Here is a 72,089-nt window from a genome sequence, read left to right as displayed (position 1 = left end):
GTAAGCGCTCAATAAATACGATTGATTGATTGATTGACTTACTTCCACTTTTGGTTTAGAGTCAGGGCCTGCTTGGCTAAAAAGATGAGATGTGAAGAGCTGTGATCCATTTCTCATGGGCATTTTGCCTTTGGAAGAGGAGAGAAAAAGCTTCCTGAAGCATTTGTACAGTTACTCAGTGTGACAATTAGCCCTAGAAAAGTCCATGATTTTTTACTGCCTATATAAGTTTGGGAGATGAAGGTGTTTATCCCATGAATAACTGATTCACATTGACATATTAGAGAATCTCAAGGAGGCATTCTGAAAACATTGCTTGAGTAAACAAATTGAGATAGCCTAGAATGGGACTTGCCAGCTTATGTAATGATGGCATTTGTTAAGCACTTATGACGTGCAGAGCACTGTGTGAGAAGCAGTCAGTGTTAAGTAGACTATTAGATCAACAATTTATTTCTTTGAGGACAAATATCTACTTATTTCATTGTAATCTCCCAAATGTATAGTTCAGTGTTCTGCATACACTAAGAACTCAGTGATACCAATTATTGCCTGATTCCACAATTTCTAATGGGGGGGGGGGGGGGATTATGAGGTTTATATTTTTAAATAAAATATTCCACAGAACTTCAAAGACAGAGCATCGTGAAAAATCTGTTAGAAATCGTAATGCGTTTCATAAAAAAAACGCTCTTTTCAAATCAGACCTTCTCTTTTGCATTTATAGGTGTTAATGGCTCTGTCATGTGTCCCGCTTCTGTTGCCGTATCAGGAGAACATGATTCTTTTGGTTATGGGCCACGTCTTCGTTACCTCCGTCTGGATGGAAATGAAATCAAGCCCCCCATCCCAATGGACTTGATGATATGTTTCAGACTCCTTCAGGCTGTTGTTATTTAAAAATGTCACCGGGCACTTGCAGAGTGGGATGATTTTAAAAGTTAGTTTTGGTGGGGTAAAGCTTTTTACTCTTCAGAGTTCAGTCAATATTCACTTTTCTCTCTGTTTTTCCTCATGTACAATTTATTTTTAATTTAAAAATTTAGTTTCGCTTTCCAAAAAAATCCATCACAGATTTTTCTTCATGAAATGCAGCTTTTGAAATTTTATAATAGACTGTTTTATTTACAAGTTATCTACACAATAAAGTGGTTATTTCTCCAGTCTTACCAAGACTAATAAATACTAACACCTCTTCCTTTGATTCAAGAGGTACTTATGGATTAATCAACATATAAATTATTAGAATAAATCAGGCCTCCAAATTAATTTGGCTTGAACTATCTTGATAGTTCTATCAAGTTCTATTAAGCTGCCGTTCAGGGCCAAAGTATTTTTAAATCTGAAATATCTGAGGTCAGTGTGATAGAAACAGAAATAAAAGGAAAAAAAAAAGATTTTTCTATTCAATCATTTCTGCTATATGTAATTTCATTATTCAGTTTGTGACTTTACCAAGAATGCTGTTCCAAGCAAATCCAGTTTAATGTGGGAACTGTGTTCATATGGGTACTACTGTGACTTCTGAAACCTAGTGTTTATGTAATAGAAAACTATTTAGTCACTAATGAACTGAAATAAATGGAAGTTGTTTCAAAGTTAGGATTTGAATTAGTTCTAAGATAGATTTTGAATTAAAAAAAGTATGAATGGTCTGTTTCTTATTGCATTACAGATTCCTCAGTGCTTACAATTCACTTTAATGATGGCATTTGTTAAGCGCTATGTGCAAAGCACTGTTCTAAGTGCTTCAGGTTGTCCCACATGGGGCTCATAATCTAAATCCCCATTTGACAGATGAGGGAATTGAGGTCCAGAGAAGTTAAGTGACTTGCCCAAGGTCACACAGCGGACATGTAGCAGAGCTGGGATTCGAACCCATGACCTCTGACTCCCAAGGCCGGGCTCTTTCCACTAAGCCACACTGCTTCATTGTACAAGCTGCCATCAACAATATTTTACCTGCTTCTCAAAGTGCGGCTCTCAGTGGCATAGTTTTGACTTCCATACAGAGTCAGACAGGAATAATCAGCTTTCTCCCGATCCAATCCTTGCTATCAAAACAGGCACATCCCTGGTGTACGTTCATTCAGTCATTCAATCATATTTATTGAGCACTTACCGTGTGCAAAGTACACTGGAGATACAGACTGGGAGAGTACACTAGAACAGATACATTCTCTTCCCACGATGAGTAAAACCCTTCTTTAGGGGTAGCAGAATAGCTGGGTGAGCAGAACCCCACTTTATACAGATATTTTCCCTGGAGAAACGTCTGTTTTTATTCATTCATTCGAATTTACTGAGCACATACTGTGTGCAGAGCACTGTACTAAGCGCTTGGGAAGTACAAATTGTCAACACATAGAGATGGTCCCTACCCAACAAGGGGCTCACAGTTGTCAACTGTGTGACTTTGGGCAAATCACTTAACTTCTCTGTGCCTCAGTTACCTCATCTGTCAAATGGGGTTTAAGACTGTGAGCCCCCCGTGGGACAACCTGATCACCTTGTAACCTCCCCAGCGCTTAGAACAGTGCTTTGCACATAGTAAGCACTTTATAAAAATGCCATTATTATTATTATTATAGAAGAAGAGGTTTTCCCTAGATGCGGTATTCTAGCAGGAGCTAGCAAATTCTATGCTGCCTTGGAATACGTCCTTTATGACTAGATGCCACAGTCAATCATGACATAATAATAATAATAATAATAATAATAATAATAATAATAATAGCATTCATTAAGCACTTACTATGTGCAAAGCACTGTTCTATGCGCCGGTGAGGTTACAAGGTGATCAGGTTGTCCCACGAGGGGCTCGGTCTTCATCCCCATTTTACAGATGAGGGAACTGAGGCCCAGAGAAGTTAAGTGACTTGCCCAAAGTCACACAGCTGACAACTGATGGAGCTGGGATTTGAACCCACGACCTCTGACTCCAAAGCCCGGGCTCTTTCCACTGAGCCACCCATAATCAAAATAATCAGCATGGCCTAGAGGAAAGAGCATAACTCTGGGAGCCAGAGGACCTGGGTTCTAATCCAGGCTCCACCACTCACCTGCTGTGTGAGCTTGGCCAAGTCACTACTTCTCTGTGCCTCAGTTCCCTCATCGGCAAAATAAGGATTCAAAACCTGTCCTCCCTTCTACTTAGACTGTGAGCCCCATGTGGGACCTGAATATCTTGCATTTACACAGCGCTTGGCACATAGTAAGCACTTGCAAAATATCACAATTGTCACTAGTATTATCATCATTATTATTTGTAAGCACTTACTATGTGCCAAGCGCTGGGGTAGATATAAAAACAACCTGGTGAGACACAGCCCCAGTCCCATATGGGGCTCAGAGTCTAAGTAAGGACCAGGTCCTTTATTGTGATCTGTCTCACCCCATCCTCTGTTCACTCCCCCCCCTGTTCGTTCTCCTCTCTGAGGCCACAAAGTACCCATCCCCAGAAACACACCCCCTGATAAATCTCTACTATCCAACCAATCCCTATCATTCATCTCCCCAGAGTCCTGTCATCATCATCATCATCAATCGCATTTATTGAGCGCTTACTGTGTGCAGAGCACTGTACTAAGCGCTTGGGAAGTACAAATCCTATCTAAATGCAGCCTGAAGGATTTCTGCCTTCATCGTCAACCTGTTTCTGATCCACTCACTGCTCTTCATCAATGCCACTGAGACCTGACTCAATCCGGAAGATAGCATGCCCATTGCTTCTCTCCATCAATCACAAACACCAAGATTATTATTATTATTATTAATCACTCAATGGTATTCCTGAGAGCTTGTTATGTGCAGAGCATTGTACTAAGCCCTTGGGAGAGTACAGTAAGCGCTCAATAAACACAAATCAAAAATGACAATCCTTCTTGGCTCTTGAATTGACTCTATCCCAATCTTCCTTGACCTCAAGGCTACCTTTGACATTGTACACTAGTAATAATCACAATAATAATTGACAATACCAACACCCTCGCTATCTCTGAAGTCTGCAACCTGGGCATCTTTGACTTCGCCCTCTCTTTCAGCTCTCATAACTAGTGAACTGCTAAATCCTGTAGATGTTTCCTCCACAATATTTCCTATGTCTACCTCATTTCCATCTAAATGGTTTCTAAACCGGTTCAGGAACTTGTCTTCTGACTTGACTTCTACATTAGATGCCTCACAAGTCTCTGCTTCAAGATTCTTCCCTCTGCAATTTCTTCTTGACTCTTTTGCCTGAATAATTTTCCTAAAATGTCATTCAGCACACATTTCCCCTCTCCTCAAAAACCTCCAATGAATACCCAACTGCAATGAAACCGAAAGCCCTGACCATTGGTTTAAAGACCCTCTTTCAGCTGTCTCGTGTATAACTGTCCACTCTCTAACTACAACATAGCTCAAAATCTTTGTTCTTCTCAAGCCAACCTACTCACTGTGCCTCTTTCTCATTTCTCCTACCTCTTTCCACTTACTAAAGCCATTTTGTGCAGAGCACTGTACTAGCCCTTGAGAGAGTAAAACAGATTTATCAGATGTTCCCTGCCCACAAACTTACAGTCTAGAGAGGAAGGATAATGATGTTGATCAGGTGATGCTGAAATGATATTTTAACCCTCAAAAATGTTTAGATAACTAAAATGAGTCTTAAATTGACTAACCTTCTAAAATTTTCACTCTGAGAAAGCCATGAAAAGTATAATCCGGAAAGTAATACTTTGACACACTTGCACCCTCTGAAGCTAGGGGTTCACTGCCAACTGTAATAGATGCTGGGAAGTTGCCCAGCAAAAAGAAATCTGAAAAACAGAAGTTGGAGAAAGCAATATAATAGGAAATAAATACGATAATAAAATGAAGAGTTTCTGCTCAGAGGAACTGTTTGTATTTATTATACAATATAATAATAATAATGATGGCATTTATTAAGGGCTTACTATGTGCAAAGCACTGTTCTAAGCACTGGGGAGGTTACAAGGTGATCAGGTTGTCCCACGTGGGGCTCAAAGTCTTCATCCCCATTTTACAGATGAGGTAACTGAGGCTCAGAGAAGTGAAGTGACTTGCCCAAAGTCACACAGTTGACAATTGGCAGAGCTGTGATTTGAACCCATGACCTCTGACTCCAAAGCCCGGGCTCTTTTCCACTGAGCCACGCTGCTTTAAGTTGCTTAGGAAAGAATTCTAAGGAAGTAAGTGAAAATTGCTACATCAAAGCCAAGCAACCACTTGTCTACTGTGTGACCTTAGGCAAGTTACTGTACTTCTCTGGGTCTCAATTACCTCATCTGTAAAATGGGGATTGAGCGCCCAGAGGAAGAAGGACTGTGTCCCACCTGATTTGCTTGTATCCACCCCAGTGCTGAGTACAGTGCTCAGCACCTAGTAACCGCTTAACAAATACTATCATTATTATTAATCAACACCTGTGGTTAAGTAACCTAAGGGCAGTAGATATGCATTCAGAGATATCGGTTTGAAAAAATTTTCAATTTAACCCTATAATAATGTTCTCCAAAACCAAGTCTTGATCCATATATAGGTTTAATGCACAAATATTTTAATTTGACCATTCCATGTCTTTTTAAAATACCACATAATTAGTGCAAAAATGTTCTCCAAAATCAAGTCTTGATCCATGTATAGGTTTAATGCACAAATGTCATTTTAATTTGACCATTCCATGTCTTATTAAAATACCACATAATTAGTGCAATAATTAATTTTCCAAAGCATGCATTTCAATTCTGGACTGTGAGCCCATTGTTAGGTAGGGAATGTCTCTATCTGTTGCCATATTATACCTTCCAAAGCGCTTAGTACATTGCTCTGCATATAGTAAACACTCAATAAATACGATTGAATGAATGAATTCTATAGAATTTATCCATTTAGTAGCTCTAAAGGAAACAAATAGCCTAAAACTAAAGTCTATTTATCCTTTTCTAGTCCAGGTGAGAAATCAGAATAAAGCCAATTGTAAATCTGGAAAAGTTTATATCACCCTCTTACCAGAAGGGCCAGAGGAAGAAGAGTTCACATGTCCAAATGTATTCCTTTGATACTGTTTATGGACTCAATTTCAGCCACAAAGGAGTTCATACTGCACATTGATTCAGCAATGTCTGTCATTTAAAATTCTAATATCAAAAGCTTCATTATCTAAATATGTTGGCTAGTTTTGTTTCTGCTAACTTCTTGTGTAGTGACATCTAACGATAGCTCTCAGAAGCAATGGAAGTTAAAAGCAGTAGACTGGCAGCATTTACCTTATCTAATTCAAAAACCATTTGTAGTGTTTGTGAGTCTCTGGTTGGAGAAGGAAGCAGTGTGCCCCAGTGAGCAGAGCACTGAACTAAGTGTCAGTGGAACCAAGTTCTTGTCTACAGTATGAATTCATTCAATCATATTTATTGAGCGCTTACTGTGTGCAGAGCACTGTACTAAGCGCTTAATGATGCAACTCAACATCTCTAGCTTTCAGCAGTTCCATATGCAAAGAGGAAGCATTTTCCTTATTTTCTCCAAGGAATTAAAGAGATGAAAGAATCAATAACAGAAAGGCATTTAGAGCAGCTTGGTAAACCAAATTTGGTTGTCTTTCAAAAGTGCATTTTTTAAATTTTTTGATATGTACAACAATGAAGGAAACATAACAGGGCAAAGAGAAAAAGGGCCCTGCCTATCTCGTTCTAAAATATGGACCACTTTTCTACCCAGACCCGAAAATTATCTTGGCCTCCAAATGCAAAATCTGTCTCAGAGAATGGATAGCTTTCTATTAAAACAGATGAAGAGAAATGAGAAAGGTCATGTTATAGAGCATGTAAAATCTAATGTAGAAAACACCTAATATGTAGAAGTTTATTGAATTTGGTTCTGAATACTGAAAGTTGATGACCCCAGAATTTGGTTCTGAATACTGAAAGTTGATGACCCCATATGCAAGCAATCAAACCTCAAATATTTAAAAGGCCAGCTTTTTTTTTTTTAAGACAGCTGATCAAATTGTTTCCCAAACTGCCACGTTACCAAGTCCAGATGTGGAAAATGGAAACAGGGAAAAAAAATGTGTGCAAAAAAGCACAACTGATTTCAAACAGTAGGAATCTCACTGTTCTGCTCAACCACAGGAGAGATTTGTCCATAAATTTGTAAACACTCATTCTACATTATTTTATTTCAAAATCAACAATATATTCGATAGGCACATCAAGTGAATTAGTTTTCCAGAAACCTCTCTGGCTGCTAGAGATTTTGCAGTCATGTAATCCAAAAAAAAAAAAAAATAAAGATTAAAAATCTATGTCCTTTTCCAGGGTTCTGACTGAGCTGTGACTTAAGATGGAGCTGTGAAATTTCACTTCAGTGTCTTACTTTTTTTGATATAGGTTTATCATATAAAGACAACCCAGATATGAGGAATCCTGGTTTCAGGCCTCATCTAAACTAGACTTTTTGCTAAAGTTCAATGAGAGCTCACCTTAATTTCACACCTTGCATATTAAATTTGAAGTTGCTCTCACTTCTGAACTCAAATATTCCATTCAGAATGAACATCCAGAGGGCCCCAATGACAGACCTTTTCACCACCAGGTTTTTCATTTAACTCAGTGTGATTCAAGTCTCTCAACAAAACACCACAAGGGCCAAGTTTGCCACTTGATTTCTTAGGTCTAATAATTGCAAAGTGCTCAGCTAAGCCTGCCAGCTCATTTCTCGTTAGAATTTAGAACAATTCAGTTCCAATCCAACAATCATCCCAAAAGTGACAGCCAGTCAATGGATCAGATGGGATAAGGACTAGCACCCAGTGAGCTTCAGAGAATTGATTTTTTTCCCCCACTGAGCCACCATACTTTCCTTCACATGTTGAAGGAGTGAGTAGAGGAAAATAAAAAAGTACGCCTATTTCTCATGTTTTTATTTTTGTAAAGAAAGTTGAAGGAAACGAAGTTTGATTGCAGGTTCAGTAGTTTTTAGCATATTTAAACTTGATTGTGAGTTTTGTTGCCATGCAAATCAGGGACAAAATTCTTCTGAAAAATTATAATTTCCTCCAAACACCCTTGCTCCCTGCAGATGCAGCTAAAGGGAACCCTCAGATAAAGACCTTAGTAGCTAGTCAGGATAATTTGCTGTTCTTAGGGAGAGTTCGTGAAATTGTACTTCCAGGTTAAATGTCTCTGTGGGCACAAGTCCACATCCTATCCTCTTTCCTCACTACAGCATTCTTTCTTAGACTGTGAGCCGATATAGGGCCTGATTATATTGTTATCTACCCCAGCTCTTAGTACAATGCTTGGCAAAATAAATGCTTAACAAATAAAATTATTAGTAGTGATAGTATTATCATTCAAAATGAAATGTCTGGGTCTAAGCTGGTCTGACTCCAAACCATCAGGGATATGGCTTCAGACACATTCATGTCCAATAATAATAATAATAGCATTTATTAAGCACTTACTTACTGTGCAAATTACCGTTCAAAGCATTGGGGAGGTTACAAGGTGATCAGTCTTAATCCCTATTTTACAGATGAGGTAACAGGCACAGAGAAGATAAGTGACTTACCCAAAGTCACACAGCTAATTGGCAGAGGTGGGATTTGAACCCACAACCTCTGACTCCAAAGCCTGGGCTCTTTCCACTGAGCCACGCTGCTTCTCTAATACTTTTCTTTTCAGTCTTCTCCTCCTGCCACAACACCTGTTTCTAAGTTCTGTGGCTCAGAAGCCGTGCCTTGTTTAGAGAGCTCTGGAAAGGAAATGAAACAACTTTGGTGTGAATGTGAGGGCTTAATGGGACACAGTTTGGCAATTTGGAGATCACTTTCCTAGCTGAAATAACCGTCTGAACCACTCAGAAAGAGACTGAATGCCTAGAAGTGTCCCACGGTCTTTGTTTGATTTTCTGTCTGAGATGAAGAATGCATTTGCAGAATATACTAATGTGCATGTCTATTTTTTACCCTTTAATTTACTTCTACTAACCCTTGACTTTCTAGCTGGCAATCCAGAGGGGCAAGAGAATCACTAGCGGTCAGGCTAGCCAGGAATACTTCCAGGGGCCTAATGACTGGGAAACAGAGAGGGCTCTGTTTCTCTTTTGCTTAAATATGAGATATAGGGGGCCCACAGATACAAGTCTCACATACACTTCTCACCCAAACTCTACTGATGAATGGCTTTACTTGTGTTTCCTTTAAAAATTGACTAGAGTTTAACAAAAGATTGCCAAGTGAAATACTTTAGTCTCATCAAAATATCTAAATAGGTCCTAACTGGCCTTTGGTAGGAACAGAGAAGGGACCCAGAACAACATTATTTGATAAACGACACTTATAAAAGAGCAACCTCTTCCTCCCCCTCATACCTTCTTTCCTGCTACAATCCAGGAAGTTTTTCTTTTCTCCATGAGTCGCAGTTTTCAGGTTCATGGCCTCCAGATCCATCCCCCCAAGAATTCGGGTGGATAAGTAACCCTCCTGATTTCATTACCTCTCCAAGATCGCTGCGCTTTTTCTCTAATTAGCTAAGCCCCGCCTCCTCTTAATTCCACCTGTAATTGCCTTTGTTTCAGGTGGTGCCATCATTTAAGTGGTAACACCTTACCATACTGAGTTTGTCCTTAGGGAGGAACAGCAAGGAGTAAATGGGTGATTTCCTGTCTCCTGCTGTGAGTTAGCTTTAGCTTGACTACAATAGGAATACACACCCTGGAGAATCAATCAGTTGTATTTAATGAGTGCTTACTCTGTGCAGGGAACTGTTCTTGCAGGAATACAATAGCACAGAGGTGGTGGACTAGCTCTCTGCCCACAAGGAGAAACACTCTAATTTGCATAAGCTTGGCATATTTTCACAAAGTGATCACATTTATTGAGAATTTACTGAGTGCAGAGTGCTGTACGAAGCACTTGGGAGAGTACGATATAACAGACACGTTATCATATTATGCTACATGCTCAGGATAACAGAGTAGGTGGTTCTCAATTTAGGTATTTTTGAATACTCTCATCTGTATTTAATGAGTGCTTACTGTGTGCCGGGAACTGTTCTTGCGGGAATACAATATCCCAGAGATGGTGGATAAGCTCTCTGCCCACAAGGAGAAACACTCTACCTTGCATAAACTTGGCATATTTTCACAAAGTGATTACATTTATTGAGAATTTACTGAGTGCAGAGCGCTGTACTAAGCACTTGGGAGAGTACAACCTAACAGACGCGTTATCATATTATGTACTCTACATGCTCAGGATGACATAAAGTAGGTGGTTCTCAATTTAGGTATTTTTGAATACCCTCAATAGCCACTCTGTCAGTGAGAGCTATCATTCATATGATAATAACAAATGTGTTATTTGTTAAGCACTTACTACGTGCCAGGCACTGTACTAAGTGCTGGGGTGGATACAAGCAAATCAGGTTAGACACTAGTCAATGTCCCACATGGGGCTCCAAGTCTCAATCCCCATTTTACAGATGAGGTAACTGAGGCACAGAGAAGTGAAGTGACTTGCCCAAGGTCACACAGCAGACAAGTAAAGGAGGCAGGATTAGACCCCATGACAAGAAGGTCATGTGCTCTGATGATAATGAGGACGGCATTTGTTACGATGTGCCAAGCACTGTTCTAAGTGCTGGAGGGGATAGAAGGTAATCAGGTTGTCCCCATTTTACAGATGAGGTAACTGAGGCACAAAGAAGTTAAGCGATTTTCCCAAAGTCACACAGCTGACAAGCGGCAGAGCCAGGATTAGAACCCATGACCTCTGACTCCCAAGCCTGGGCTCTTTCCATCGAGCCACGCTATTCCATGCTGCTTCTCATATTGTGTTATCGTCATTAATGTTTCTTTCAGGTTTTCCAAGGTTTTCTAAAAAGCTTTTTTCCAACATTCCCCTATCTGATTTTTGTGAGCTGGTCTCTTTCCTGTCATATTTTTGGCTGCCAGTATGAAACAGGAAGAGCAAACAGAAGAAACCCGAACTCTAACCCTCCCAGAAAACAGCAGATTGACTATATTATAGGCATCGTTTTGAAAGAATGAAATTGGTGGGGGTTTTAGCTTGAATTCAAGCTCAGCGTGAGAAGCCTATTTACCTATAATGTCAGGGAAATTCAAAGTGAAAATTAAGACTTCTTACAAACAAGCAAATGAATCAACTTATTCAAGTTGGAACAACCGACTTAACCATGTTAGACAATTTGAATCCAATCTAGCCAGAAATATATTATGCCTTAATCGAAACAGGACAGAAGTCACAGAGATGGATAAAACCAGGGGAGCAAAATTCGGTTGGTTTTGACATCGATGTTTATACATTAGATGCTAAGAAGCAGGCAGCAGGAAGGACTCCAGGGTTCCAATACTGGACATTTTCTGCTGTAAAGTCAAAGCTCTCATTTACTGATTTCAAGCTTTTTTTCCCCCCTTTCCTCGAAGAAGCCGGTAAAGGAAGCGTAAATCAAACCTTCGCAGGATGAAGGGGCCCAGTCAAGGAAGGTTTATCAAGGGCTCTGTGTCGACGAGGAGAGGGTGGGCCACAGTTTTCAGTGCTGGCACTATAAATTTACATCTTAATTTTTTTTTAATCAAGCCTAGTCCCAGAGTATACCACTGTGCTAATGACGACACACTGAGCGGCACTGCTGATACAGCACTTAGAACAGCGCTTGGCACATAGTAAGCGCTTAACAAATACCATCATTATTATATCTGAAGATAGCCAACAAGAGAACAAGAGGAAATGTATATCAAAACTGACACAATATGACCAAAGACCTAAAACCTGAAAGGTGGACGTGACAGAGAGCTTAGCATGGCTCACGTGGAAATCTGAGGAGACACCGTAGGACGTCAGAGATGTGACTGCCGTTTTCAGAATGTGACAACTCTTGAGGCATCTCACTCCTCTATGTCTCTTGCCCAAATCTAATCAGAGGCCTTCTTGGTTGGCTACTGAAATATCACTGGCCACACACTCGCAGAATCACAGTGGGATTGCAGGCTATCACAAAGCACAAGCAGATAATGATCTTTTTTCCTATGGTGTTTGTTAAATTCATTCAATTGTATTTATTGAGCGCTTACAGTGTGCTGAGCACTGTACTAAGCGCTTGGGAAGTACAAGTTGGTAGCATATAGAGACAGTCCCTACCCAACAGCGGGCTTACAGTCTAGAAGGGGGAGAATGCCCCTTCTTAAATGCGTGCTACGCATCAGGCATTGTTCTAAGTGTTTTGAGTATTTAGAAGATAGACTGTGAGCCCACTGTTGGGTAGGGACCATCTGTATATATTGCCAACTTGTACTTCCCAAGCACTTAGTACAGTGCTCTGTACACAGTTAACGCTCAACAAATACGATTGACTGATTGATTAACCAGGTCAGAAACGGTCCCTGTCCCACATGGGACTCAGTATATGTTGAAGGGAGAATGGGGTATTCAATCCTCTATATGTTGGCGACTTGTACTTCCCAAGCACTTAGTACAGTGCTCTGCACACAGTAAGTGCTCAATAAATACGACTGAATGAATGAATTTTGCAGTTGAGGAAAGTGAGGCACAGACAGGTTAAGTGACTTGCCCGAGGTCACACAACAAGGAACTGGCAGACTCAGGATTAGAACTCAGGTCTTCTGACTCCCCAGCCTGTGCTCTTTCCACTAGACCACACTGTTTCTCTTTGTAACCTGTCAGAGAAGTACTGGAACAAAAGCCAGACACTTTAAATCAACTTAATCATCATCAGTATTTATTGAGTACCTGTTGTGTTCAGAACACTGTTACTAGGTGGTTGGGAACATGCACTCATAGTTGAAAGCGAAGTCCTGCCCTCAGATAGCTTACAATACATAGTTTTCATAGCATTTTCAAAAGCATTTTACCCTGTGATGAGATTCAGATATTGGAAATTGCTTATTACATTTGGCTCCCTCTCCCCGTGTGCAGTGAACATGCCTGCTAGTTCTGCTGTACTATACTTTACCAGGTGCTTAATAATGGCATTTATTAAGCGCTTACTATGTACAAAGCACTGTTCCAAGCACTGGGGAGTTTACAGGGTGATTAGGTTGTCCCACAAGGGGCTCACAGTCTTAATCCCCATTTTACAGATGAGGTCACTGAGGCACAGAGAAGTTAAGTGACTTGCCCAAAGTCACACAGCACACAAGTGGCGGAGCCAGGATTTGAACCCATGACCTCTGACTCCAAAGCCCGTGCTCTTTCCACTGAGCCATGCTGCTTCTCCAAATTTAAAGCACTTACTATGTGCAGAGCACTGTTCTAAGCGCTGGGGGGGGGATACAAGGTGATCAAGTTGTCCCACGTGGGGCTCACAGTCTTCATCCCCATTTTACAGATGAGGTCACTGAGGCTCAGAGAAGTTAAGTGACTTGCCCAAGGTCACACAGCAGACGTGGCGGAGTCGGGATTCAAACCCATGACCTCGGACTCCAAAGCCCGTGCTTTTTCCACTGAGCCACGCTGCTTCTCTAGGTGCTTAGTACAGGGCTCTGCACATAGTAAGGACTTAATAAAGTAGTGTGGCCTAGTGTATAGAGCATGGGCTTGGGACTCAGAAGGACCCGGGTTCTAATCCCCATTCCACCATTTGTTTGATGTGTGACCTTGGGCAAGTTATTTCATTTCTTTGCACTTCAGTTATTTCATCTGTAAAATGGGGATAAGACTGTGAACCCCATGTGTGACAGGGACTGTCTCCAATCTGATTAACTTGTATCTACCCCAGGGCTTAGATAGTGCCTGGCACTTTGTAAGCACCTAACAAATACTATAAGGAGTGGAAACTTTGAGAGTACTGGGTCACAAAGAGGTAGTAGTGAAAACAGCACCCCATAACACAAACCAGAAACAATACAGCTGTAATTAGGTCGGTGTTCATGGGTACACAGAGAAGGTTGTGGGTTCTAATCCCAACTCCACCATTTGTCTGCTGTGTGACCTGGGGCAAGTCACTTCACTTCTCTGCGCCTCAGTTTCCTCAATTGTGAAACAGGGATTAAGACTGTGAGCCCCACGTGGGACAGGGACTGCGTCCAAGCTGCTTGCTTGTATCCACCCCAGAATTTAGTACAGTGCCTGGAACACAGTAAGTGCTTAATACCAGATATAACACTATTATCAGAATAGGTGACCATGTATTGATCTTTTTGGACTCACTGTGACCTTGGGTTAATTTCATTATTGGTAGTGTCTTCTTCGAGTATGCAGGCCTACCATATACCATAATTTCCATCTAATTCAAGTTTTGGGGGGTTATACGAAATACAAAGTAAGGCATTAGGCGGTAAACTCTTTGAGGAACCACCATGTCTTGCGATGTCTCCTGTAACCTCCTTTAGCACATAAAGCAGTGGTCTGAACAAGTAGATTATGCATTTGTTGAGGCTATTATGCTCTTCTGTACTCTCCCAAGCACTTGGTACAGTGCTCTGCACACAATAAATAAATACCCAGTGAAAACCACTGGCTGATTGACTGACTTAATAGATGCTCTGAAATCTGCAGAAGTCCAATTTCATATAATTGCATAGCATCACTCTTTTAGATGCATGCAAAACTTAAAAAGCACACATTAGGTAATAGAAAATTCTGGGGAACATGATGTTTCTTTTTCAAATTTATTAGGCATTATCTCTTTTATTTTTATGGGAAGTGATACTTGGGCTTCAGTAATATGTAAAAAATCAGAATAAATTTCTCTCCCACATCCTTTGCATGAAAAACAGGAAGGTGAAATTTAAGACCACTTCTAAATACACAATCAGTACCTAATAGATTCACATTCAACAAACGTTGCCAGCTATCGGGAGCCAAAAAGGAAATCTTACACTCTGAATAAAGGAATTTTTGTTTAATTCTGTTTTGCTCTGTTCCAGAGTGAAAAATTCTCCCTTACAAAAATGTCTCCAAATGTTAAATCCATTTTTGAATTACTAAATGTATTTAGAATATTACATACACATTAATGATTTACAACATTAAAAAGTGAGCTTTATTGTATATTAGAGAACTTTCATCACTTTTGTCACAGCCCTAAACCATTCTTTAGGAATTATGCTGAATTTTAGTAACAGATAGGGAGTAGGCTAATTTTACATAAATAATGCCAATGTATAGATCCATTCAACGTATTTCACCCTCTTCTTCTTTGCAAGCTTTGTTTTATAGATGAGATCTCAGGTAAAAGCCTTTTCCATCATCTCTGAAATGCTTCTAAGCTATGTTTGGCTATCCATGTGGATTTGTTAAAAGAAAATGATTTCAATGATATTGAGAACCCAGCAGCTCTTCTCCAAGTTAGCTTTTCCAAACGGCAATTGAGATGGAGAGTTATTACAATCACCTCCCACAGAACCAGAATCCACCTCCATTGGTCAGAGGCTAAAACCACTAGGTGCGTGTCCTGAGGAACTTCATGCCATTTCAGAGAGTAAGAGCCAAAGGTAAGTTTTTGTACTTGCTTTATTCTTTGTTTAGTGACTTAGATTTTTTTTTTTGAAGGTGACAACATTTTTACTATACTTATTTTAAACTGTCCTGGAGAACAATGATTCAAAGAATTGACTTGGATGTACTGACTTTATATTTTTCTTGGATATTTCTAAAGCGTGGACTTGTTCAAACCTAAGGCAAAATATTTGACCTTACATAATAGCAGATGCCAATGTAATTACAGTAGGTTCCAATATAGTGACAATGAAACAAGTACACAGACACATGCTGCATTCTTTGCACATTTAAATAGTATATGCTTATTCAAACGATTGAAAAATTACTCAGAGGATATATATGTGCATATATATATATAACTCTATGTATGTATAATTATATAAATAGTTTATATTTCAATAAAGTTGTATACAGAAATTTGGAATCGCTTTTAAAAATGCTATAATTTTGGTAGGCTGAGAGAAATATTGAAAAATTATTTCTAAATAATGTAAGCATGAAAAGGGCATAAAATCGTGATAGAAGCCCAGTGAATGACTGCTTGGCAATGCTAGTTACTTTATCTATGGTTTGTCAGAGAAATAAAATGTTCCTTTTTTAAAAATCCAGTTGCACTGAAACCAGACAGGGCCTTCTCAGCATGTCTTTAGTCTTGTACATGAGAGCTTATTGTTAGACCCTTTAGGCAGCGTGTCAGAATTCCACCTGGAAATGTAGCTATTTACATCCTTGACAGGAATTCAGAATAGAAAATATTAAGGGAGAAAGAATTAAAGTTCACATTTTCATTGACTATTGAACTGTTGCCAAGAAGTTACAAACAAATGTATTTTTAGTTGAGGTTAGAGGAAATAAATGAGCCAACATGGGGGACTTTACTGATAGATTTCACTCTCTTGAAACATGGCATAGTATTTTTTTTCTCAAAATATGAATGTTGAACTATCTTAACTGGGGCTCCATCATAACTTAAGTAACTTGTATTTCAATACTGAACTATGCGAGGCACTGACACCTTCTACACAGTCAAGTGAAACAGGCCCTTGGTTTATCCAGCAAAAGCTAAGAAGTTTGTTTGAGGAAAGCATAGAAGGGAAAAAAATGAGTTCCTTGTACTGCTCACCATCCCCAGTGGAATTTCATATCCTTCTGCCTTGCTCTGTTTAATAAAGGCCTCTTTCAAGAAACTGAAATTCATACTATCTGTCAGGGCATTCAGGCCTTAAATGAGCATTACTCATGAATTTCACTGTATATGTAAACATATGCTAATATAATACAGGATTATACTGCTTTTTACCAATATAAGTAAATAAAAATTGATAAACTCTGAAAAAGAAAAATTATCCAGGGAGTTACTGCTAAATAAATCAAAGCACATAGAAACTGATGCAATTGAATCACTGTTGGAGTGATACTGTTACCAAGAAAGTAACTGTGTCATAGTTCAGTTCAATAAATGCTTAACTGTCAGGAAAGACGATGGATAATGAATCATGGAATCTAGTCTCTAAGTGGTATACTTACAAGATATCAAATGTCTGAAATAATATTTTTTTTGGGGGGGACAAAAAATAGCAGTTTGAGAATCTTGGAGTCTTCACCAGTGCAGTCTTTTACAAGATAATTATAATCCAATATTTCTGTTGATCCCCTTCTGAGAGCATTGCAAAATGTTTTGAAATATGCATTGACATTTATTTTGCTGACAAGGGTCTGAACATTATTTCACAAAATGAATCACTTAAATCAGATAGTCCAGTAACCATAATGACTTAAATAGAACTAATATAGCCAGTGTGAGAGATTTTTTCCAGTGCATATATTTTTCCTAGGACTAAGACTGTAATTTGTGGGAGTTGCATTAACTTTTTCAAGCCATCAGAGGTGAATGGGGCACATCATTCTGAAAGAGAACCACAGTTTCCAAATCTGGCTCTAACCCTTCCTTCTTCCACGCACTTTGGTTACGCCAATTACTAGTGCTGTAATAGGGATTTGGTGAAGATAATTGAGGTTATGTTTTTCGAATCATCCTAACTTCCTGGAGGAAAGGCTAGATGAAGCTAATAAGCATAACTGTATTATTCTTGTTGATTTAAGTCATACAAAAATCAAACACCTTTCAGAACTCAATGTCACTTTTTTATTGGACAGTTTCTTTTGGAGACATGTAGATTCTTTATATGTGGTATTTATGGGCATTCCCTATGTTTATGATTTATTTTATTCAAGGTTGAAGAATGAAGACCATAGCAAATATTGTCCTGGGATTTTTAATCCTTGAGACAGTGGCGGCTGCTCCCACAGTGCAACCCGTTAACTATGACTCTGATACCTATGATGTCACTTTGGAAGACTTGGATAATTTATACAACTATGAAAATGGCCCCAGTGATCAAAAAGAGGTAACTTTGATTTTTCTGGAGGATTTTTCATTTTCTCCAGCATTGTCTGGAGAACTATTTGGTTAACATCATCCATATCACTTTCTAATATAACTCCCTGTTCCAATTTCCAATGGCAACTGAGAATGGTTGTCATCCAATTGCTAGTCCAGATAAGTATGGAACCACTGGGCCTCATGCTTCCAAACACAGGCATAGGAAACAGTATAGCCCAATGGAAAGAGCGTGGGCCTGAGAGCCAGGGGATCTGAGTTCTAATCCTGGTTGTGCCACTTGTCTTCTGTGTGACCTGGGGCATGTCACTTCACTTCTCTGTGCCTCAGTCACCTCACCTGTAAAATAATAATACTAATGATGATGGCATTTGTTAACTATGTGCAAGCACTCTTCTAAGCACTGGGGAGGATACAAGCTGATCAGGTTGTCCCACGTGGGGCTCACAGTCTTAATCCCCATTTTACAGATGATTGAGGATTACAGATGATTGGGATTGAGGTCCAGAGAAGTGAAGGGACTTGCCCAAAGTCACACAGCTGACAAGTGGTGGAGCCGGAATTTGAACCCAGGACCTCTGACTCCCAAGCCTGTGCTCTTTCCACTGAGCCACGCTGCTTCTCTAGTCTATTGTTATGCTTTTCTCCCATTGAGAGTTATGGCAGATAATCTTGTCCACCAGTAGGTTCTTATTTCGGAAGGTGATCACAGCACTTCGCCAGGTTAAACAAACCTTCCTTTCCCCTTTTCCCCTCACCATGTCCCCCTGACAATCTCCTGGGATTGTTCTTCTCTATATGATGAGTTTAATGAAAATGCTAAGAAGAAAGAAACCTAGGAAGGCTAAGGCCCTAATCTTCAAATGCTAAATGGATTAATTTTGGTGCACATGCTCCATAATGACTGCAGGCAGATAGTGATTCCTCTTTCCCCTTATTCTCAAGAAAAATGCAAGAGAAAGGCAGGGGAGAAGAAGGTGGTGAATTTAACATTTTGCACAAACCAACTGATGTAAGATGCTTGTAAAGGAGAATAGTAGTAATAACCCCAAACCCATTTTTTTGTCATAAGGCTACTTTGCACAATGATATTGAAGGTCGTTGGGAATTCAAAACAAAAGATTCAACGCTTAGTCTGCCCCTCTTTGGCTCCCTTGATAACCTTTTGATAGTCCATAACTGTGGAAGGTCACGTTCAATTTTGATGATATTTTTGCAGATTCTATTATTCCTGGAGTCCAAATTTTAATGGTTTTTTTTTTTTCCTGAGAAACAACAGGAAATTACTTTGCTTTCTTGTAGCTCCTAATAACGTCTCTATAAGGATTCTGGGGGCTCTAATGGAGTCCCTTACGGTAATACTGAGATGGCTACCAACTCTAAGAAGGTATTTGAAAAAAATAGATTATGGGAAGTGTGGGTGGAGTGGGACCAGAACATTTATGTCATCTGAGTGGATGTGAGACAATAAGAGTAAAACAAATGAGATTACAGTTAAGAAAAGAAAATTGGAAGAATAAAATGTTAGAAACAAAAATGAGGCATATTCTTCTTAGAACCTATGTCATTTCCTGTCAGTAGGTTGATTGCTTGACTGCTTAAGAAAGTCAATCACATCTTTTAGACCACTAAGGAATCATTTAATTCCAAAACAAATTAACCTGAAACCTTAAAGTCTGTTACTCTCCAAAGTGTTTTTCCCAAGCTTAATGATTTGAGTGGTTTACTTAAAACTATGACCATTTTTGACAACTACTGCTTAAAAAAATAGGCATAACCCAAGTTCAGAAAAAGGAAGAATGAATTTTCTCAACAAGTGGGTCTGGTTTGCTTGCATTTTTCTGCTTTTTGCTCAATATCCTCTTTCTCTGATCCCAGTATAATTTGTTAAAAAAAGGCAGTTTTTCCAAAGATCTTGGAAGTTTGGTAGCTCTGCATTTTTCCTTCTCCATGGTACTGTAGTTCATATTTTTGTATTTTTAGGATTCCTAATCTTCCTCATGCTCTCCTGTCTACATATTTTACCATGTTTTTTCTACAGCTATTTGATTCATCTTCTTTCCTAGATTTATCACAATTTATCATCTCTGCTGTCCTCTCAGCCAGTCAATCAAATTTATTGTGGGCAGGGAATGGGTCTGTTTATCATTATATTGTACTCTCCCAAGTGCTTAGTACAGTGCTTTGCCCACTGTAAGCTCTCAATAAATATGATTGATCAAATGAATGAATATGGAGAGCTTACTGTGTGCAAAGCACTTTTATCTCCTCCAGTGGTTCATTCAATCATATTTATTGAGCACTGTACTAAGCGCTTGGGAAGTACAAGTTAATAGCATTTGGCTCATAGCGCTTAGCAAATACCATCATTAGTATTATTATTATTACTAAGCACTTGGGATAATACAACACAACAACATAATAGACATATTCCCTGCCCACAGTGAGCTTACAGTGAGTTAAGCAGTATGGCCAAGTGAATAGTGCACAGGCCTGAGAGTAAGAAGGACCTGGGTTCTAATCCTGGCTCCTCCACTCGTGTGCTGTGTGACCTTGGGCAAGTCACAACTTCTCTGTGCCTCAGTTATCTCATCTGTCAATTAGGAATTAAGACTGTGATCCCCATGTGGGACAGGGAATGTGTCCAACCTAATTAGCTTATATCTACCCCAGTACTTAATACAGTGCCCAGCACGTGGCTCATTGGAAAGAGCCCGGGCTTTGGAGTCAGAGGTCATGGGTTCAAACCCTGGCTCTGCCACATGTCTGCTGTGTGACCTTGGGCAAGTCACTTAGCTTCTCTGAACCTCAGTTACCTCATCTGTAAAATGGGGATTAAGACTGTGAACCCCACGTGGGACAACCTGATCACTTTGTATCCCCCCCAGTGCTTAGAACAGTGCTTTGCACATAGTAAGCACTTAACAAATGCCAATATTATTATTACTTAATTTCTCTGTGCCTCAGTTACCTCATCTGGAAAACGGTGATTAAGACCGTGAGTCCCACGTGAGACAACCTCATCACCTTGGAACCTCCCCAGTGCTTAGAACAGTGCTTTGCACATAGTAAACACTTAATAAATGCCATTATTATTATTATTATTATCAAATGCCATTAAAAAGTTCCATTTTGCTAAATTCCCACTTTAAATAACATTGTGGCAATAAAGAAATGTTTTGCTCTGAAGAGAGAGGAGATGAGCTTTTGTATTTTAGGAAAACCCTTCATTCCAGTGAAAAGGAAAATGAATGGGATGGGATGGAAATTTGCTCATGGGAAGAGGAAAGGGAGATGGCTTTTGTTTCCAAGGGAACACTACCATTCAATTGTTGTTACTTTTCTTCTCCATTTTGAACAGAGATAGAAAAGCACCCTTAAACTATATATTTAGATAAAATTGCTCAGGGTAGGACGTTCCCACCCCCACTTAGCTAACCAAATAGGACTTTAATTAAGTAAAGGCCTACAGTGGTAGTTTTGAGGAAATAGTATTATTTCCTCAATTAATATTAATTATTAAGAGTAAATAAAGCATTCTGTTTTTTTCCTCGAGATGTCTAGCTTACCAGGGTGGAAATGTGTCCCTTAACTTTAGAGCAGATTTATATTTTAGAAGAAAATGTGGGCCAACCCCAAATTGTTCATGTAGAGAAGCAGTGTGGCTTAGTGGCTAGAGCACGGGCCTGGGAATCAGAAGGACCTGGGTTCTAATACTGGCTGCTGTGTGAACTTGGGCAAGTCACTTAACTTCTCTGGGCCTCAGTCCCCTCATCTCTAAAAATGGGGATTAAGATTGTGAGCTCCTTGGGGGACAGGGACTGTGTCTTCCCTGATTGACTTGTATCTGCTCCAGCGCTTAGAATAGTGCTGGGCACATAATGCACACTTAGCAAGTACCATAATCATTATTATTATTATTATTAATCTATTAGTTGCTAGAGCTGTCAATGTCTCTGTGGTGATGTTGCCAAACTGTACTTCCCAAGCGCTTAGTACAGTGCTCTGCACACAGTAAGTGCTCAATAAATGCGATTGATTGACTGATTGATTTTTCACCTGATATTTGAGATTTGAAGTTGCTTCTGTACTTGTTCATACTTTATTTAGTGGTATTTATTAAATAAATAAGAAAACTCCTTGAGGGCAGGGATCATATCGACCAACTCTACTATATTGCAGTATGTAGTCATAGTATTTATTAAGTGCTTACTGTGTGCAGAACAATGTGTGGGAGGGGATATAGCCAGGTGGGAATTAACATAGTTTCTGTCCCTCAGAGAGCTCAAAATCTACTTTCCCAAGTACTTATTGCATTGCTCTACACACACAGTAAGCACTCATTGAATATCACTGATTTATTGATGTTCTGAGAGTAGAAGGCCTCAAGCAATTATGTCCTGCATTCCTGATTTATTCTGTCATGAGGTTATAGAGGTAATGACTCTTTCCATTCCTAAAAGCATGGGCATTATAACCCAGTCCAAAAGAGAATGTATTACGATTATCTTAATATTTCCATGTTATTAAACTTCCTCTGAGTGTTTTAGATTGATTTCAACTTTCATAAAATATCCCAGGCCCTCCAAAATACATTACTCTTGATTATCATGTTAATTCAAGATTTCAAGATGAAGGGCATTTTTCAGACTAGATTTATTTATTTTTTATTTAATATGTGCTTATTAAGTGCTTACCATATGTCAAGCGCTGCTGTGAGGACTGAGGTAGATAAAACTGAATCAGGTTGAACTCAGTTCCTTGTCCCACATGGAGTTCACAGTTAAGTGAGGGGGAGAACAGACTAAGTTAAAGGGAGACTATATTCTGACAAACTGAATATTTCTAAAGACTTTGATTCTTATAAATGCTTCTTCACTGTCCTGTGTTTTGGCCTCCCATACATAGGCCGACCATAATTCTCAAAGCATTTTATTTTCATAATCTGAGCCAGGTAATTTGGAAAAATGTCAGCTGTCCAGTATATTAAAGGCAAAAAGGATTCGATATGGAAACTGGGCAAAAATATTAAACAGAATACAAATAGTTGTTGCAGCATGGCAGAAACTTTCCTACTAAATGCTGTTTCTAATTCCTTGGTCAGAGGTCTTTAACATTGTAATTGGGCCTATAAAAGAGGACCAGGTTATGAATTTAACATGAATTTAGATGTCTGAGCCCAGATAAGCCTCTAAAACCCAAGGGAATGCAGATGAATATCCCTAAGTTGGGAGAGGGTTGTCAGGAGAGAAGAAAACTTTTTCCGGCAACTCCCAGTGGAATATCGCCATCCACAGACAACAGGAAAAAAGAATAGAAAAAAAAGATCAGAACAAGCAAGAAATCCTGAGGTCCCGAAGGAGACAGAGACTTGTGAGGAGTATTTTTCAATGCTTGTACATTCTAATGCATTTGAATCCGTTAGATCATAGCACATTTTACATCAAATTTTGAGGTTTAGTACCGTACTCGGCACATAGTAACTGCTCAATCAATCAATGATATTTATTGAGCACTTACTACAAGCAGAGCACTGTACTAAGCATTTGGAAGAGGACAATATAGCAGAATTAGCAGATGTGTTCGTGGCTCAGTGGAATGAGCCCGGGCTTGGGAGTCTGAGGTCATGGGTTCTAATCCCGGCTCCGCCGCATGTCTGCTTTGTGACCTTGGGCAAGTCACTTAACTTCTCTGAGCCTCAGTTACTTTATCTGTAAAATGGGGATTAAGACTGTGAGCCCTACATGGGACAATCTGATCACCTTGTATCCTCCCCCAGTGCTTAGAACAGTGCTTCACACATAGTAGGCACTTAACAAATGCCATTATTATTATTATTATTATTATTATGCATTCCCTGCCCATAACAAGCCATCGATTGATTGATTTAGGAAATGACTGGACTTCAGCAGCTTCTTTCATTTGGCTAGTAGAGAAAGAACCACCCCTCTGGGCAGGGAATGTGTCAATTTATAATAATAATAATAATAATGATGGCATTTATTAAGTGCTTATAATGTGCAAAGCACTGTTCTAAGCACTGGGGAGGTTACAAGGTGATCAGGTCGCCCCATGGGGGGCTCACAGTCTTCATCCTCATTTTACAGATGGGGTAACTGAGGCCCAGAGAATTTAAGTGACTTGCCCAAAGTCACACAGCTGACAATCAATCAATCATATTTATTGAGTGCTTACTGTGTGCAGAGCACTGTACTAAGCGCTTAGCACTGTACTAAGTGGCAGAGCCAGGATTTGAACCCATGACCTCTGACTCCAGAGCCCGGGCTCTTTCCACTGAGCAACACTGCTTCTCATTGTTATACTGAATTCTCGTAAGTGCTTAAAAAGCGCTCTGCCTGCAACAAACGCTCAATAAATATGAGCGAATAAGTGTTGCCAACTTGTACTTCCCAAGCGCTTAGTACAGTGCTCTGCACACAGTAAGCGCTCAATAAATACGATTGATTGATTGATTGATTGAATGAATGAATCAGGAAAACTGGATTCTGGTTCCAGTTCCGCCTGTTAAGATTATGCAGTCAGTAGTGGAGGTTTTTGGCCAAAGAAGTAATCAGTGTGTGTTCCTTGAGGCGACCTTGAGGCATTTTGAAAACCTCTGAACAATAGCCGGCTAACATGATCTGTAAAGATTGATGGGGCTATCAAGTCAACTGTCTTCTCTGCCTCACTGCCAAAGCACGGCCTAGTGGATAGAGCACGGGCCTGGGCATCAGAAGGTCATCGGTTCCAATCCCGACTCCGCCACTTATCTGCTGTGTGACCTTGGGTAAGTCGTTTCACTTCTCTGCGCCTCAGTTACCTCCTCTGTAAAATGAGGATTGAGACTGTGAGCCCCATGCGGGACAGGACTTGTGTCCAACGTGACTTGTTTGTATTCCATCCCAGCGCTTAGTGACTGGAACATAGTAAGTGCTTAACAAATACCACAATCACTATTATAATTATTATCATCATTTTATTATTATAATAATGATGGCATTTATTAAGCGCTTGCTATGTGCAAAACACTGTTCTAAGCACTAGGGAGGTTACAAGGTGATCAGGTTGTCCCACGGGGGGCTCACAGCCTTAATCCCCATTTCAATCAATCAATCAATCGCATTTATTGAGCACTTACTGTGTGCAGAGCACTGTACTAAGCACTTGGGAAGTACAAGTCGGCAACACATAGAGACAGTCCCTACCCAACAGTGGGCTCACAGTCTAGAAGGGGGAAACAGAGAACAAAACCAAACATACTAACAAAATAAAATAAATAGAATAGATATGTACAAGATAAATAGAGTAATAAATATGTACAAACATATATACATATATACAGGTGCTGTGGGGAAGGGAAGGAGGTAAGATGGGGGGATGGAGAGGGGGACGAGGGGGAGAGGAAGGAAGGGGCTCAGTCTGGGAAGGCCTCCTGGAGGAGGTGAGCTCTCAGTAGGGCCTTGAAGGGAGGAGGAGAGCTAGCTTGGCAGATGGGCAGAGCACCGTTCTCAGCGCTGGGGTAGATACAAGCTAGTAGGTCATCCCACGTGGTGCTCACAGTCTTCATCCCCATTTTACAGATGAGGTAACTGAGGCCCAGAGAAGTTAAGTGACTTGCCCAAAGTTACACAGCTGACAATGGGCAGAGCCAGGATTGGAACCCACGACCTCTGACTCCAAAGCCCGGGCCCTTTCCATTGAGCCGCGCTGCTTCTCTATTATTATCACTATGCTACAGTCCCTTTGGCAGTAAGCAGAACCCATATGTCTTATAAACAACTTTATAATATGCTGCATTCTTGTCCCAGCGGAAACAAGACTGCAGGGGTGATGGACAGAGTGATACTGCACTAACCATTCTAACCAATGTGAGAATATTGTGAATATTGTTAATATTCTAACCAATGTTAGAATAACCAATGTTAGAATAACACTAACCAATGTTATCATTGAGAAGCAGCGTGGCTCAGTGGAAAGAGCCCGGGCTTTGGAGTCAGAGGTCATGGGTTCAAATCCCGGCTCCACCACATGTCTGCTGTGTGACCTTGGGCAAGTCACTTAAATTCTCTGAGCCGCAGTTCTCTCATCTGGCTAATGGGGATTAAAACTGTGAGCCCCACTTGGGACAACCTGATCACGTTGTACTCTCCCCCCCAGCACTTAGAACAGTGCTTTGCACATAGTAAGCGCTTAACAAATGCCATCATTATTCTTTAGACACCCCACCCTAGAGTGTCAGACCGCAAGCTCATTCATCGCTCTAGATGGGAGACTCCCTTAACCAGACTTTAATGCTGCCTGGTAAACAACATAAACAACAAGGAGACAACTTGTACTTCCCAAGTGCTTAGTACAGTGCTCTGCACACGGTAAGCGCTCAATAATTACAATTGAATGAATGAATGAATAAGGAATCTGTACATTTGACCGATGTAGGGAATATGTAAGCTCACTGTGAGCAAGGGACTGTGTTTCCTAACTCCGTTATGTTGTCTTCTCTCGAGCACTTAGCACAATGTTCTGCACACAGTAACTGTTCAAATATGACTGACTTATGCTCTATGGCACGAGTAATCTTCCCAGAGCAAAATCATATTTCAGAAGAGTCAACAAAAGCTAATCTAGTAGTTATAAACCTGGAACCAAACCCACTTAGAACGTGTTTAAAATCATGCTCTTGTTATGTTATGAAACTGATAAAGGAAAAAAGAACACTACATGCCCAATCATTTATTTATATTAATGTCTGTCTCCCCTTGGAGGAGCAGTGTGGTTTAGTGGAAAGAGCCCGGGCTTGGGAGTTAGAGGTTGTGGGTTCTAATCCTGCCTCCACCACTTGTCAGCTATGTGACTTTGGGCAAGTCATTTCACTTCTCTGGGCCTCAGTTGCCTCATCTGTAAAATGGGGATGAAGACTGTGAGCCACATGTGGGATGACCTGACTAGCTTGTATCTACCCCAGCGCTGAGAACGGTGCTTGGCACTTAACAGATACCATCATTACCTGGACAGTGAGTTCATTGTGGGCAGGAAATTTGATATTATATTGTACCTCTCCCAAGTGCTTAGTACAGTGCTTTGCAAACAGTAAGGGCTCAATAAATATGATTATTATTACTACTACTACTACTAATAATTCCTACAGTTGGCATAATGGCAGCTACACTTACGACCAAAAAGAGCAAGAAAGAATGGAAAATCAATCAAATACTTTTAATACATTTTCAGATCTGTATTATGTCTTTCTGAGAATCTCCTTACTCTAACAAAACTGATATCACCATCGTGTTTCATTGAGATCAGTATGTGCAAGGGCTTAATTTGACTAAACTTCAATCCTGAAAAGCCTCCAAATAGACAGAATTCATAAGTCAACCTTTTTTCCTTTCTTCATCTTGTCCTTATTTAGGATCATTCAATGCATTCGGGAGTGATGACATCTCAAAAGCACTGAAAACTGTCTCACAAAATATATTGCACATCTGGCCACATATTAATGCTGACGACGGCACTGGGACGGAACACTAGAAAAACTGCCGATTGGGTGGTTGGTTGGTTGGAAATGGAAGAAAGCATTTCAGAATTAGATCACTGGTTCAAGCACGGCTCTTGCCAGCTACAGATGGGAGACGTTGGTCTCACTGTCCGTAACTCGAAAAATAATCACCAGCTCTGATATATGTGCTTGCTAGCAAGCACTGCCTTCAGGCTGTGATTGGATGGAGTTAATTACTCACCCCAATAAACTGCCCTCGATGAGAATTAAGACCATTATAAAGCCATTTAAGGAAGAAATCTTGCTCTCTCTTTTCCTGAAATTTTGTCTCAAAAGTGTAGAAAATAAGGTAAAAAAGTTAGGAAGGGGCCTAGCCCTTGTCCCTCTTTCCCCCTCGTCCCCCTCTCTATCCCCCCCATTTTACCTCCTTCCCTTCCCCACAGCACCTGTATATATGTATATATGTTTGTACGTATTTATTACTCTATTTATTTATTTATTTTACTTGTATATATCTATTCTATTTATTTTATTTTGTTAGTATGTTTGGTTTTGTTCTCTGTCTCCCCCTTTTAGACTGTGAGCCCACTGCTGGGTAGGGACTGTCTCTATATGTTGCCAAATTGTACTTCCCAAGAGCTTAGTATAGTGCTTTGCACACAGTAAGCGCTCAATAAATACGATTGATTGATTGATGGTAGACAAGCACAGACCTGGGAATCAGACCCAAGTTCTAATCCTGGCTCCGCCCTTTGCCAACTGTATGACCTTGGACAAGTCACTTCCCTTCTCTGTGCCTCAGTTTCCTCAGTTGTAAAATGAGGAGTCAATACTAGTTTTCCCTCCTACTTAGACTATGAGCCCCATGTGGGACAGTCCCTAACCTGAGTAACTTGTACAAGTGCTTAGCACAGTGCTTGACACATACCATAACTATTATTAGTTTACAGTGCTTCACACATAGTAAGCGCTTAACAAATGTCATCATTATTATCATTAGTTCTATTTTCAAAGAGCAGAAATAAACAATTCTTCTTTGGTTTTACTGGGAAATGAAACCCACAGAGTGAAAATTTCAAGCTTATTGTACATTTATGAGAGTAGTCTGAGGACTTGGTAACCTGATATTGTGTAAGCCTGAATTCATGGAAATCCATTGAAATTTTTTAAAAATCTTAGAATCTTTTATTTACCTAAAGTGAGATAACACCGCTGCAGTCAAGCTTTATGGTATAGAGAAACTCTGCCTGTATTAAAGCCAATTCACTACAGTTGTAACCACAGGATGTAAATCTATATGCTATCCTGGTCTAGATCAAAGGAAATTTCAGCACTGATTTCTTTTTATCCCTTCCAAAGTGATGCAAAATGGGAAACACAGTTCCTTGACATTACTGTCAAATTTTAGTCTTAGTCTGAAAAACTGTTAGCAGGATACTCCGGTAGCTTTTTGGCTTTACTCTTTCAAATGCCAGAAGCATGTGGAAGCAGCAGTATTGAATTTCTTGATACTTGGAATTTGTCCTTTTGTTGGCACTTTTCAGTATGGACTGTAATATAATAGCAAAATCTTCAGTGCCAAGGACTACCAAGCCCATCCAGTTAAAATGCATCACTGGAAAATGTCCAAGTGAAACCAGAACAAAACTAGCAGCGATTTCCTATTGATATTGGCCAAATGGAGCAGCTACAACCGAACTTGGTCTGCTGCTATCAACCAATCTATCGATGGTATTTATTGAGCATTTACTGTGTGCAGAGCACTGTACTAAGAGTTTAGGGTAGTGCAATATTGTAGAGTTGGTTGCCCTTAAAGATTTTATAATCTAGAGGGAGCATACAATCTAGTCCCCAAGCAAGATAGGATGTCAGTGCCACAAATATCCTGTCAATGTAATGGGATAATGGAAGTAATTGATAAGAGAAGATTTCATTTTACTTTCAGTGAATTTTTTCCACCCATAGGTTGCCAGAAACGAGAGTGTTTTTTCTAATCTCTTCTAATAATCCTATTGTTAGAAGAATGCAGTGGATGCAGTGGATTCTTCTTGCCTAATTCCATGTGTTTCTCTCCAAGCCTGTTATTATGTCACAAAGAGGAGATTCAATATTATTTTATGTTGTTTTACTCTGAATTTGGCGTATTTATTTTGGCAATACTCATTTCCATCCATTGCTAAAGCCACCGAACAGGAAATCCCATCGTATTTCTTTTGCAAAGAGAGAAAACAAAGAATAAAGCTCAACTTAGTCACAAGAAAAATAATCTCTGCCTTAGTGAGACTAAAGAAAAGTCAAAACTGAAAACTAGCATTTTAAATCATGTCCAAAGAGTCCTAAATTCCCAAGTCTCCAAGGTCCAGTCATAACTGGAGGCAGTGGGGATTTAGAGCCAAGAAGCATTCAATAGATTCTACCACTTTTGGGCATTTGGGGTATTTGGCAAATAAAGTTGCCTGCATTGAAGGAAAAACAAGCCCCAGAAAAAAATACAATGTTTAAATGCTTAGTACATTGCTTTGCACACAGTAAGCATTCAATAAATACAACTGAATGAAAGCAGGTAGGTAAGTATAGGGCCAGAGGAATGACAAAGCAATGAGAGACTGAGAGGGACCTGAGAAAATCTAGAATTAATGCTACATGTTAAAATTTCATCTTTTTCTTTATTATACCAAATGTGACTATTTCTATGCTCCTACCCATATGTAAGTCCCCAAATCAATCACCCCATTCTCCAATATTTTGAACTTGTTATCACTATTTTCCACCTATATGCTACTATAGCACATCACGGAAAATCTTCTCTCTCGTGTGTTTTTACCTCTCCACTCCATTTATGTTTACCCCATACCAGATCACCATTATCAATCAATCAATAAATTGATCTTATTGAGCACTTTACTAGGCACAGAACACTGTACTAAGCCCTTGGGAGAGTACAATATAACAACAGACATATTCCCTGCCCACAACGAGTTTACAGTCAAAATGGGGAGATAGACATTAATATACAGAAAATGAATTACAGATATATACCTAAGTTGTGGGGCTGGGAGGGAGGGATGAAAAAAGGGGGGATGAATAGAGGGACCACTGAGTAGCCTGTCTTTTCCCATGAACCGCTCAGCAGTGGGGCTGCTGGTCCTAAGGCCTTATTATTGGTGATTGTGCCTTATTATCACCTCTCATGTTAGTAGCTTGAGATTCATTCATTTCACTCAATCGTATTTATTGATTGCTTACCGTGTGCCGATCACTGTACTAAGCACTTGGAAAGTATAATTCACCAATAAAGAGAGACAATCCCTGCCCACACCAGGCTTATGTCCAGGTCTACCTACCAGCCGCAGAGTATTTGGACACAGAAATTGCTCTGTTTGTCTTCAGGTTAGTCTGAATTTTGAGCCATGATGGCCCCTTACTCTGTCTTCTAAAGAACACTAGCTTTTTTAAATCAGTTTCCTACTTTGCTGCCTAGTCTAGCAGTATTAGATTGTGTGCTTTCTCGCATATTCTTTGTTACTAATGGGGAGTTGAGATTTTTGGTTGTATATGCAGTTTTCCAGGTTTGGGCTGGTACTTAACCATATTTATAAGTGAATATTACTCTATAATTTCCAGAAGGCTCAGAAAAAATGCCCGGGCTATCTTCTGACCCTCTTTACTCAACGGCATTTTGATAGGTCTTGGGACACTGATAGATGTAGAGTCAGGATCCTGGAAATCTGGAAAAATAAGTAATGTTTGGTCATGTTTCACTTGTTCCCTCTGGGCTAGGCAGTCTTCTAAATACAGTAAATTAATTATTCTTTCTTTCTTTGAAGCTGGGCATTACAATATTAAATTAAATTGATAAGATTAAAGTTAGAAGTATATACTAAATATTTTTAATAAATCTCATGAAGTCAAATGAAAAAGGCACCCAATAAAGTCTCCATAGTTTTGTGAAATTGAAAATCATTCCATTCCTTAGCTTTCTTCATCCTCAACTTTCACTATTAAATCAATTAGAGAAACAGTGTGGCTCAGTGGAAAAAGCACGGGCTTTGGAATCAGAGGTCATGGGTTTGAATCCCTGCTCTGCCAATTGTCAGCTGTGTAAAATGGAGATAAAGACTGTGAGCCCCCCGTGGGACAACCTGATCACCTTGTAACCTCCCCAGTGCTTAGAACAGTGCTTTGCACATAGTAAGCACTTAGCAAATGCCATTATTATTATTATTATATACCAAATAGTTGCTGGTAGGACCAAGGTCGCTTTCCTTCACTGACTTAGATGGTATATGGGCTTTCCTAAAACACAGAAAAGTCATTTTTTAGTAGACAGTATAGACAACCTTTTTTTTTGCACTGAATTTAAGATTCAAGTCAACGAGTCTGAAATGCCTTCATTTCTCCCTTTAGGCTTCCATTCCAAATATATCTGCCTCAATTTCCTCAATTCCAATAGTCTTTTCATTTATCCCTAAGACCATTCCTTCTTTTATTGAATCACTCTGAATCATCCTATGGAAGCAGTATGAAAAGCACTTAGAGAAGTAGCATGGCTCAGTGGAAAGAGCACAGGCTATGGAGACAGAGATCATGGGTTCAAATCCCGGCTCCACCAATTGTCAGCTGTGCGACTTTGGGCAAGTCACTTAACTTCTCTGTCCTGCAGTTACCTCATCTGTAAAATGGGGATGAGGACTGTGAGCTCTCTGGGGGACAACCTGATCACCTTGTAACCTCCCCAGTGCTTAGAACAGTGCTTTGCACATAGTAAGCACTTAATAAATGCCATCATTATCATTACAGTGCTCTGCACACAGGAAGCACTCACTAAATATGACAATGAATTTTTAGATATAACTGACTTCACCAATTCATAAATACTATTACTACTACAACTACAACAAGGGAATTCTATAGAGATGCTAGCAGTACAAAATAAGTACAATAAGGGACAGAGACTGTGACTGGTCTATAATATTTGAATCTAGCCCAGCACTTAGCCCAGTGCTTGGCACAAAAGTGTTCAATTAAAATCATAACTACAATGTCAGCTGTGTGTCTTTGGGCAAGTCACTTCACTTCTCTGGGCCGCAGTTACCTCATCTGTAAAATGGGGATGAAGACTGTGAGCCCCCCGTGGGACAACCTGATCAGCTTGTAACCTCCCCCGCGCTTAGAACGGTGCTTTGTACAGAGTAAGCGCTTAATAAAAGTCATTATTACTATTACTACAATAAACTCCTGAACATATTTTCCACCATCAAGCAAGAGACCGCCAAACTCTGGGAAATCAATCGGAATATGTAATACGACCCTTGCTTCTACTTTTGAATAACTAAACCCTACAGTCAAAGCCATGGACAATGGAGAAACATTCAATCTGTTAATAGTATGTATTGAACACTCACCCTGTGAAAGTATTGTACGGGAGTACAAGAGAACGAGAAGACCTGATCACCCTGAAATCGGGGAGATTTCTATTTGGAGGGACTTGAAAAATGGAGTGTTTCCAGTCACGGAGAAAGGACATGTGAGAGAGGGGCTAATGGTCTCAGGTGATCTGGAAGAAGCAGAGAGAGTAGATACAGAGAAATTTAAAGAGTCTTAAAGTCTTGTGAAGCAGTCAGTAGCTTCTGTTTGGTGCAGAAGAAAATTGGGTAACATTGGAGGTTTTTTAGGAGGGGAGAGTTGTGAGCTAAATCACATTTTTAGAATATTTTCCAAGGTGCAGAGTAGAGAACAGACTGAGGAGAGACTGGAGGCAGGGAGACCTGTGAGCATGTCGGTATGTAAAATAGTCTTTTCAGAAGATGACAAGAGCTGAAACCAGAGTGGTGAATGCTAGTAGGAAAGAAAATGTTCCATTGAAATATATATATATATATATATATATATATATATATATATAGGAAGAAAACTGGTATGATTTAACAACAGACTGATTGCAAAAGGATAAACGAGAGGCATAAGAGATAGCAAGAAGTTTGCATATTTCAGGGCCACTGAGGCTGGTATTATTGTCATGAAATAATAATAACAGTAATAATAATAATGGTACTTGTTAAATGCTTACTATGTGCAAAGCACTGTTCTAAGTGCTGGGGGGAATACAAGGTGATCAGGTTATCCCACTTGGGGCTCACAGTCTTAATCCCCATTTTACAGGTGAGGTAACTGAGGCCCAGAGAAGTGAAGTGACTTGCCCAAAGTCACACAGCTGACAAGTGGTGGAGCCGGGATTTAAACCCACAACCTCTGACTCCAAAGCCCGGGCTCTTTCCACTGAGCCACCCTGCTTCTCTGAAAGATAGATACAAGATAGTTGGGTTGGACAGAAATAGAAACCAGCTCATCAGGTTGGAGGGTCCCTGCCCCACACTGTGTTCCCGGTCAAAGCAGGAGGGAGAGCAGGCTCTGAATCCCCATTTCCCAGTTGAGAAAACTGAGCCACAAAGGAGGGAAGTGCCTTCAATTCAATATTAAATCGAATACGTCCAGGGGCATACACAGCGCACAAGTGCCAGGGCTGAGATTATCAATCAATCAATCGCATTTATTGAGCGCTGTGTGCAGAGCACTGTACTAAGCGCTTGGGAAGTACAAGTTGGCAACATATAGAGACAGTCCCTACCCAACAGTGGGCTCACAGTCTAAAAGGGGGAGACAGAGAACAAAACCAAACATACTAACAAAATAAAATAAATAGAATAGATATGTACAAGTAAAATAAATAAATAAATAGAGTAATAAATATGTACAAACATATATACATAGATCAGAACTCAGGTCCCCCTACATCCAGGCCCGGGCTCTTTCCATGCTGCTTCCCACTTATTTTTCAGTCCGTGCATGCTTTTCACTAAAACCAAGACGACGCCGGGTCAAATACATTAAAGGACCAAAAAAGCTAAGACAAGGTGTGGGTTCAGAAGGGAAGAGGATCACTTTCAGCAATGTTGCCTCAAAGATGCAGGCAGGATATTTGACGCGAAGATATCCTGAAGGCAGGAAGAGGTGCAAGATTATAGATCAGGTGTGAGGTTCTGACAAGTGAAATCAAACTTGGGAGCATCAGCTTAGAAGTGAAAGCTAAAATGATCAGTGGAAGAGAGGACCTAGAACAGAGTTCTGAGGGACATCCACAGGTAGGATGAGACACTGGCAGGATGTCAGCCAAAGCAGCTTGGACTGGAAAAGGAGCAAGGCCTGGTTGAAAGAGCACGAGACTGGAAATCAGAGGACCTGGGTTCTAATCAATCAATCAATCAATGAATCAATCGTATTTATTGAGCGCTTACTGTGTGCAGAGCACTGTACTAAGTGCTTGGGAAGTATAAGTTGACAACATATAGAGACAGTCCTACCCAACAGTGGGCTCACAGTCTAGAAGGGCGAGACAGAGAACAAAACCAAACATATTAACAAAATAAAATAAATAGAATAGATATGTACAAGTAAAATAAATACATAAATAGAGTAATAAATATGTACAAACATATATACAGGTGCTGTGGGGAAGGGAAGGAGGTAATCCTGGCTTTGCCACTTGTCTGCCCTGTGACGTTGGGCAAGTCACTTAACTTCTCTGTGCCTCAGTTCCCTCAGTGGTAAAATGTGGATTAAATACCTGTCTCCCTCCTACTTGGACTGTGAGCCCCGTGTGGGACAGGGACTGCGTCTGACCTAATTATCTTTTACCTACCCCAGTGCTTAGAACAGTGTTGGACACATATTAAACGCTTAACATAAAAAAAGAGAGAGAAGGAGCAGAGTCGTAGAAACTGAACAAGGAACTTTTGTTTCGGGGGAAAAAATGGGTAGTGTTTCTAAATGAGTGGAGTTCTCAACAAGGTGACGACCTTTGCGAAAGTGTGTCCTGATATAGCTGTGGGTGAAAGTAAAAAAAAAAAAATCAATCTTCAGAAGCTTTTCCTGACTGTCTTCAAATGAGAAACAGAAAATAGAAGTTACCATAAACTAAAATCTTGTGATTCTTGAAAACAGAGGACAGCTTTTGCGATTAAATCATATCTTTTTCAAATCACAGTTCATTCATTTATTCATTCATTCAATAGTATTTATTGAGCACTTACTGTGTGCAGAGCACTGTACTAAGCGCTTGGGAAGTGCAAGCTGGCAACATATAGAGACGGTCCCTACCCAACAACGGGCTCACAGTCTAGAAGGGTTCAGTTTACACTTATTATAATAACTGTGGTATTTTTTTAAGCACTTACTAGATGCCAAGAACTATAGTAAGTTGTGGGGTAGATACAAGATATTCAGGGCCCGCATGGGACTCACAGTCTAAGTAGGATGGAGAACAACTACTGAGTCCCATTTTGCAGATGAGTGAACTGAGGCACAGAAAATTACTTAAGGTTGCACAGCAGGTTTGTGGCTGTGCTGGGATTATTCATTCATTCATTCATTCATTCAGTCGTATTTATTGAGCGCTTACTGTGTGCAGAGCACTGTACTAAGCACTTGGGAAGTACAAGATGGCAATATATAGAGACGGTCCCTACCCAACAGTGGACTCACAGTCTCGGAGGGGGAGACGGACAACAAAACAAAACATATTAACAAAATAAAATAAATAGAATAAATATGTACAAATAAAATAGAATAATACATACAAACATATATTCGTTCATTCATTCAATCGTATTTATTGAGCGCTTACTGTGTGCAGAGCACTGTACTAAGTGCTTGGGAAGTATAAGTTGGCAACATATAGAGACGGTCCCTACCCAACAGTGGGCTCACGGTCTAGAAGAGACGGACAACAAATCCTCTGAAGCCCAAGCCCGTGCGCTTTGCGCCGGGCAACACTGCTCCCACTACTTATACCTACTTTATAGATTTTCTTCTAATTAATCGCACTTCTAGACTGTGAGCCCACTGTTGGGTAGGGACCGTCTCTACATGTTGCCAACTTGTACTTCCCAAGAGCTTAGTACAGTGCTCTGCACACAGCAAGCGCTCAATAAATACGATTGAATGAATTTTTAAAGTAATTTCTGTTCAGAAAAAAATATCCCGTATTGAACATAGAGGTGGCCGCTCTGTATTTTTGCTAGACATAAAAAACCTCTTTCAAAATCAGTTTTGCTGCCAAAGAAAGCCATGAAAAAGGCTAGACGCTAAATGAGATCGTTTAATGAGATCGGTCTGCTGGTGCAGTTGCAGTAGAAATTATTCTCCACTTCTATAGAGCATGGATGACATCTTGTGGTACGGGCTGATCAGTGAAACTCCATGACAGGATACTCAAAATGATGAAAAGAAATGCAAGTGTGTGAACTCTCTATTTCCCCTCAGATTGAAACTGTTCCAGTGATTCCTTCAGGGAACAGAGAGCTACCTACCCCTCCGCCAGAGGAGCCCGAGGAAGAAGAAGAATCAACACCTAAACTTATTGATGGCTCTTCACCGCAGGGACCAGAATTTCCTGTAATCATCATCCCCCAAACGAACGAAGGTTGGTAAAATCAGCACTTTATGCCAATCTTCACGGGAGATTTAAAGAGGATCGACCTGACATCAGATTTCGTCTCTGAGATCGACAAAGATGCACAATAGTCAATCAATCAATTGTATTTATTGAGCGCTTACTGTGTGCAGAGTGCTGTACTAAGCGCTTGGGAAGTACAAGTTGGCAACATATAGAGACGGTCCCTACCCAACAGCGGGCTCACAGTCTAGAAGGGGGAGACAGAGAACAAAACAAAACATATTAACAAAATAAAATCGAATATGCACAAATAAAATAAATAGAGTAATAAATACATATATACAGGTGCTGTGGGGAGGGGAAGGAGGTAAGGCGAGAGGGATGGAGAGGGGGAGGAGGGGGAGTGATCATAGTCGTGACAGTGGCCCTGCTCCTTTGCTCCCACTCCAACCTTTATCTTCCCAGGCCTCCCAATTGAGAAGGAATAAGTTATACAGGGAAAAAGTAGCTTTTGCTAAATTAAGCTTGTCAGTTCACTAAAGACGACTCATTAATCTGCACTCTCAGTGGGGTGGAAAGAGCATAGCTCTGGGGAATCGGGAGACCTGGATGCTAATCTGGCTGAGAAGGTGAGGCCATTGCTGGGCCCAACCAAAGATCCCCCCGAAGCCTTCCACGAGGGGAAGAGATCCAAGCGGGAATCCTTCAAGACGGCCGGCAAAGTGGGCAACAAAGACTGCAGAAGTTCCTGAGAAGCAGTATGGCTCAGTGGAAAGAGCACGGGCCTCAGAGTCAGATGACTTCGCTTCTAATATCGCTCTGTCGCTTGTCTGCTCCGAGATCTTGGGCAACTCACTGTGGCCTAGCGGAGAGGGCACGAGCCTGGGAGTTGAAGGACCTGGGTTCTAATCCCGGCTCCGCCACTTGTCCACTGTGCAAGTCGCTTCTCTTCTCTGTGCCTCAGTTATCTCGTCTGTAAAATCCACTCATTCAATCGTATTTACTGAGAGCTTACTGTGTGCACAGCACTGTGGGGATTAAGACTGTGAGCCCCACGGGGGAGAGGGACTGGGTCCAACCCAATTTGCTTGTGTCCACCCCAGCGCTTAGCACAGTTCATTCGTTCAATCATATTTATCGAGCGCTTACTGTGTGCTGAGCATTGTACTAAGCGCTTGGGAGAGTTTAATACAGCAATAGAGAGACACAATCCCTGCTCACAACCAGCTCACAGTCTGAGGCCTTCCTCCTTCCTCTCCCCCTCCACCCCCTCTCCATCCCCCCAGCCTTACCTCCTTCCCCTCCCCACAGCACCTGTATATATGTTTGTATGTATTTATTACTCTATTTTATTTGTACATATTTATTCTATTTATTTTATTTTGTTAATATATTTTGTTTTGTTCTCTGTCTCCCCCTTCTAGACTGTGAGCCCACTGTTGGGTAGGGACCATCTCTATATGTTGCCAACTTGTACTTCCCAAGCGCTTAGTACAGTGCTCTGCACACAGTAAGCACTCAATAAATACGATTGAATGAATGAATGAATGAATGGGGGGCGGGGGCCTGCTTTATAGTAAGCGCTTAACAAATACTGTTATTATTATTTTCTCTTTCAGATCTTCCTGCCTGCCTTCTGTGTTCCTGTGTGAGCACCACTGTTTACTGTGATGATCAGGAACTTGATGCAGTGCCACCACTGCCTAAGCAAACCGCTTATTTCTATTCTCGATTTAACAAAATTAAAAAGATCAACAAAGATGACTTTGCGAATCTAAGTACGAATGATAGCAAAGCTACGTTTATTTTCTTTCCATCTGCCTCATGCCTCCATACACTGCCAACTATCAGACTGTGACCAAAAATTAATGTCCAGAAATAAATCGTGCCTTCGTATTTTAACTTAAATGTCATTTTCTTTTCAAATTAACAGTGGAAGAATATTAAAGGTAATTGCAGGCATAATCCAAGAAGAGGTCAAATGAATAAATCAGAAACCGAATTATTTTCACCTACGGCCCTGTATTTTCCACTGACTGAACATCACAAGACCATTAGAGCCGATAATAGAATAACTAGTCAAATCTTCCCTTCTCCCAAATGACCCTCAGAATCTTCAATCTAATCACCCATTTTCCCAGCCAAGTACTCTTCTATTACTTGACCTTGTAATGAACTGCTTAGTGATAGGACAAGATGAGGCTACATTAATTACTTTGGTCCATATAGTACCAGGAACTTGCATTTTAATGACTACTTATTTTAATTAATTGAGTAGTGACTTTTTTATCTGTTATTTTGACAGCTGGAGAACATAAATACTTACGATTGAGAAAAGTCACTTTCACAGGGCAATAATCTTGCATCTGGCAAAACTGTCTACTGAATATCATGAAGCATGCTCTACATAAAAGTGATATATTTATGACATTTTATTACTCTTATGAAAGCATGTTTCTTTGCTTGAAGTACAATAATGTCTGAGGGGAATAATGATAAATACAGGTCATTGAGCTAACAAACTCAATGTTTATCGCTAGTCAGGTAGGATTATTTCCCTTTTACCTTTAGATAGGTAAAATATTCTAAAGCACTAAGCGGTTTTCCATTTCTTCACAGGAGATTTAAAGAGGATTGACCTGACGTCAAATTTCATATCTGAGATCGATGAAGATGCTTTCAGAACCCTCCCCCGACTTCGGGAACTTGTCCTCCGTGACAACAAAATCAGGCAACTCCCCGAGTTACCGCCCACTCTAACATTCATTGATATAAGCAGTAACAGGCTTGGTGGGAAAGGGATCAAACAAGAAGCATTCAAAGTAAGTTTGGGACGCAATCTATGTTCTCCGCTCTCCTTCCCATTCTACTTTTATTGATGTTTACGGGGAAAAATATAATATTGTAGGATATTTTAATTTATAGGAAAACATTTTTGGGGAATCCTCAAAGTTCCCAAACCAAGAGAGTTTAATCCAGTAAAGGGGGAGGGCAGAGAGAAAGAGAGAGGATTTTACAGTTCAAATTATATAGATAAATTATGGACAACAGATAGGTAGATAACTGTTCTTGTTCAAAGATGACACTGACAAAGAGGGAGATAATCGATAAATCAATAGCACTGACTGAGCACTTACTCTGGGCAAAGCACTGTACTAAGCTCTTGGGGCTTGGGAGAGTACAGTACAATGAGTTACCTGCCCATAATGTTCTTTTCAGTCTGCTTCAGACTGTGTGCAGTATGACTGAAAATCTTTTGCTCCACCCAACCCCTTGGAATTTATGCACTCTCAGAAAAAGAGTAAAGGTGGGCTTCTTTTTCTTATCGTTATTATTACTGTATTTGTTAAGTGCTTACTACGTAGATATCACCATTCTAAGAGCTGGGGTAGATACAATCAGGGTGGATACAGTCCCTAGCCCACATGGGGTTCACAATCAAAGGAGGAGGAAGACCAGGTATTGAATCCCCATTTTAAGTCAAAATGAGCTTACTGTGGGCAGGGAAAATGTCCATTTATTGCTGTACTGTATGCTCCCAAGCGTTCAGTACAGTGCTCTGCACACAGTAAGTGCAGAAATGAATGGATTGAATGACTGATTAGAACTCAGGTCCTCTGATTCTCAAGCCCACGTTCTTCTCACTAGGGCCACATTGTTATTTTGGGGGGATTTAGGTGAGAACAAAAGGGGTTCCGACTCTTAAAAACTGGTAAATTCCACTTCTCCTAAGTCACTTGTATAATGTTTCTCCAGGATATGGAAGATCTTCATCATCTTTATATCACTGATAACAATCTGGACCACATTCCCCTCCCTCTCCCTCAAAACCTCCAGGCTCTCCATCTCCAGGTAAGCTGATAACACAAAAATCGGATCAGACCATCACTGGAAAGTACAAACGTGGGAGAGGTAATGAATAATTGCAATATGGCTGTAAATTTCAACGGCCATTTATTTGAACATTTGAATGCATTTTAAGTAAGCTGTAAATATTAAATTAGCCCATCTAATTCAGTTTAGACAAGAATTCTAGACTGTGATCCCACTTTTGGGTAGGGACCGTCTCTATATGTTGCCAACTTGTACTTCCCGAGAGCTTAGTACAGTGCTTTGCGCACAGTAAGTGCTCAATAAATACGATTGATGAATGAACCCATCTAATTCAGTTTAGGCAAGAATTTTAAATATGCCAGGGTGTTTCCCTTTTAAGTAGATTAACACTCATTATTATCCTTCTTCTTTTCCTCTTTTCCATCCGTTCTCATCTTTATTTAACTTTAGCAGTAACTATTAAGTGTTGGTTTGCTTACTATCCTGTCAAGACTAAAAGATGCTGGGCAAGCAGTGGTGGACACAAGCTAATCCGATCAGACACAAAACAAAGGATCCCTTTTCCCAGTTCTTTGCCAACCTACAGATGCCTTTGTTAGGCTTCCTATGTATTGTAGGGCTATATTATTATTATTTAATACATTATAGGAATTCTTCTATATCATATGAATTCTCTAATATCTATGTAGGTGTAATAGGCAAAAGAGGGAATTTCTCTTTTGTGATTGCTCCCACAACTGTGTACTTCCAATGTGAGTTTACAATCTTCAAGTGAGGGGGGAAAAAAGAGCATAATCAATTCGATGGTGTTAAAGGAGACTAATAGCAATTTGATTCACTCCCAGGAAATCTGAAAACAAAATAGGAACCAGGGAACAATTGTGTGATTATTTCTAAGGGCATACTGGAAACGGAAAAGGATCAGTTGAAAAATAATTCATGGAGAAACATGAACAAATTAAAGCACTTGGCAAATACCAGATACTGTAAAATGGTGTTAACTCATACTTGAGCAGCTAAATGATGATGATGATGATGATCTAGACTTCTAGATCTTCTAGACTGTGAGCCCACTGTTGGGTAGGGACCGTCTCTATATGTTGCCAACTTATACTTCCCAAGCGCTTAGTACAGTGCTCTGCACACAGTAAGCACTCAATAAATACGATTGAATGAATGATGATGGTAGTAGTTGTTAAGCACTTACTATGTGTCAAGCACTGTTTTAAGCGCTGAGGTAGATACAGAGTAATCAGGTTGTCTCGTGGGGCTCACAGTTGTAATCTCCATTTGACAGATGAGGTAACTGAGGCACAGAGAAGTTAAGCGGCTCGCCCAAAGTCACAAAGGGGACAAGTGGTGGAGCCGGGATTAGAAACCACATCCTCTGACCCCCTAGCTCTTTGTCCTTTTTCCACTAAGCCACACTGCTTCTCTGTGTGCTCTGCATTTCCGCAGCCACCAGCGTCTCACCCAACTCGAGTTAAATGGGCCACATGCTGTTCCAGTCAGTCATTTAGGATCGGAAGAAGGCAAAATTCCCCACTTAGAGAAGTGATAATTTACTCCTCTGGTTATTCCACAAGAATATCTCACTGCTCACCAATTCAGCACCACAGAAAAACTGCAAGAACCAGCACCATTCATTCATTCAATCGTATTTATTGAGCGCTTACAATAAACTGTGTGCAGAGCACTGTACTAAGAGCTTGGGAAGCACAGTTTGGTAATATCTAGAAACCCAACAATGAGCTCACAGTCTATAAGGGGGAGACAGACAGTCCATTGGACCCTACTTGGATGTGTATTTATTACTCCATTTATTTACTTATTTTACTTGTACCTATCTAGTCTATTTATTTTATTTTGTTAATATGTTTTGTTCTGTTCTCTGTCTCCCCCTTCTAGACTGTGAGCCCACTGTTGGGTAGGGACCATCTCTATATGTCCCCAACTTGTACTTCCCAAGTGCTTAGTACAGTGCTCTGCACACAGTAAGCGTTCAATAAATACGATTGATTGATTGATTGATTGATGGATGCGGCCTTAGTGAAGGTGAACATTAGCATTAGTTTGGACAGTAATTTGCAGGTTATGTGCTCCTAGAGACTACAGAGCGCCTTGTTGAACCTGTGATAATGGGATTCTTTCACAATCCGTTTTTCCTTTTAGAATAACAACATTCTGGAGATGCACGAAGATACTTTTTGCAATGTTAAAAACTTGACATACATTCGCAAGGCCCTGGAGGATATCAGGCTGGATGGAAATCCTATTAATTTGAGTAAAACTCCTCAAGCTTACATGTGTCTACCTCGTTTGCCGGTTGGTAGCCTCATCTGAAAGGGAAAATGGTCAACATTGCCACGTGCCATCTCTAAGGACAAAAGAACAGTTAATTCTCATTTCGTAAAGGAACCAAGTGTGTGTTCAAAGTTCAATATTTGGAAGATTTTCATGAATCGAATCTCTAAAGGCCTGCTAATAAAAGTTCATTATATATGAAAAAGCCAGATACGTACATGTGCCAAAAGAAATCAATGGAATAGAAAATATGCATCGTGTTTATACATAGTCACGTTTAATTCCCAAGTTCTGGAGTTTAATACTGTTTATATAATTTCAAATTATTTACACAACGAACGGAAGGAAACAAAGCGTATGAGCCAGGGATTGGCTGCTTTCGTTGGATTTAATAATCTTTCTAGAAGTTTACTTTGGAAAATGTCGTCGTCAAGATTCTAGGTTGTTTTGGAAAAATAAAAAAAAAAATCAAATGTAACCTGTTTGGAAAATACTGTATAGTAGTCATGAATAAATGTGAAGATTGATATACTGAGTAAATAAAAATATCCAAAATATTTGTCCAGCCTTTGAAATTCCAATAAGTGTTAAGCTTTGGGTGAGACAGTGGAGAGAGCCCGGGCTTTGGAGTCGGTGGTCACGGGTTCGAATCCTGGCTCCGCCAACTGTCAGCTGTGTGACTTCGGGCAAGTCACTTCACTTCTCTGTGCCTCAGTTACCTCATCTGGAAAATGGGGATTAAGACTGTAAGCCCTCCGTGGGACAACCTGATCACCTTGCAACCTACCCATCACTTAGAACAGTGAAAAGGCACATAGTAAGCGCTTAATAAATGCCATCATCGTTATTCTTATTATCTTCTGTTTTCATCAACAACTTGTTTCCTTGTTTGAGAAGGAAAATAAAATAAAGTGGAGCAGACGGCTCAAAGAATGCTAGCCTTTTGACACAATCTCGGAAGAAACAACAACATGTATTAGTGCAATCTAATAGTTTGCAAAATAATTATCTGAAGTTTGTTATCGTGGTCTAATTGATAGGCATAATATACGGTATATCTCATCAAGTTAAAAATACTAAGTAACATGGAACAAGGAGTCTGAAAATTTAAAATTGTGACAATGATTCCATCTGAGTTTTTGCTTCCAGCGAACGTACTAAATAGTTTAGACGTCCTGACTCAGTGGAAAGAGCCTGGGCTTGGGAGCCAGAGGTCATGGGTTCAAATCCCGCTGCTTGTCAGCTGTGTGACTTTGGGCAAGTCGCTTCACTTCTCTGGGCCTCAGTGACCTCATCTGCAAAATAGAGAAGCAGCGTGGCTCAGTGGAAAGAGCCCGGGCTTGGGAGCCAGAGGTCATGGGTTCAAATCCAAGATCCGCCGCTTGTCAGCTTTGTGACTTTGGGAAAGTCACTTCACTTCTCTGTGCCTCAGCTACCTCATCTGCAAAATGGGAATTAAAACTGTGAGCCCCCTGTGGGACAACCTGATCACCTTGTAACCTCCCCAGCGCTTAGAACAGTGCTTTGCACATGGTAAGCGCTTAACATATACCATCATCATTATTATTATTATTATCTGCCACCTTTCTGCTGTGTGACCTTGGGCAAGTCACTTAACTTCTCTGAGCCTTAATGACCTCATCTGTAAAATAGAGAAGCAGTGTGGTTCGGTGGAAAGAGCCCAGGCTTGGGAGCCAGAGGTCATGAGTTCAAATCCCTGCTCCGCTGCTTGTCAGCTGTGTGACTTTGGGCAAGTCATTTCACATCTCTGGGCCTCAGTTACCTCATCTGTAAAACAGAGAAGCAGCGTGTTTCAGTGGAAAGGGCCCAGGCTTTGGAGTCAGAGGTCATGGATTCAAATCCCAGATCTGCCACTGTCTGCTGTGTGACCCTAGGCAAGTCACTTCACTTCTCTGAGCCTCAATTACCTCACCTGTAAAATAGAGAAGTTGCATGGCTCAGTGGAAAGAGCCCGGGCTTGGGAGCCAGAGAATGGCCAGTTCTGCTGCCTTAGAAACTAGTCCTAGAAGCACGAGAAGCAGCATGGCTCAGTGGAAAGAGCCTGGGCTTTGGAGTCAGAGGTCATGGGTTCAAATCCCGGATCCGCTAATTGTCAGCTGTGTGACTTGCGCTTGGGAGGTACAAGTTGGCAACATACAGAGACGGTCCCTGCCCAACAACGGGCTCACAGTCTATCACTCTCCCTCTATCTCTTTCCCTCTATCTCTCTCTCCCCCTCTATCTCTCCCTTTCCCTCTATCTCTCTCTTTCCCTTCTCCCTTTATCTCTCTCTCTCTCCCTTTATCTCTCTCTTTTCCCTCTATTTCTCTTTCCCTCTATCTCTCTCTCTCCCTCTTTCTCTCTCTTTCCCTCTCTTCCCCTCTATCACTCTTTCCCTCTATCTCTCCCTTTCCTTCTATCTCTCTTCTCCTCTCCCTTTATCTCTCTCTCCCTCTATCTCTCTCTTTCCCTCTATCTCTCTTTCCCTCTATCTCTCTCTTTCCCTCTATCTCTCTCTCTCCCTCTTTCCCTCTATCTCTTTCCCTCTATCTTTCTCTTCCCCTCCCTCACTCTTTCCCTCTCTCTCTCCCTTTCCCTCTATCTCTCTCTTTCCCTTCTCCCTTTGTCTCTCTCTCCCTCTCTCTCTCCCTTTATCTCTCTCTTTTCCCTCTATTTCTCTTTCCCTCTATCTCTCTCTCCCTCTTTCTCTCTCTTTCTCTCTCTTCCCCTCTATCACTCTTTCCCTCTATCTCTCCCTTTCCTTCTATCTCTCTTCTCCTCTCCCTTTATCTCTCTTTCCCTCTATCGCTCTCTTTCCCTCTATCTCTCTTTCCCTCTATCTCTCTTTTTCCCTCTATCTCTCTCTCCCTCTTTCCCTCTATCTCTTTCCCTCTTTCTCTTCCCCTCCCTCACTCTTTCCCTCTATCTCTCCCTTTCCCTCTATCTCTCTCTTTCCCCTCTCCCTTTATCTCTCTCTTTCCCTCTATCTCTATCTCTCTCTCTTTCTCTCCATCCCTCTCTCTTTCCCTCTAGAGAAGCAGCATGGCTCAGTGGAAAGACCATGGGCTTTGGAGTCAGAGGTCATGGGTTCAAATTCCGGCTACGCCAACTGTCAGCTGTGTGACTTTGGGCAAGTCACTTCACTTCTCTGGGCCTTAGTTACCTCATCTGGTAAATGGGGATTAAAACTGTGAGCCCCCGGTGGGACAACCTGATCACCTTGTGACCTCCCCAGTGCTTAGAACAGTGCTTTGCACATAGTGAGTGCTTAAAAAATGCTATTATTATTATTATTATTATTATTATTGTTGAAAATGAGATCAACAGACTTCCAGCTCTGGTTCACACATTGTATCATTAATAGGAGGTGCATAGAAGGAGAAGGGAGGAGTGTAGGGATACATATAGATATAATTTTGTCATATTAAGAGCATCTATTATTGATCCTCTTAGGTTGCTTTTATTAAACATTGATCTAGAACTGACCGATAAATGTGACTTCATGTAAACAATTTTTCTGCACAATTGTATGTGATCCTCAGGCCTCGGTTGTATTTCATTTATAAACTCAATATGAACTCAAATAGTACATATAAATCTTGATTCCTATTCAAAGACATTAAAATACCTAGTACAATTCTATGGCAGTGAATAAAGGAAGAAATAAAATTAGGCATCTCGGACTATGTTAGAGTAATTTTTGAAAAGTAATGTCTGCAATTGTCTCCTTAAAATGATTTGAGGGCCAGAAATTTGGTCCTAGCGATGGCATTAGCAAACCCCATTTTATAGATTACTACTGCCATCGTGAGAGAGCCAGCAGAATTTCAAATCATTCGTTTGCACAATACTACATTTAATAAATGACTAAAATGTGTTCAAGATTATAATGTCTTCAAGGAGACAGCCTAGTACAAAACATGCCCCACTCTAATAAAAATGCATCTTCTATGTAGAAGAGAGTATAAGAATCAGTACATTCCATAATAATAATAATAATAATGGCATTTGTTAAGTGCTTACTATGTGCCAAGCACTGTTCTAAGTGCTGGGGGGATACAAGGTGATTAGGTTGTCCCACGTGGGGCTCACAGTCTTAATCCCCATTTTACAGATGGGGGAACTGAGGCTCAGAGAGGTTGCCCAATGTCACACAGCAGACATGTGGCAGAGCCGGGATTCGAACCCATGACCTCGGACTCCAAAGCCCGGGCTCTTTCCACTGAGCCATGCTGCTTCACTATGAAACATTTAGCTTAGTACAGTGCTCTGCACACAGTAAGCACTCAATAAATACGATTGATGATTTAGCTCACTCGATGGGTGTGAAATACATTTGAGAGCCTTCTACCACCTCTTCCTCTCTACCTGCCTCTCTATTTTTCTCCATAAAAGTCTTCCTTCTATTTCTCTATCTCTTTTTTTTTTTAATGGCATTTGTTAAGCATTTACTATGTGCCAGGCACTGTACTAAGCACTGGGGTAGATACAAGCTAATAATAATGGTAGCATTTATTAAGCGCTTACTATGTGCAAAGCACTGTTCTAAGCGCTGGGGAGGTTACAAGGTGATCAGGTTGTCCCAAGGTGGGCTCACACTCTTAATCCCCATTTTACAGATGAGGGAACTGAGGCCCAGAGAAGTTAAGTGACTTGCCCAAAGTTACACAGCTGACAATTGGAAGAGCCGGGATTTGAACCCATGACCTTTGACTTCAAAGTCCATGCTCTTTCCGTTGAGCCACGCTGCTTCTCAGGGAAGCTGCTCATGCTGCTAATCCGGATGGATTTGGGTTAAAGTCCCAAATGGAGCTCAGAGTCTTAATCCCCACTTTACAGATGAAGCAACTGAGGCACAGAAGGTAAAAGTGACTTGCTCAAGGTCACTCAGCAGACCAGTTGTGGGTTGGAATTAGGACCCAGATCCTTCTGACTCCCAAGCCCGAGTTCTATCCACTAGCTTCTCTTCCTTTTCTGCTCCTTTTTTCCTCTCTTCCACATTGATTATCCCTTCTCTTCTCATTCATTCATTTCATTCAATCTCATTTATCGAGTGCTTACTGTGTGCAGAGCACTGTACTAGAGAAGCAGGGCAGCAACGAAACTCAGTGGAAAGAGCTCGGGTTTGGGAGTCAGAGGTCATGGGTTCTAATTCCAGCTCTGCCACATGTCTTCTTCCTTCAATCGTATTTATTGAGCGCTCACTGTGTGCAGAGCACTGTACTAAGTGCTTGGGAAGTACAAGTCGGCAACATATAGAGACGGTCTGCTGTGTGACCTTGGGCAAGTCACTTAACTTCTCTGAGCCTCGGTTACCTCATCTGTAAAATGGGGATGAAGACTGGGAGCCCCACGTGGGACAACCTGATCACCTTGTATCCCCCTCTCCAGTGCTTAGAACAGTGCTTTGCACATAGTAAGTGCTTAACAAATGCCATTATTATTATTATTGTTATTGTTATTGCTGTTATTATTATTATGCCCTTGGGAGAGTACAATATTCATTCACTCATTCAATCATATTTATTGAGCACCTACTGTGAGCAGAGCACTGTACTAAGCGCTTGGGAGAGCATAATATAACAATTCACAGACACATTCCCTGCCCACAGTGTGCCCGTGTTGGCACTTTTCTCCCCTTTATACCATTCATTCATTCATTCAATCGTATTTATTGGGAAGCAGCATGGCTCAGTGGAAAGAACCCAGGCTTGGGAGCCAGAAGTCATGGGTTCTAATCCTGGCTCCGCCACTTGTCGGCTGTGTGACTTTGGGCAAGTCACTTCACTTCTCTGGGCCTCAGTTACCTCATCTATAAAATGGGGATTAAGACTGTGAGCCCCACGAGGGACAACCTGATCACCTTGTAACCCCCACAACGCTTAGAACGGTGCTTTGCACATAGTAAGCGCTTAACAAATGCCATCATCATCATTTATTGAGCACTTACTGTTTGCAGAGCACTGTAGTAATCAATCATATTTATTGAACGCTTACTGTGTGCAGAGCACTGTACTGAGCGCTTGGGAAGTACAAGTTGGCAACATATAGAGACGGTCCCTACCCAACAGCGGGCTCACAGTCTGGAAGATAAATATGTACCAACATACATACATATACACAGTTAAGTGACTTGCCCAAGGTCACACAGCAGACATGTGGCAGAGCTGGGATTCAAACCCATGACTTGTGACTCCTTCTAGAGTCCTCAAAAACCTCCAGTGGCTACCAATCAATCTGCGCATCAGGCAGAAACTCCTCACCCTGGGCTTCAAGGCTGTCCATCCCCTCGCCCCCTCCTACCTCACCTCCCTTCTCTCCTTCTCCAGCCCAGCCCGCACCCTCCGCTCCTCTGCCGCTAATCTCCTCACTGTTAGGCCTCGTTCTCACCTGTCCCACCATCAACCCCCGGGCCACGTCATCCCCCGGGCCTGGAATGCCCTCCCTCTGCCCATCCGCCAAGCTAGATCTCTTCCTCCCTTCAAGGCCCTACTGAGAGCTCACCTCCTCCAGGAGGCCTTCCCAGACTGAGCCCCTTCCTTCCTCTCCCCCTCGTCCACCTCTCCATCCCCCATCTTACCTCCTTCCCTTCCCCACAGCACATGTATATATGTTTGTACATATTTAATACTCTATTTATTTATTTTACTTGTACATATCTATTCTATTTATTTTATTTTGTTAGTATGTTTGGTTTTGTTCTCTGTCTCCCCCTTTTAGACTGTGAGCCCACTGTTGGGTAGGGACTGTCTCTATGTGTTGCCAACTTGTACTTCCCAAGCACTTAGTACAGCGCTCTGCACACAGTAAGTGCTCAATAAATGCGATTGATTGATTGATTGATTCTTTCTTCCCCTCATTCCCTATCCCACACGAAGATCTGGAGCTGAATCCACACATCTCCCAGAACCAGTTAAACAAGAACAAGCTCCTTTTTCCAATCGCAGGGCTCCGGGGCCAGCCCTCGCTAAAGTAGTGCCCTCTCCCAAGAATTCACTGCTGTGACACGAGAGAGATTGCGCTTCATTTTGTCTTGAAATGGCTTATTCTGTCTTCCCCGTTTACCTGTATCCCATTTCAGTTCCACATATAATAGGTGCTTCAGCATTCCCGGTCATCAGTTTTCCTCTCCTTAGACACATCTCCTCCAAGAGGCCTTCCCCAACTAAGCTGTTTTCCATTTCTTCAATTGCCTTCTGTGTCACCCTGACTTGCTCCCTTTATTCGTCCCTACTCCCAGCCCCAGCGTACTATGAAAGTGGCGCGGCTCAGTGGAAAGAGCAAGGGCTCTGGAGTCAGAGGTCATGGGTTCAAATGCTGGCTCCACCAATTGTCAGCTGTGCGACTTTGGGCAAGTCACTTCACTTCTCTGGGTCTCAGTTACCTCATGTGGAAAATGGGAATGAAGACTGTGAGCCCCCCGTGGGACAACCTGATCATCTTGTAACCTCCCCAGTGCTTAGAACAGTGCTTTGCACATAGTAAGTGCTTAATAAGTACCATCATTATTACTATATCTGTAACTTATATACATTAATGTCTGTCTCCCCCTCTAGATGGTAAACTAGCTGTGCAAAATGGGTAGCAAAAGTCAGCGGAAGATTGAATACAAAGAAGATAATCTTCTTGAGTTCAATACCCGCCAAAATGCAAAAATGATTATCCTCCGCCAAACAACATTTTATAGAGACCCTACTGAGTGCCAAACACTAAGTCCCTGGGAAGATACAACAAACAAAACAGGTTTCCTGCCCACGAGACATTGGGAAACATACACAATTACAGGCAAATAATGAAAGCAGTAGGAAAACGATGGATCCCGTTGACAGTAAGGCTGAATACGCCAGGATGAACTATCGATACGTTTGAATAATTGCACAGGGACAATCACATCAAGAACTCAGTAGCAAATCTGAATCATTACAAGCACAGATTGCAAATGCACTTCCACCGCTAAACATCCACGTGCTCCTGTAGAGCAGAACTCACTAAGCATAAATTTTAGGTGTCAAAAAAGTGGCTTTACAGAAATTGGAACTCCTCTAGTACACTTCCAGATGTTGCATCCTGGAGATTTGACCAATGATGACATCAATCCTCCCATTTTAAGTCAGCATTGAGAGAGTGTTAGACCGAAAGAGAGGGAAAGAGTGGGAAACCAGGAGGAAATAGATTGTTCAACATCCATGCATTATTTCGCTCTATCCCCAAACTATAGTTGAGGAAATCATGTAAGAGTACCTCAGTTGATGAGCAGGCTTTTAACATCTCCTTGTAGGTCTTCTGAGGATGGGAATAGAGACATTACTTTGGGTTTTTGAGACAACATCGTTTCTTTTACTAATAGTAATCAATAACGCCGTGTGGTACTCAGGTTAGTTCATAGGTCCTAAATTTTAAAAAATCTGGGCAGGTGAATCAATAACAAAAGAAATTATCCTACGCTTTAATTATCCTCAGACGTATTCCACCTAAATCTGGGAGGTGCTTGATGATTTTAACTACTGAATATAAGGTCAAGTAGCAGTAGTTGCCGTAGTTGTGTCCACATAACCACGGAGAATTTTTGTGCAGAGATGACCTTTTGTGCTAAACTTGGAAGGGCAGCATACCAGAAGTGGGTTTTGCGCTTTTTAAGGCAAATCCAGACTTGCCATAGAGAACCCTTTTGGTAGTTTTTTTTTTTTCCAGAATATGTTGAGTATTTTTCCAAAATTAGGGAACAGTTGGTGAGGTGATGATGCATCTGCGTAGTGGATGCAGAGATCCTCAGTTAAATCCCTAAAAAATTCAGCACATCATCACAAATCAATACTGTACATCTCGAAGGCCCAGTCTGAAAGTGATTATACAGCACATGACAGCTCAGCATCACAAAATTCGGTTTTGCCTTCCTTATTTCCAAGGTTCCCAGTCAAGATTTCTTGAGGGAATGAAACTAAATATACTTGTCATTTACATAATGTAGTGCTTTAGCTCTGAGGAGATCAGAATATTTAGCTGGTTGTCATGGTAACCTAATATCAGTAGAAAGCAAGAGTAATTCTTTTGAAAAAGGGGGAAACAGGCGATTCGGTTAAAATCACAGCCTACAGGTAATCTAGAAAATGCCTCCGAGGCTGCCTCCTACATAAATACATACTGCCTGAACTGCCAGAAATCAAGACAGACCCAACGGAAAGAGGGACATCCAAAATATAGTGTTAGATGCTGAAATCTTGGTTTTCACCCGGAATAACGTATCGTTAACCAAATTCACTGTCATGCAGTCTGTTGTCAGGTATATCTAAGGACTGATTCAACCGAGTAGTTCAGGACAAAGTCCTCCTTTTGTGCCCTCAAATATCTGGATAGCTGTCTCATTTTACCCCTTTGTGTTTCTAGTACAAACCTGATTGTGAAAGGTATCTAATATCGGTTCTTCTGATTGTACTCTACCATAATTTGAATGATAAAGCTTAATACAATTTAGCCCCAGAGCAATCATCATTCAATCTATGGTATTTATTGAGAGCTTACCGGGTGCAGAGCACTGTACGAAATGCTTGGGAAAGTGCAATACAGCAGAGCTGGTAGACTTTCTCCCTGCCCGCAAGGAGCTTACAACTTAGAGGAAAGAAAAGTCTACATATGATAGTCTTGTGGAATGCTTAGCAGCCACTGGGTCGACAATCAGAAAGAGTCTACGGTAATAGTTAATCTATTGATTGTACATTAATAATAGAGCTTTTTCTACAGTTGGATTTATTCATTGCTCTAAGCTGACCGATGAAATTAATTATTGTCTCACAAAGAACCATGCTGACACAGTCAGAGAGCATTTCATTTTTTAACAACCATTTTTCCAAGGGTTGGTAATGCTTCCCTTCCCCCTGCCTGCACTTACAACCCTGTGGGACCTATCTTCTCAAGACAAATGCTTTCCTTTAAGCCAGAGAGACCTTTATTGCAATAGCAGAGCAAAAACTCATTGAAGAGCCATTAGGTTATATATCCAAAATAAATGTAATCACAAAAAAGCGTATCCCAAGCAAGTCCTTATTTCACCTAAAAGAGAGTCTTCAGTGCATTTGTTATTCAAAGGAAACAGGAATTGAATTAAGATCATAAATGAAAAGAAATCAACCAATATGAAATCAGTAATATTAGCATGCCCAATTGTTCCAAATGAGGCTTGGGAGGTATCAGGTCGCCTATACACAAAGATGCAAAATATCCAAATCAGCAGCAATCCAAACCCAATAGTTGACCCACCACCACGAATATCAGCATCTCTGCTTCCTTTCAGCCATCCAGGGATTTCCAGTGATGGCAGATGGGGATTGAGACAATCTTTCCCTATTTTTCAACTCAATAAATAAATAAATACACATGTGATTCCATGTGGGTCAGGGACTGTGTCTCAGCTGAATCTTGATCTACCCCAGTATTTAGTACGGCGTATGGCACATTCTTTAGAAATGTGGTGTTGGAGAAGGCTTTTATTAATACCACGGACTGCCCGAAGAACAAACAAATGGATTTTGGAGCAAATTAAGCCAGAGAGGTCTTTGGAAGGCCAAACGACTCGAATTAGATTAGTATATTTTGGACACATAATCGGGAGGACTGATTCTCTGGAGAAGACACTGATGCTAGGAAAAGTCTAGGGAAGCCATGGAAGAGGCAAACCAGCTGCCACATGGACAGAGACCACGACAACGATAACGGAAGCATCGTTAGGAAGGTTATGGGTTATAGCAGAAGCCGGGCCATTCTGAAGAAAATATGTCCATAGAGTCGCTGTGAATCAGAAACGACTTGACGGCACTTGATAAAAATAATAGGGGACATAGTACGTGCTGAATAAATACTACAGTTTTTATTATTATTATCATTACCATCGTCATTATATAATTACTTCAAGCAATAGTATGCTTTTTCCGCGGAGAGCAAGCTGTGCAGCACTGATTACAGGCCATTTCCCCTAGGTGGAGATCTTTTCCAAGAAGAGATTCATAAATACTGTAAATACTGCCTCCTTAATTTACATTCCCAACCTTTCCTATGATTCGGTTTCCTCATCAGAGCTTTCTGATGCTTTTCACAGAACAAGAATGCTAGTCAGTAGTTTTGGATCACATCTTGCCTTAATAATCTACCCCAAGATGCCGGTAAAAATCGTATCCCACTAGATTACCTGATAGAATTCATCCTCCTAAAAGAGAAATTTGAGAAAAATGCTAAGAGGTCACATTTATCGATTTAAATTCATCTATTCAGTGACATTTATTTTAGTGGTTAATTGCAGAGCTCTCAAAAATCAATAGGATTCTCCATTTTGCACTTCCCTGAGCAATTTATAATGACGGTATTTCTAATTCATTCATTCAGTCGTATTTATTGAGCACTTACTGTGTGCAGAGCACTGTACTAAGTGCTTGGGAAGAACAAGTTGGCAACATGTAGAGATGGTCCCTACCCAACAACGGGCTCACAGTCTAGAAGTCTAGAAGGGGGAGACAGACAACAAAACAAAACATGTAGACAGGTGTCAAAACCGTAAGAATTAAAAGAATTATACCTATAATATTATACCTATAATATCATTAATAAAATAGAGAAGTGAATATGTACAAGTAAAATTAACAGGGTAATAAATCTGTACAAATATATACAAGTGCTGTGGGGAGGGGAAGGAGGTGGGGCAGAGGAAGGGCGATGGGGAGGGGAGGAGGAGAGGAAAAAGGAGGCTCAGTCTGGGAAGACCTCCTGGAGGAGGTGAGATCTCAGTAGGACTTTGAAGGGAGGAAGAGAGCTAGCTTGGCGGATGTGCAGAGGGAGGGCATTCCAGGCCAGGGGAAGGACGAGGGCCAGGGGTCGACAGTGGGACAGGTGAGAACAAGGCACAGTGAGGAGGTGAGCGGCAGAGGAGCGGAGGGCGCGGACTGGGCTGGAGAAAGAGAGAAGAGAGGTGGGGTAGGAGGGGGCGAGATAATGGAGAGCCTTGAAGCTGAGAGTGAGGAGTTTTTGCTTGATTCGTAGGTTGACAGGCAACCACCGGAGATTTTTGAGGAGGGGAGTGACATCCCCATTGCGTTTCTGTAGAAAGATAATCCGGGCAGCAGAGTGAAGTATAGACTGAGGCGGGTAGAGACAGGAGGATGGGAGATCAGATAGGAGGCTGATGTGGTAATCCTGTCGGAATAGGATGAGAGATTGAACAGCAAGGTAGCGGTTTGGATGGAGAGGAAAAGGTGGATCTTGGCAATTCCAAACCTGTGGGCTTGAAGGGGAGGATTGCCTCATCTCCCTTCTGCCATTCCTGTCCAAAATCCTCAAACTGGCTCTTTATTCCCACTACATTCACTTCCTCTCCCCTAATTCTCTTCTAAATCCCCTGCAATTTGGCTTCCACTTTCTCTGCTCCACTGAGATTGCTCTTTCCAAAGCCACCGACGGCATCTGCCTTGTCAAATCCAATGCCCTCCAGTCCATCCAAATTCTCCTGAATCTCTCCGCTGTCACTGGCACTGTGGACCACCTCCGCCTTCTCCTGGAAACAAGATCTAATCTTCACTGTCACTGTCCTCTCCAAGTTTTCCTCCTGTCTCTCTGGCTGCTTCTTCTCAGGTTTCTTTCACAGGATGTCACCTCTTAAATTGATGTGTGCCTTACACCCCTTAACTTTGGGGGTTCTCCATCTACGCCCACTCCCTTCGGGAGCTAATATGCTCTCACAACTTCAGTAGCCACCAATGATGCTCAAATCAGCAACTCCAGCCCTGACCTCTCCTCCTCTCTCCAATCTCACATTTTCTCTGGCCTTCAGGACATCTCTATGAGCCCGTTGTTGGGCAGGGATTGTCTCTGCTGCTGAACTGTACCTTCCAAGTGCTTAGTACAGTGTTCTGCACACAGTAAGCGCTCAGTAAATGATTGAATGAATGAACGAATGTGTATTAAGACTGTGACCTCCATCTGGGACAGGGACTGTGTCCAACCTGATTAGCTTTTATCTACCCCAGCACTTAGAACAGTGCTTGACACACTGTAAGTGCTTAACAGATACCAACAGTAGTATTATTATTATTAGCTGTGATGGGAAAATTAGGAGAAAGACCACTTTGAGCCACCTCCAATTTAAGGCTTGTCAGGACATTCATGCTGAGATATCGTAAATGCAAACATAAAAGGAAGTGTGTAGCTCTGCAGGGAGAATTTAGGGCTAGTGAGGTAGAAGTGGGAGTCATATCTCTAGAGGTGGTCACTGAAAGCATGTGGTTGAATGAGCTCCCTAAAATTCGGTGTAAAGCGAGAAAAGTAGTAGAAGGAGTAGGGTGAGGAGACCTAGATAAGAACCTGATGGGATTTGGGCAATTAGGGAAGCAAAGCTGGAAGGAAATTACAGAGGTAGGAAGGAAAAGGGAGAGATCAAGTGGGAGAAGATGGTCTTTGCTTCTTAGGAATATAGTCCATAATCAAACAATTAATCAATCAATGGTATGTATTGAGTACTTACTTTTGTAGAGAAGTAGCGTGGCTCAGTGGAAAGAGCCTGGGCTTTGGAGTCAGAGGTCATGGGTTCAAATCCTGGCTCTGCCACTTGTCAACTGTGTGACTTTGGGCAAGTCACTTAACTCTCTGGGTCTCAGTTATCTCATCTGTAAAATGGGGATGAAGACTGTGAGCCCCCCCATGGGACAACCTGATTACCTTGTATCTACCCCAGTGCTTAGAACAGTGCTTGGAACATAGTAAGAGCTTAACAAATACCAACATTATTATTATTATTATTACAGAGCACTGTACTAAGTGCTTAGGAGAGTACTATAGAGTTTGCAGACACAATACCCGCCCTCAAGGAGAAGTAGCGAGGCCTACTGGATAGGGCTTGGGCCTGAGAATCAGAAGGACCTGGGTTCTAATCCTGACTCCGCCACTTGTCTGCTGCATGACCGTGGGCAAATCACCTCACTTCTCTGTGCCTCAATTCTCTCATCTGTAAAATGGGGATTAAGACTGTGAGCCCCTTGTCGGAAATGGACTGTGTCCAACCTGATTAGCTTGTCTCTACACCAGCGCTTAGAACAGCACCTGGCACATAGTAAATGCTAAACAAATACCATAAAAAAGGAGTTTATAACACTATTTGACTGCTTAGATCTTTGGAGGCAAGTCAAGATGCATTTCCCTTTTTGATATAAGCAAAATATCATGTTGATGGTCCAAGCTAATATTTAGGAAATGCACTAAATCATTGATATCGGCCTCTTTCTATAGTCTTAGTTCCACAGAATCACTAGGGCTCTAGTTCCACACAATTCTGTAAAAGCAACGTTAGATAGCAGAGAGTGTATGTTCTCCCTCCTGTGGCTGCTAACAGCATTAGGGTGATTGCTAGACAAATTTAAAAGCTCTGTCAACAATGCTGAACTGAGTTATCATCAGTGAAAGGGTGATGGAACAGGCTCTTGATCAGCTTTTGTATATCATTTGTTAGAAAAAAATAAGCAAAAAGATAAATATCAAGAGTGAGACCAGAGAGAGAGAGAGAAATGTCTCATTTTAACTTTTCAACCCTGTTGTCCAGTGATTTTTCTCCAAGCACTCAGGTTTCCTAGAATACATCTTGGCGAATCCAGCATTAAAGAAAAGTCATGCTGATGTGCTAACACTGGTCTCTGGGGCCACCCGGGCTGGATACATGCAGAAAGCACACACTGCTTTTTTCCGGACAACTAGTATCTCACTTAAAACTTGCCTTGGCAATGATAAGCATTTAACAAATACCTCAGTCTTGGAACTCTCCCCCCTTTTATCAGATAGTCCACCACTATTCCCACCTTCAAAACCCTCATAAAATCACATCTCCTTCAAGAGGACTTCTCTAAGTTATTTATTCCCCCTAACCCCGCACCCCTCTGCATCAGCTGTGCACTAGAGTTTGTACCCCTTAAGTATTTTGATATCAACACCAGATCCGCAGTACTTACATTAACTATTTCCCCTATCCATATTATATATTAAGGCTTGTCTCTCCCTGTAGACTGCCAGCTCCTTGTGGGCATGGATCATATCGACCAACTCTTCTACTGAACTTCCCAAGCAGTTGGGTGCAGTGCTCTGCACACAGTAAGCACTCAATAATAATAACAATTATGGTATTTGTTAAAGGCTTACGATAGGCCAAGTACTGGTCTAAGAGCTGGGGAAGATGATGAGGATGGATACAGTCCAAGTCCCACATGGGGCTCACAGTCTTAACCCCCATTTTACGGATGAAGTAATTGAGGCACAGAGAAGTTAAGTGATTTGCCCAGGTTCACAAAGCAGCCAAGTGGCATAGCTGGGGTTAGAATCCAGGTCCTCTGCCTCCCAAGCTGATCCTCTTTCTACTAGGTTTTGCTGCTTCTCCTCAATAAAAAAAAATTGACAGATTGATGATGATGACGATTATCATTATATATGTCTTCCTGTCTTCCCCACTCTGTTGTCTAACACTTCTATTCTTTGCTCTCCAGTATTTGGTATGTTCCTTCATAGCAGTACTCAGTAGTGATAATTGTGGCCAATCAATCAATCATATTTATTGAGCGCTTACTATGTGCAGAGAACTGTAGTAAGCACTGGGAAGAGTACACTGTAACAGAGTTGGTAGTTACGTTCCCTTTCCTCAAGTAACTTACAGTCTAGAGGGGAAGACAGACATAAAAATAAATTGTGGATATGTATGTAAATGCTGTGGAGCGGAGAGTGGGGAACAAATCCAAGGGCAAGGGTGACAGGAAAGGGAGAGGGTGTAGGGGAAATGAGGGCTTAGTTAGGGAAGCCCTCTTGGAGAAGATGTGATTTTAATAAAAATTTGAAGGTGACGAGAGTGAAGTCCGTTGGATATGAAGGGGGAGGGAGTTCCAGAATAGAAGGAGTATTTGTTAAGCACTTACTCTGCGCCAAGCACTGCACTAAGCAAATGCTGCTGATGTTGTTTGTGATGCTCAACAGAGATGACATCATCTCAAAATGAAGGCTGCCTTTTTTTATGTATATATACAGACCCACCTCCTTTTCCTTTTCTTAAATGGTATTAGTTCATTCATTCAATTGCATTTACTGAGCGCTTACCCTGTGCAAAGCACTGGGCTAAGCACTTGGTATAGTACACTACAACAACAAGCAAACCCATTCCCTGCCCACAGTGAGCTCATAGTTAAGTACTTACTATGCATCAGGCACTGTACGGAGTGCAGGGCTAGATACAACGAAATCAGCTTGGACACAGTAGTAATCCCCATTTTGCAGATGAGAGAACTGAGGCACAGAGAAGTGATATGACTTGCCCAAGGTCACACAGCAGACAATTGTCAGAGCCAGAATTAGAACCCATGCCTGTGCTCTATCCACTAGACTACACTGCTTTTCACGCTGCATCTCTTGATCTGCTTCCACAAATTTTCCTGGGAAGCGCTCTCACTTCCTCCTTCCTAGCCCATACTCATGTCTACTTGTTTTGCAGTTTTTTGGTCACTCTTCCTGCATTCATTCATTCATTCAATCCTATTTATTGAGCACTTATTCTGTGCAGAGCACTGTACTAAGAACTTGGAATACAATGCAGTAATAAAGAGAGAAAATTCTTACCTACAATGGGCAACCAAACTCACCCCCTGCCTCCAGTCTCCCCTGCAACTTCACGGAGATGTTGATAGCTGGGTAAAATTTCCAGCTATTCTAAGATTGTATTATTCAGAATACTCATGAATATTTGTAACTCGTTGGAGACCTTCATGGGAATGTCGGATAATTATGAAAATTTTCGGAAGTGAGAAAAATTACCGGAAGAAAATATTATTTCAGGCATTCATTCATTCATTCACAGCTTCTTGTCATTTATTTGCGTATGTCATTTTCCGCATCGATACTCTACATGACACAACAAGGAGTCAGCATGACCCAGTTAATTAAGCCCAGAATCACTATCTGGAACATACAGTTCTATTCCAGCTTTGGTACTGACTAACTCTGTGACCGTGAACAAGACACCAGAAAATTAAACATAGAAAACAATAAAAAAACTCAAAGTTTATACTGAGTTATTTTCCTTAATAAAGCTAGGCAAAATGAAATACATTTCCAATCTCTCCAGGGGAAAATTCCATTTTCAGTTGTCAGAATCATGATTTGTATCATGAAGAGTTGTCCTTTCTTCCTCTTGAAACTGGGTATCATCAAACACTTGAGAAATTGTGAGGAAAATTCTGTTCCGGAAAAAGGTCGGCATTTAATAAATGACATTTATTATGCACTTAATGAATGGCGAACACTGTACTGAGTGTTTGGCACAGTGCAATAAGAGTAGGCAGACACGACCCCTGCCCTCGAGTAGTGTCAATAATCTGGCTATTTTTAGGTAGCAATTCCATCATTGGGGAGTAATTTGCCAATAATCACTGCACATCTGAGTGAATTATACAACTAACTGAAATTGGTACAAAACAGAGGACACAATTCTGAAGAGGCAACCTTTATGTGTTAACGTAATTGAGGGGAAATATTTTAATCAATTAATGAAATCTTGGAAAGAGTGGCAGATTTTCTATTGCAATTTTTCAGATTAACTCTCAGAGAAGTTTCTTGGTGTGGTTGCTGTTCAATGTATTTCATTTTAAAATCACCTCTAGCTGTACAATGGAAATATATTTCAAAATTGTATCACCAACACAATCTTCACAGAGCATTTAGGAACAAGTGCAAGTTTGTTTTTTAAAAAATTATGGTTTCAGAATTACATGAAAATGACATTTCATTAAAGATTGATGATTGTTTAGGGTAATCATGCTTGATCACATAGTCAATTCATTCATTCAATCGTATTTATTGAGTGTTTACTGTGTGCAGAGCACTGTACTAAGCACTTGGGAAGTACAAGTTGGCAACATATAGAGACAGTCCCTACCCAACAATGGGCTCACAGTCTAGAAGGGGGAATCAATCTTCATTAATTCATATTTTCTAATTCATCATACCAATGAATCTCACCCAACAATACAGCAATCTTAATTTATCTCATTAATGATAGAGAACTGAAAATATTGCATAGATTCCTGGGAACAAAGAACTTTCATAAAGCAAGCTATGAAAATCGACATGAAATGGATAATTATTGCTAAATTTACATTAAAATTAACCAAATACATCTTAAGAGTCATCACCATGATCTAGTGAGTCGTTCTTTGCACTGGTGAATGCTATTTTGGGGGTATCGGTTGAAACCTGAAGAAGAAACAACAGAGCTCGAAAATAGTCAACAGGAAGAGCAGCTTGGCCTAGTGGCTAAAGTACAGTCCTGGGAATCAGAAGGACCTCGAATCTAATTCCGGTTGGGCCACCTGGCTGCTGTATGACCTTGGGCAAGTCACTTCACTTCCTCTGTGCCTCAGTTACCTCATCTGTAAAATGGAGATTAAACCTATGAACCCCAGGTGGGCCATGGACTGAGACCAACCTGATTACCTTGCATCTACCAGAGCTTAAAACAGTGCCTGGCACGTAGTAAGCACTTAAGAAACACCATTAAAAAAAAAAAGGAGAAGAGGATCAGATTAGCAAGCACTAGAGCTATGAAAGATAAGTGAGAATTATTTTTCTGTTAAAGAGGTGTTGCCCTTGACCCCCAACAGATCATTAGAAACTCTCTTTGACCGGCATTATTTAGAATTTTTAGTATCATACTCTCCAACCTACATTTTTCTCAGCAGGACTTGGACTGTCCAGATTTTTGTAGACCATTTTGTTTGTCTTGCTTCTCTTATTCTCTGCCGAGTACTTAGTACAGTGCTTCCCACTGTAAGGAAGCAGCATGGTTTAGTGGAAAGAGGCAGGGCTTGGGAGTCAGAGGATGTGGGTTCTAATCCCGGCTCCACCACTTGTCTGTTGTGTGACCTTGGGCAAGTCACTTCACTGCTCTGTGCCTCAGTTCCCTCATCTGTAAAATGGGGATTAAAACTGTGAGCCCCATGTGGGACAACCTGATTACCCTATGTCTACCCCAGAACAGTGCATGGCACATAATAAGCGCTTAACAAATACCATAATTATTATTATTCCCACTCAGGAAGTTTAAATGCTTAATAATGATGAAGAAAAAAGAATACTGACTCTACTGAGAGCCTCAGCAGGCCATATTAACTAGAACTAAATTTCCACCCCAAATTTGAAATTTTCAGATGTAATGCATTGGGCATGAAATAATTATGCCTATTCATTCAATCGTATTTATTGGGCGCTTACTGTGCGCAGATCACTGTACTATGTACTTAGTTCTACTATGTAGCTGTAATTTATCTTTTGTCTTTGGACAAGTCACTTAACTTCTCTGTGCCTCAGTTCCCTCATCTGTAAAATGGGGATTAAGACTGTGAGCCCCACGTGGGACAATCTCATCACCTTGTATCCTCCCCAGTACTTAGAACAATGCTTTGCACGTAATAAGCACTTAACAAATACCAAAATTATTATTATTTAAAGGGGTGGATTAGGAAAAGGGAGAATCCTTACTTTATACCTTTTGAAATCCACTTGAAAAAGATTAATTTGAGTGTCCCAACCACATTTATAAGTTTTAGGTTTTTATGGCAAAATGAAAATTCTTGATTTTCACAAGATAACAATACTGAATTAATTCCCCAAAGCCCCTTAAGGCCTTGGAATAGCAAACATTTTTTTACCTTTTAAGTCATTTATGTGGAAATGAATTCACAGATAAATTGATAAAACTCTTCACTGTGACTTCGGGAAAACTGCTTTGGGGAAAAGAGCTCTAAGGTTTTATCAAAGCAATAGTTTTTTGAGAAGTAGTTGATATTTTCTGAATGCAAAACTCTGTATTTTAAAATAAAATCTAGGAAAAGAAAGGGTAGATCCATTTCAAACATCTATTAAGGGACTAATCAGTAAGGATCCCCTTACTAAGTAAAAAATAATGTAAATGAGTTGCAAGAAGAACTTAAAAGTACATTAGCACAATAAACCAACGATATAAACTCATTGGAGTTGGATAGATTTACATATGAGGATAATGTAACTGGCTCCGATTAAATGGTAGGAGGCTATTTGTAAGAAGGAAATATACAAGGGAATTTGCAGTTTGGTGCAAGTGAACTCTCATCATACCAAAGAACTTGAATAAGGAGTGCTGGGAGTGATCTTCATAAATCAGTGATAACAGTTTTACTAGAGTTCAGCAACAATTGAAAAAATAAATGTGTGCCATTGAAGGGATGGAGATATACTGAAAAAAACACCACTCGTCGACGATACCGTAGATACGATAATAGAACTCTCAATAGGGAATGATGGGCATGATTTCATTTATGAATCTCAGGGAACACTTTAGGAACTGGGAAGAATCAAGAAAAGCCAAAAACACCTTGATTAGTCATTCCAGGCTAAAGTCAGTGTCATCTCCCACTTTCTAAGGTCTTCTAGGTAACTTAAAAAGCCATTAACGTTGCTAATGTATGTATCCTTCTGATTTGCTCTGGGCAGTTACGCACACAGAGATCTTAAAAATCACTATTACTAATATCCTCACACATAGACTGATACACTAAAGAAGGTGTCGGAAAACTGAGCCTTTCTTCTGCCTCCAAGTGTAATTCTGGTAGATCATTCTACCACTAAATGTCTGTTATGTTCTAACAGCTTATAATTATAATTTATTCAGCATCCTTGCACTTAACATTGCATTAATAGCTGGAATGAATATAGCTCATCACATTCAAAGCTAGATTCCCAGTATTTCTTTCCTGGATGCTAAAACAGACTTCACATAATATTATTGTCAGTCACCATTTATTTCATTTAAAATGTAAACTTTCCCTTGCCTATTTTTCCTCTAGATTAAAAGCTCCTTGTGGGCAGAGAATCCATCTACCTACTTTATTGTACTGTACTTTCCCAGGTGTGTAATACAGTGCTCTGCACACAGTAGATGCTCAATAAATAGCACCGATTAAGTGCTATATAATGCATATATCCCAGGGTCTGTGACTATGCAGATCAGATTGAGTGGAAACGGCATCTGGTCAATGAACATCAATGTTGATCATTCAGAACCCAAATACTAATTATGATTTTTATGGCACTTCCTATGTGTTAAACTCTGGGGTAGAATGGCTTTGATTGGTGAGCAGTGCAAATAATAATCAATCAATTAGTAATATTCATTGAGCACTTACTGTGTGCACAACACTGTACTAAGTGCTTGGGAGAGAACAAGATAACATAATAATAATAATAATAATGGCATTTTTAAGCACTTACTGTGTACCAAACACTGTATGAAGCACTGATACAAGATAATTAGGTTCCACATGGAGCTCACAGTCTAAGAAGGAGGTAGAACAGGTATTGAATCCCCATTTGCAGTTGAGGAAACTGAGGCACAGAGAAGTGAAGTGACTTGCCCAAGGTCCTTGCCCAAGGAATTAGAGCCCAGGTTCTCTGGGTTCCAGGCCAGTGCTTTATCTGCAAGGCCATTCCCATCTCATAAGGAGCTTAACTCTTGATGGGGAGAAAGACATTAATATAAATCAGTAAACATGAGTGGTGGGGCTATGGGAGGGGTGAATAAAGGGTAAAAATTGCAGTACAAGGGTGACACAGAAGGAAGTGGGAGAAAAGGAAATGAGGGCCTAGTTGTGGAAAGCCTCTTGGAGGAGATGTGATGGTGTGGCTCAGTGGAAAGAGCCCGGGTTTTGGAGTCAGATGTCATGGGATCAAATCCCGGCTCCGCCAATTGTCAGCTGTGTGACTTTGGGCAAGTCACTTCACTTCTCGGTGCCTCAGTTCCCTCATCTGTAAAATGGGGATTAAGACTGTGAGCCCCCCGTGGGACAACCTGATCACCTTGTAACCTCCCCAGCGCTTAGAACAGCGCTTTGCACATAGTAAGTGCTTAATAAATGTCATCATTATTATTATTATTAATTAGGCATTGAAGGTAGGGAGAGTGATAGTCTGTCAAATTTGAAGAAGGAGGGCATTCCAGGCCAGAGGCAGGACTTGGGCAAGAGTTTGGCAGGGAGATAGAGGACATCGAGGTACAGTGAATAGGCACTTGAAGAGCAAAGTGTGTTGGCTGGGTTGTAGCAGGAGATGAGAAAGGGTAAGGTAAGAGGGGGAAGGTAACTGAAACCTTTCAAGCTCAAGGTAAGGAATTTCTGTTTGATGCGGAGTTTGAAGGGCAACCATTGGAGGTTCTTGAGGAGCTGGGAAACATGGGCTAAATGGTTTTGTAGAAAAAAGATCCAGGCAGCAGAGTGAAGTATGGACTGAAGTGGGGAGAGATGGGAGGCAAGGATGTCAGCAAGGAGGCTGATGATATGATATTTGCTTGGATTATTGTGGTAGCAGTTTGAATGGAGAGGAAAGTGCAGATGTTAGCAAAGCAACAGGACTTGGTGACAGACTGAATGTGAGTATAGCTTTCTAAATCTGAAGAAAGAAACAACTGCATCATGAAGCAACAAGACCCTGCGTGATCATGAGAACCAATGACTGACAAGGGGTAGGTGGTGGGGATTTTTTCTTATGTTGGAGGTCGTCCTGTTCAGTCATTTTAATTCAACTTGAATCAGTGGTATGGTTTACTGCGATGTTCATAATTCAACCACCTCTGGGTGCTCACCCAATGCCATTAATCTTTGCTAGAAACCAAGTACCCAATATTTTTTATTGAAGAGTACTATTGGGGTACCCCCAGCTCACTTCCCTGATTTCCTAATACAACCCAGCCAGCACACTTCACCCCTCTAATGCCAGCCTACATACTGTACCTCAATCTTGTCTATATCTCTGCCAACCCCTCATCCACATCCTGCCTACGGCCTGGAACGCCCTCCCTCTTCATATCCAACAGACGCTCACTCTCCCCACCTTCAAAGCCTTACTGAAAGCAGATCTCCTCCAAGAGACCTTCCCCTACTACGCCCTCATTTCATCTTCTCCCACTCTCTTCTGAATCACCCTCGCAATTGTATTCACAGCCGTTATTCGCCCCTCCTCCAGGCCCACGGCACTTGTGTACATATCTGTAATTTATTTCTATTAATGTCCGTCTCCCCCTCTAGACTGTAAATTCACTGTTGGCAGAAACGTGTCTATCAACTCTGTTATATTGTACTCTCCCAAACTCTTAGTACAAGGTAAGCTCTCAATAAATATGATTGATTGATGGACTACTGTATGTGTTGTCTAATTCAGCTGGTAAGTCACAGTAAGTTTTCTACTATTACTCAAATTTTTTAACATCAAACACAAACGGCCAGACTGGACATGCTCAGTGTGAGTGAAGGCCATCTTTGGTGACTACTGCAGAATTGATGCGGGAAACTGAGGGGTGAAAAGGGCCTTTTTCTGCCTCCTCTTCCTACCACTAAATGAATCAGAGAAGGAAACAGCATAGTCAAATGCTGTTGCCTTCCTCTTAGCCCTGTGTCACATATTATCTTTTAGTCAGGGGTTGAAGTCAGTATTCACTGCTGTTCCTGATTGCTTGATTACAGGGTTTTATTGCCACAGTGAAGGTGTTTTTTTAAGTGAATTTGAAAAAAAAAAAAACTTCTTCATACAGATGACTCATGGAGACTATAGCCAGAGAACATTCAAGTGTGATCATGAGCTCATGAAGCATCACATTAGTGTTAAAGCAGATCTTTCATCATCCCTCTTGGGGACCATTGCTTCTTTATTGCCCACCACAAATAATTCATACTAGTTTACGCTAAATGTGTTTTGTTGGGATTTTTTGTGGGGCGGCATGTTGTAACCAGTTGTAGTCATGAGCTTGGGAGTCGGAAGGACCAGGGTTCTGATCCTGGCTCTGCTATGTGTCTGCTGGGTGTCCTTGGGTAGGTCACTTCACTTTTCTGGGCCTCAGTTATCTCATCTATAAAATAAGGATCACTACTGTGAGTCCCATGTGGGACATGGACTGTGTCCATTCTGGTTAGTTTGTATCTACCCCAGTGCTTAGTACAGAGACTGGAGCATAAGTGCGTAAAAAACACCATAAAAATAACCATTTGAAAGCATTGTGTTGGTAGCTAAGAACCGACATCAGGCATCAGGAGGCTTGGCTGAGGAAGAGCAGGGATGTGGAAAAATGCAGTAGCCTTTCACTCTTCAAAAGCTTGGAGACGAATCTGTCATGAACAGAACGTTGAAACAGTAAAGAAACAGCATACAATTGGCAGTCACTGTTGAGGAAAATGCCAGGGAGGGAATAACAGGAACTTTTCAGAAAGGAGTTAAGGTGCATAGGAGAGATATGAGGGAAAGCTTGCAGAATTATGTACTGTGACTCATCTGTGACCTTTTGTAAAATCTACTGTGGTAAAAGCACTGTCGTTATTATGATGTACCATGAGGTATCGTGATTTGTCATCTTCTCTTGATGCGAAGGGGTACGAGCAGAAACCCTTTGTTGTCTGGGGAATTTTTTTTTTTCTACTTCCAGCCCACACAGGATTTTAAAAATATACTCCTGGAATCTGACATTTACAGGAACGGGATTAACCCTCTAAAACATCTAAAAGCATTTGAACAGCAGACCTTTCTCCCTTTCTTTTGACTAGGAGGAGGCAGGAAAAAAGCCCTCTGCTCCTAGAGGGCTAATGGAACTTGCCTATTTTTTTTCTTCAGAAGCCATTCAGCTGTATTTGGGTCACGTAACCTAGTGGAAAGAGCTTTGGGCTGGGATTTGGGAGACTGGGGTTCTAAACCCATACGTTACTGTACAAATCTGTGCCTCGTTTTTCTCATCTGTAAAATGGGGACAAGCTATACTCTCCCCTTACTTCATGGATTGTGAGCCCCAGGAAGGATAAGTACTGTTTTAATCTGATTATTCTACATATAACCTAAGGCATAGCACATAATAAACACTTCACAAATATCATCATTATTATTTAACTACAATGGATCAGTGGTAAAGATGGTCTGCACCTTTTTTTCCACGAGGTTTTTTCCCCCCCTACAGTTAAAATAGAATATAGGAGAGTGATTTTTTTTTCAAGCCTAAGGGAAGAACAACGCGAATCTTATACTTCCCATAAAATCGTGTAAAAGTATTGTAATAAAATTCAGTCCTGGATGCCAGTGCTTTTAAAATAGGCTTTGGTAATGGTACTTTAAATATTTAGATGTTTAGATATTACACTAAAACAAGGAAGAATGTTATACTCTGGATAAACATTAGTAATGAAAAGCATTTCCTGATAAAACTCTGAAATATCCACTCACTAATATGCATCTAGGAGCATTTAGAAGCCCAGGGTAGTAAGCCATTGTAACAGACACTGATAAGATTGTATTGACTTTCAATGGCAAAAGAGTCCTAATCACTTACTACCTCAGCTGGCTCAGGTGTCAGACAGTCTATGGGTTTTTTTCCCCACTCTATTTGTTTTTCAAATCTCTCCTGGCTCCACATTGCCAAATGCTGTTTCTCTCTGGTATCCTCTAGATTTTAAACTCATTGCGGGCAGGGACTGTGTCTGCTTCTTATTACATTGTACCCTCCCAAGCACTTAGTACTGTGCTCTGTACATAGTAAGTACTCATCATCATCATCAATCATATTTATTGAGTGCTTACTGTGTGCAGAGCACTGTACTAAGCGCTTGGGAAGTACAAGTTGGCAACATATAGAGACAGTCCCTACTCAACAGTGGGCTCACAGTCTAAAAGGGGGAGACAGAGAACAAAACCAAACATACTAACAAAATAAAATAAATAGAATAGATATGTACAAGTAATATACTTGTAATACTTGTATACTTGTAATATACTATACACTCAGTATGTAGGCAGTGATAGGCAGTCTGGATTTTACCAGTGGAGAAGAAACTTCATCTCAGCCCGATCCTTTCCCTCTATTCCCCTTGCCACCCCCTGAGCTGAGTGTATATTTTGCTAGCAGTCCGGATATTTCTGCTTGGTATTTTCCATTTGGAGCACTTTCGATTCACATTATATAGATCCTGTCGCAAAGGTAACCAAAAAAGATCCTGCCAACCTGAGAGAACGAGACATTATAGCAGTACCTACCATAAATTCATTCAATCGTATCTATTGAGCGCTTACTGTGTGTAGAGCACTGTACTAAGCGCTTGGAAAGTACAATTTGGCAACAGAGACAATCCCTACCGAACAACGGGTTCACAGTCTAGAAATGTGAAGGAACGTATTTACAAAAATATTGGTCGACCTTGGAAATTATGGGACGCTCTATAAAAACAAGTCTAAAACGTGCTATCATCTTTGTAAACAATCCCCCGATCTACAGGGAGGATGCAGTTTTCTCTAGATCTTTGGAAATAATATACGCTCCTTGGCTAGGGTAGAAACCACCCACGAGTGAACAATAATAATAGCTTGAATTTTTCAAGTGCTTTTAGTTTGCTGTAGCAGTGTGACATAAATTCTTTTTATTCTTACAAAATCCCTGGAGTTAGGGAGCGGCACGTACACGTATCGTTGTTCCCATTTCATAGATTAAGACATTGAAGCCCAGTGAGGAAAAAGGAATTAGTATGAAGTTCTCCCGCAGAACAATGACCCAATCTGAACTAGAGTGGATGTTAATTCTTGTATCTGCTAAGTGCCAAGCAATCTTCTAAGAGCAGATGCAAGATAATTAGATAGGGCACAGCCCTGTCCCACATGGGGTTTACAACCTGAGTAGGAGAGAGAACAAGAATTTAATCCCCATTTTACAAATGAGGAAGCTAAGACATAAAGAAGTTTAGGTCTTTTTGAGACAGACTCCTGTTCTTTCCATTAGACACATTGCCTCTCATAAAGAGTAAAGCAGGATGGTAATGCATAAAAAGAAAACCAATTCTGCTGAGTTACCGAAGGAAAAGCAGTTGACGCTAGACGTTTACCATTTTTTTAAAAAGCATTGGATGCAGTTCACATCCTTGCTGATTTCGTTCTATCTCATTACTGATAATTTGGAGGGGGTCTCGGAAATTGTACTTTCATGTTTTCATTCCAAATAAATTTGTAATTAAAAATTGATGGGACTATAAACTGTTCTCCAGTACATAATTTAAGGTAAATAATTTGTCAACTATAGTTTGAGTAATGATGAGTAAGAATAAGGTTACCTCAGACTCACTTCACGTAGTGTGGGCACAGGCTGTAACAGTGAATGAAAGTGACTTTGCATAGGGTTTAAGGTCAATTGTGGGCTTTTCGATTGTTACGTTAAGCACAAGTCTGAGTGCCATGTGATGTATCTCTGGCCTCCTCTGACAATAAACCCAGTCACTGCATGTTTTATTAAACAGCAACAATAAATCATTTGTTGGGTCCGGCCTTGTGCTCTGAAATTCTGCTGCTTCCTGATTTTCATAGATCTTCTTCTCTTGTCAGAATTTTCCCTCTAGCAACTTGTCTGACTCCAGAAGAGACGGAGGATGATTACTATTACCATTACTACTACTACTAATTTGTTAAACGCTTCTTATGTGCCAAGCACTGTACTAAGTGCTGGGGTAGATCTATTTGTTGTCAAATTGTACTTTCCAAGCACTTAGTACAGTGCTCTGCACACAGTAAGTGCTCAATAAATATGACTGAATGAATGAATCAGGTCCCACTTGGGATTCATAGTTTAAATATGAGGGAGAACAGGTTTTGAATACCCATTTTGAAGATGAGGGACCTGAGGCACAGAGAAGTTAAGTGACTTGCCCAAGGTCACACAACAGGCATGTGAGACCTCTGATTCCCAGGCTCATGCTCGTTCCACTAAGCCACACTGCTTCTGTCCCTCAAAACATCAAGGAGCTGTTATTTTCCTGTTAACAATTTTTTGATCGTTTTTTCCTACCGATCTGTTCATTCTCCCACTTTTTGGTTGTGGCCCCAGTGGTCTAGACACTATATCCGAACCGATACGCTTGTTCTCTTACAAGCATTTGGGCAGAATATTGGTCACTTAATAAATGTTGCTACGGACTGAACTGTTTTGATCGATTTAATAATTTTATAAGATGAGATTTCAGGCTGCTGAAGTAAACGCTGCGAGAGAATCTGATGATCAGAAATCAACTATAGTCTTTGCTGGATAACAGAGTTTTTAGCCTAAAAATGAATCTATTTAGCTACTTGCTAAAGCTAAAACAGAGAGAAATACCAACATGAATTGGTTCTACCTTCACAATATTTCTAGAAGCCACCATTTGCTTTCCATCCAAATGATCACCTCACTGGTGCAGACACTTTTCATATTCTAGGAAGGCTACTGCTTCAGTCTCCTCTAAAATTTCCCTGTCTCCACTCTCTCTCTCCTCTCCACTCCAAACTTCACTCGGCTGCCTGGATCATTATTCTAAAATTCTGTAGACAATTCCCCACTCCTCAAAGATACCAGCAGTTGCCCACGAAACAGAAGCTCCTAACCAACACTTAATTTCCTTTTTCTTCTCCAACCAATCAACTCCAGCCATCAAACAATGAATCAGTAAGTAGTATTTATGAAATGCTCACTGTGCACAGTGCACTGCAATAAGCTCTTGGAAAAATAAAATATAACAGAGTTGATAGTTATGATGCCTGACCACAAGGATCTTACAATCCACAGGGAGAGACAGACATTAAAATAGATTAGGGATAAGGTTTGCAATCCTGTATCTTCACATCCCAAACTGACTGCTGTGGGCAGGAAACATATCTACCAATTCTGTTTTCTTGTACTCTGTACACGGTAAACACTCAATAAATTTCACTGGTTGAATATCCTCCACACTGCACCTCATTCTCTTCTCTCCCACCACCCATCTCTTCTTCACTCCTCCTCCCTTTTTTTCCATATTCGGCAAACCACAGTGCTTCTCGTCTTTAAAACCTCCTCCAGGAAGTCCTCCCCAATTCATTTCCAATCTCCCCACCTTACATTCCTCAACTCCCCTTTCTTCAATTTCATACCACTTAAATACTTCAAAGTTTGTAGAGTCTCATATGAACATATGTGCTCCAGTATATCCTCCTATCTCTAAAAAACACCTTGAAAGCAGGCATCATGACTACTGATTCTACTGTATTCTTCTAGTTGCTTCAT

General features: G+C 40.8%; 2 protein-coding genes across 2 annotated transcripts in view; both read left to right on the top strand.

The window, feature by feature from the left end:
• KERA (keratocan) overlaps positions 1–900 on the top strand; it is a 4,506-nt gene extending 3,606 nt beyond the window's left edge. Inside the window, exon 2 of the mRNA XM_038756971.1 lies at positions 728–900. Within this exon, the coding sequence (XP_038612899.1) occupies positions 728–900 (173 nt within the window). The remainder of the gene's footprint in view (positions 1–727) is intronic.
• Positions 901–17,730: 16,830 nt separating this feature from the next.
• On the top strand, positions 17,731–43,015 carry EPYC (epiphycan). Its single transcript, XM_038756923.1, has 6 exons — positions 17,731–17,895; positions 36,706–36,865; positions 38,458–38,616; positions 39,458–39,660; positions 40,595–40,690; positions 42,845–43,015. The coding sequence occupies exons 1-6, from the start codon at positions 17,731–17,733 to the stop codon at positions 43,013–43,015; spliced, it is 954 nt and encodes a 317-aa protein (XP_038612851.1).
• The last annotated feature ends 29,074 nt before the right edge of the window (positions 43,016–72,089 follow it).

This window comes from Tachyglossus aculeatus, chromosome 14 (assembly GCF_015852505.1).
Source record: "Tachyglossus aculeatus isolate mTacAcu1 chromosome 14, mTacAcu1.pri, whole genome shotgun sequence".
Taxonomy (NCBI): Eukaryota; Metazoa; Chordata; class Mammalia; order Monotremata; family Tachyglossidae; genus Tachyglossus; species Tachyglossus aculeatus.
This window is presented reverse-complemented; position numbering and strand designations above follow the sequence as displayed.

Excerpts from the sequence above, each read along its gene's own strand:
- EPYC (XM_038756923.1), top strand. The coding sequence starts at position 17,731 with ATGAAGACCATAGCAAATATTGTCCTGGGATTTTTAATCCTTGAGACA. Across the intron at positions 17,896-36,705 it reads GCCCCAGTGATCAAAAAGAG|ATTGAAACTGTTCCAGTGAT; the intron begins GTAACTTTGATT and ends ATTTCCCCTCAG. Across the intron at positions 40,691-42,844 it reads TCCAGGCTCTCCATCTCCAG|AATAACAACATTCTGGAGAT; the intron begins GTAAGCTGATAA and ends TTTTCCTTTTAG.